The sequence below is a fragment of the Malania oleifera genome, chromosome 5 (genome assembly GCF_029873635.1).
Source record: "Malania oleifera isolate guangnan ecotype guangnan chromosome 5, ASM2987363v1, whole genome shotgun sequence".
NCBI classification, from domain to species: Eukaryota; Viridiplantae; Streptophyta; class Magnoliopsida; order Santalales; family Ximeniaceae; genus Malania; species Malania oleifera.
The window spans coordinates 25,227,084-25,299,172 of NC_080421.1; the positions used below are offsets into that span (position 1 = coordinate 25,227,084).

Below are 72,089 nucleotides of genomic sequence, written 5' to 3' on the forward strand. Positions count from 1 at the left end.
TTAAAGCTCATTTGGCAAAGACAGACTTAGAGACCTTAGTTTAAGTCTTGGAACATGTTTTTTCAAAGTTAAACAAGTTTATATTCCAAGATTAATTAAACAAAAATGAGAGAGATAAACAAATTTTTTAAAAGAAGGAAAAGTCTGATGGACAGACGACTGTCTGTCTATGGACAGATGACTAACAAGTTTAAAGGATTTATTTAAATGGACAGAAGCTGGACAGACGACTGTCAAGTTGTTGATAGACGACTGCTAGTGACCAGTGAGTCATCTGTGTGTGTTCTGTCAGCCGACTGCCACCATTCTGTGTGTTTTAAAAAAAATTGATTTGTTCAGGGATAGATAACTACCACCATGAGGACAGTCGACTGCCACCTCTCTGTTTGTGAATTTTGTAGTTATGGACAGTCGATTGCCAGTGACTACATAGTCGTCTGGCTCGCGATAGATTTCCAAATTTCGAACGAGCATATTTTTAAAATTTAAATTATTTGAAACCTAAATTAATTTACAACTTGGACCCTACTCCAAGTAAACTTGGGGAACAAGCAAGAAGCCTTTCTACGTCTATAAATACCCTCAAGTTCCATTGATTTAAACACCAAGAGAGACTAAGAAATCAATTCAGCACTCTTACTTCTCTCAAGCATTCTGAAATTCTGAAAGTACTCTATTGCTCACATCTTGCTATAAACTTGCACGAAATATACTGAAGTATTGTTGATCTTCTCACCAATCTTGTGCTTCAATTACTACTTCTTTCATCTATTGAAAGAATCATACGGTGATACAACTCTAGAGCTTCAATTTAAATTCCATATTCTAAATTTTATTGAAGTATATTAATGTGCTGTAATTGTTGTACTAATCAGTTCTTTGTAGGAGCAAATTCTTGTACACGAATTTTGGTTGTATTTCTTGTAGATTAACGATTCCAAAGGTTGTTTGGATCGTTGGCTAAGCAATGGGATATTACTTAGAGAGACGGGCTCTAGCCTAAGTAAGGAGTGACCGAACGAGGGTACATCGTTTGGAGAAGGCGGGCTCTAACCTTAACCAAGGAGTGTTGTAAAGGTTTGTTCCACCCGTTAAAGGAACTGGTTTAGTGAATCCTTTGATGGTTTGACAAAGGCGAGGACGTAGGCTGGGTATAAGTTAAACCTCGTAAAAATTCTTATCTCACTCTCTCTTTCCCTTACTCTTTTTATTTCCAATACATATACAATTGCGTGAATGTTTTAAATATCTAAATCATACAAACTACGTAATTTGGAAGTTAAATAAACTTAAGGTTTAATTTTGATTTGGGATTGCGGAAACTGAAAGGGAGTACGTTAGTTGATCAAACCTTTACGGAAACCTCAAAAGGAAGTACGTTGATTGATTAACACCTAACGAAAAATTAACCAAGAGCTTATTCAAATTCTAAGTTGTTTGGGATTGGAGTTATGAATTGCATTAAAGAAACCATTTCATATATACAGGGCTTGCATTAAATTCATATCTACAAGGCTTATATAAATAAACAGCCATATTAAGTTCTTATATTACCAAAGTGCAGTATATCTTGGTTTGGTTGTTTGCTGTTCAAATTGTAGTTGATTGGATTGGATTGGATGGTTGATTACTTGGATGGTTGAATGAGTGTGTTGTTGTGAATTGAATTGAGAAATAAGCTTTCGTTGAAAGTTTGAAGAATCAACGATAAGTTAAGAATTCCTAAAAATATTTAAACGAAAATTTTAAAATCCAATTCACCCCCCCCCCCCCTCTGACTACACCTTGCTTTTCAATTTTTTTTTTTCAGAAAATTAAAAAATTCAAATTTTAATTTTACTACATATTTTTACTTGTGTTGTAATGCCCCGACCTTCCAACTGGGGTTCGAAGGTTACGTGTTTCAATTACCTATTTCTGATACCAAACACCACAATCATGCAGCGGAAATAAGATAAACAACCTCTAATTAAATACCAGAGTCTATATATATATCCCATAAACAACTACCATCATTTGTTTATATTACATACCAGTTTTTTCCAAAACATAAACTATACGTAAGCTATTTTTACACACTCCCCAATATTACCAAAACTCTACCCTACTGGAGCCCTAAGCTCGATCTTCTGATGGACCTAAAAATATGATCATCCACTAGGGTGAGACACATCTCAGTAAGGAAGAACAAATCATAGTAGTGTGTGGCAGAGAGTTTAAATAATGCAGAGCATATATTCATTTGTATTTCACTGTCAACAGTAGTTGAGAAAATGCATCATTAACAACAAAACAAACATCTCATATCATACTCGCATTCATAAATACTTTTAATAATAATAATAATAATAATAATAATACCCGAGAATAGGGAAGATTACCTGTAGAGACCCGGGAAATATAATAATAAAAGAAAATGAGAAAATAGATTTTTGGCAAAGTGGGAAGAAAACCGGAGACGGTTTTGGTTTTCACCACGGGATAGTAAAGGTAAAACAGTAAATTATGGCCAGTTAAAGAGAAAACCGGCGACGATTTTCTGAGAAGCCAGGAAAATTGTTGACAGTTTTTGGTTGTAGAGCTGGGAGTATAAGGGAAGCCTAGAGACATTTGTAAACATAAAAATTAAAATCTCTTTTCTCTCCCTCAAGAAACCCTACAACCCTCCAAGATTCCACCTCCGATTTCTGCTCCGTTAAGCCTCATTTTGACGATCAGCAACCACCAAAAGGTTCATGGGAAGATTCTCTACATCATAGGTGGAGCGGAATTTCGATTTGGAGTTTTGGGGCATTATCCCAAAACTGAGATATGGGTGCTACCTAAGTATTTATGAGTTGGTTTTCTTAATTCTTAATTATGGAATGAATAGACTTAGAAAGGTGAATATAAATATAGTTTTAGAGTTGAACTAAGAAATTGGGAATTTGTGAAATGCAGGGTTTGGTGGGAACATCGTAGACAGGCTAAGGATTTCAGCGGGTATTTTCTCAGGAACCCAGATAGAATAATGAATAATTTATAGTTTAGGAATTGTGAATATGTGTATTTGGGGAAATCGTGAAAACGACAGTTTTTCTTGATATTCAGTTGATTTACAGGAATATATTCATATGTATGTTATTTCAGGGTGTCGAAATTATGAACGCCCCATGTGTGAGATTGTAAAATAATAATTAGTGCTCAGATAGTCAGGCAAGGGGAAAGTATGTTATGCCTGCTTTATTAGAAACTTTACCATGAAAGTATAGTATTTAATCATAAGTATTAGAATATGATTTTTGAACATATCAGAGCTTGAAAATTATACAGTTTTACAGAGTATGATTATAGAGATTTTATTTAGTTGTGTGGCATGAGGAATACTCTGATATTATAGAATATTCATACAGAGTTACAAAATTACGTTTATATAGTTTTTACAGAATTATGAGATACAACTTATACAGTTTTATTTATAGAGCTACAACTATACATAATATTACAGAATTACAGTTTATATGGTTATACAAAATTATGATATACAATATTTTATAGAATCATGTTTATATAGTATGTTACAGAATCATGATTACACGGTGTATTACAAAACTTGATTATATAGTGTCTTTAGAACCATGATTATACAGAATTTTGTAGAATCATGATATACATAACATAGAGCCATGACATACAAAATTACAGGATTACAGAATATACAGATATATAGTTATTACAGCGTCATGGCTATATAGAAAATTATAGAATCATGGTTAATATAGTTGATATAGAATCATGGTTAAACAGATATATGTTATATAGAGATATTATTATATAGTATCAGACCCTGATGGAACAGAACAGTATATAGAACAGTATATAGAGCACGGTACCGTTGCTATAAAGAGTGCACCCATACGTTTTAGATAGAGTATAGTATTGCCGATTGTGCCCACATGTAGAGTTGAGAGCTCCCTGGTGTCCGGACCAGGTGGAGTAGAACTTTCGTGCTATAGGCATCCAGATATGTATACAATTAGGCTCGCACTAGAGGGCCAACCAGTGTTTAGCCCCACCTATGGGTCACACAACCCTGTCATGAGGGGTTAAATCATGACATATAGTCATCTAGGGAAGTTTTCAGAATTATGTATATATATATATATATATAGTACACAGAAAACAGAGATTACCTAGTACAGTTAGAAGTATGTTTGGAATAGATAACTTAGAAATTTTCATATTTTAAATGACATAAGCATGAGTTATTATACAGATGTTTTTATATGATATATTGTTTACAGTCTTAATTAAAGGATATGTTGTAAATAAGCTCATATGCCACACATTGTTAATAAAATATTTCTCCTTACTTAGAGGTGTCTCACCCCAACATTATGAACATTTTAGGTAACCCAGAGAGACGTGCAGGGCCAGTTCAAAGATAGAGGAGGCAACTAAGTCAGCATAGTTTTTGAGGTGAGTCATGGGGTTGATTGTAGAACCCACAACATTTTGGGATTTTGGGGAAATGTTATGTATATGTGTGTGTGTGTGTGTGTGTGTGTGTGTGTGTGTGTGTGTGTGTGTGTATACAGGTGGGTCGAGTGTACTCTAGTATTGTGTTTTTGGAACAGAGTTGGATATGTATGTTTTCTGCTGCATAGGTGTTACATGTTATGCACAGGTTACCATGGTCCTCACTAATGGGTCCGTGATGATATGACCATAGGTACAAGATAATAGAATATATTATATAGTTTTAAAAAAAATAGAATAAAATTTTGGGTCATCACAATTTGGTATCAGAGCCTAGGTTGCTAAGTTTTGTAGACTATAGTGTGCAACAGAAACAATACTAGAGTATAGGAATGAATTAGGGATTTAGTGATCCAATGTTGGGGAATTTAAGATGAGTATTTAGGGTTTTATTCTGTGATCGAGAAGCAGGATTTCTATAGTAGTTTCTATGTTTTTCCTGGGGTGACAATTTCAGGAAAGTCATAGAAACTATTGTTGGGTTATGTTTCTCAATTTCTAGACTGAACCTTAAATTGAGAGTAAGAACGATAGATTAATTGGTGATATGGGATTTCAAGTAGATGAATATATTAGTTATGTTATACAGACAGGGTCTTCAGATTATGTTTATTTTCCTTTTCAGGATGGACCCTGGAGGGAGTAGCGCTCATGCTAGTGGGGATGATAGGGCAGGTCCCTCTGGGGCAGGTGGTGGGGATTCAGACGTAGTCCTACATAGTGTGGTTCAGCAGGTTATAGCTGAGATTGCGCAAAGTTCTAGGGAGTAGGGAAGCCCATCGACAGACCAAGGTTGTACCATTGAGAAGTTTACTAAAATGAATCCTCCGGTGTTCTCAAGAGCAGATCCTACAATGGCCAAAAACTGGATGCAGGAGATTGAGAAATTTCTGATGATACTCTACTGTACAGATGAACAGAGAGTTCTCTATGCTACCTATAAACTGACAGGGGAGGCTGAGAGATGGTGGACGACTACTAGATTATTGGAGGAGCAGAGACAGGTACCAATAAGTGTGACCTGGTGCATATTTAAAGAAATTTTCTTTGATCGTTACTTTCTCGCCATTGTCAAAGAAGCTAAGGTAGCAAAATTTTTTAAATTGACCTAGGGTAATCTCACGGTCCAATAGTACACAGCGAAGTTTGTTGAGCTGTCACGCTTTGCCTCCTACATCGTCCCAGATGAGGTGAAAAAGGTGAGGATATTCGAGCGGGGTTTAAGGCAGGATATTTACAGGCAGGTGGCAGTCTTAAAAGTGCAGGAGTTTTTTGAGTTAGTGGATAGGGCCATAGTAGCGGAAGAGAGTAGCCCGAGGGATGTGGGAACCCCGAATCAAAGAAAGAGGCCTACACCTTCGGGCTTCCAAACAGGGTCCAGTCGAGGCCCTTGGAGAGGAGATAGACATGGCAGAGTTTAGATATAGGAGAGAGGAGGTCATGGGTATCAGGGCAAGCATACATACTTTATTTGCCCTATTTGCGATAGGAGACATACAAGAGCATGCCGATTGGAGAGCAATGTTTGTTACAGTTGTGGTAGACCCGGACACATAGTACGGGAGTGTCATTGGCCAGCGAACAGAGCACTAGCTCCTAGACAGATCCAGAGACATAATTAGGCACCCAAGGGAGGTGGCCAGTAGAGGAATGCAGCCCCGGCGAGGGTTTATGCATTGACGTTGGGAGACACCAAGGGTGCCAAATACGTTATTACAGGTATTCTTACTACTTTACCATATAAAGTTGTTGTGTTATTTGACACAGGTACCACTCATTCTTTCATTTCATCAAGATATGCTAAATTAGCTGGGGTTGAGACACAGTTGTTAGATGTTGAATTGTCAGTAGCCACGCCGATTTGATCAGAAGTGAGGTGTAGGAGAGTACTTAAAAACTTTCCAGTGGGCATTCAGGAAAAAGAGTTACTAGCTGATCTTGTGGTATTAGATCTACAGGGGTTTGACATGATATTGGGTATGGACTGGCTAACAGCTAATTATGTCAGCATTGATTGTCATAAGAAAGAAGTGATTTTTAGACCCTTAGGTGAACAAGAATTTAAATTCGTGGGATCACGTGTGCACGCCCCGCCACGGCTAGTGTTGGCTATACATGTGAGGAAGCTGCTTCAGGGTGGTTGTCAGGGGTATGTAACTTATGTAAAGGAGGCACTAGAGGGAGAATTAAAGCTTGCTGATATTCCGGTAGTCAGAGAATTTCCACATGTATTTTTAGAGGAATTGTTTGGTTTACCACCAAATTGAGATATTGAATTTGTTGTAGATTTACTCCCAAGTATGGCGCTGATATCCAAAGCACCCTACTAAATGGCGCCAGCTGAATTAAAAGAAATGAAAGACTAGTTGCAAGATTTGTTGGACAAGAGGTTTATCAGGCCTAGCGTATCGCTCTGGGGAGCACCAGCACTATTTGTAAAGAAGAAAGACAGGACTATGAGAATGTGCATAGATTATAGAGAAATAAATAAACTGAAAGTCAAGAATAAATATCATTTTCCCATAATTGATGATTTATTTGATCAGCTCTAGGGGACCCAAGTCTATTCTAAGATTGACCTTCTATTAGGATACCACCAGGTAAAAGTTAGAACAGAGGACGTCTTAAAGACAGCTTTCCGAACCAGGTACAGGCACTACGAGTTCTTAGTAATGCCGTTCGAATTAACTAATGCACCGACAGTGTTTATGGATCAAATGAATCGGGTGTTCCATCAGTACCTAGACCAATTTGTTGTGGTATTTATTGATGATATATTGGTCTACTCGAAGAGTTTTGAGGAGCACAAGATTCATCTAAGGCTAGTATTACAGGTATTAAGGGAGAAGAAATTATATGCAAAATTCAAGAAATGTGAATTCTGGCTGAGGCAGGTCACTTTCCTTGGGCATGTGATTTACGGGGATGGTATATCAGTTAACCCGAGTAAGATAGAAGCAGTGGTGAATTGGGTGAGACCGGGGAATGTTCAGGAGGTTAGAAGCTTCGTAAGTTTGGCAGGGTACTACCGGTGTTTTGTGGACAGATTCTCTAGATTATTAGGTCTACTGATACGACTCATGAGGAAGAATGTAAGGTTTGAATGGACAGATGATTATAAGCGGAGCTTCTAGGAGTTAAAGCGGCGATTGATCACGACACCAATGTTATCTATACCATCAGAAGAGGATGAGTTTGTTATATCTAGTGATACGTCCCAGAAGAGACTTGGGTGCGTGTTGATGCAACATGGAAAGGTTATTACCTACGCTTCTCGGTAGCTTAAAGTGTAACGACCCGAATTTTAAATGAAATTTAAATAATAAAAAACAGGAAATTGGGAAAAAGAAACGGAAGGAAGCTGTCAAGCTTCGTCGACGAATACAGGGTTTCATCGATGAAGGCTTTAGAGAATTCGTCGACGAACATAGGGCTTTGTCAACGAGAAAATACCGAGAGGGGTTTTGAGGCTGCCTAAATTTCGTCGACGAATACAGGGCCTCGTCGACGAAATTTGTGAAGGACTCATCGACGAAGAACGAGCTCGTCGACGAAATCCCCTGTTTTATATATATGAAAATCCGAATTTTAAAGCTTCATTAAGAAGCTAACTCACACTCTCTCTCTCTCCCCTTCGGTCCTCTCTCTTTCTTTCGTCGATTTCAGGCCAGATATATGTCGGATCAACAATCCGAAGTCACCACGACGCTCCTAGCGAAGTTCTCTTCAAATCTACTGGAGCGGATCGTGGGAGAAAGTTAGTTGGAAATCTTCTCAGAATTGAGGTAAGACTTTTTAAGTCATATTTGGTCTTGCGCTAGTTATAAGAAATGTTGTGCGCATGAAAATACTAAAGTTTAATAATGGGGGTTTCCAGTTTCAGGGTATTGGTCAGGGAACCCCTCAGGTGTTAAACTTGAATGCTTTTTGGTAAAAACTTTCTACTTAATATGTGGGTTTTTGATAATTGAGGAAAGTATTATATGCTTAGAAATACTGAAGTTTAATTCTGGGATTTTTCATTTTCAGGGTGTTGAGTTAAAAACCCTGCGGGTGCGAGACAGTTTTCTTAGTGGCTGTTCAAGAACCAAGTAAGGGGATAAACTAAGCTAGTTTCTGTTTTTGAGAAAATGTTTATATATATATATATTTATTTATTTATCATTTGATTTATAGAAAATGTATATGTTTATATATATGTTTTATATTTGCAAAATACTGTGAAAATGATCGTATGTTAAATATGTGGAAAATCTGTTGTGTGGCATGAGTATAAAATGTTGTGAAATACTGTTTTCTGGAAATGTGGATGATATCAATTTTATGATGGAAAACTGGTGTACAGGCTGAGATATTTTTGTATATTTATGATTTGCCGACGTCCGGGCCATGTTATGTGGATGAGATTTGCCGGCGTACGGGCCGAACTATGTGATTTGCCAGCGTACGGGCTGTGCTATGTGATTTGCCGGCATACGGGCCGATGATTTTCATGATACACGTATATATGTAAAATGATATGATTGATGTGAAAATGAATGATATGAGATATCTATGTATCACAATTTTAGTATATGTATATGATATCAGAACCTGGTTGGCTTGGTTTAAGCTAGCACTTGCACGGTATCGTTGCTATGTGTCCATGGTCTTCGTGATCATGATATCTGTGTTAACACCGCTATACAGAGTGGTGTGAGATTGGATGGTCGATGTGGTTATATTCAAGAAGTGTGCTGTTATCGCCCCTGGTGTACGGATCAATCTGGGTAGACCCATCGGACCTACAAACTAGACTATTGACTTGGCAGTGGTCAGTCAACCATTGTCAGTTCCCGCCTTCGGTCCACACAACCCAGTCATGTGGGGGTAATACATGACAACAGCCAACTAATCTACCATGGATGTTTTATGTTATTATTATGGTATGAGATGAGATATTATGTGATGAAAATACAGTATGTTCTGCCATGTTTTAACATACTTATGTTTTTCCAGATTTGATAAACAGTATTAAAAATGTTATGAATGTTATATATATAGAACACGGATTACTCATGTTGTCACACACTAGTATTAGTTTATTTCCTTTATTGAGAGGTGTCTCACCCCTAAATCTTATACATTTTTCAGGAACCCCTGATAGGAGAGCGGGAAAAGCCCCGCTGATCTAGATCAATTGTTTGCTCTCTTTGGGAGGGTAAGTTTTTGGTAGGGACAATTAGGTTTTATGGGAATTGTCCCTAGATTTCATTTTTGGGATGTATATACTGTGAGATAGTGATTGTAGTGACTCTGGTATGTGTTATGCACATTACGATGAGATGTATATGATTTTATACTTTCTGCTGCGTAGGCTTCTGCTGTATGTTTTGCTATATCCCTAGTACCCACGGGTTTAGGTGGATGATGACCTGCTGAGCTGGATTGTGGGATATGTAGTATTGATTTTATGATGTTGATAATATTATAAAAAAAAAAATGTGAAAAATGAGCAGGTCGTTACATAAAGAGTATGAAAAGAACTATCTAATACATGATTTAGAGTCAGCTGTAGTGGTGTATGCTCTAAAGATATGGAGGCACTATCTTCATGGGAGAAGATGTGAAATCTTCACTGATCATAAAAGTTTGAAATATTTCTTCACCCAGAAAGAATTGAATATGAGACAGAGAATGTGGCTAGAGCTTATAAAGGATTATGATTGCACTATCAACTACCACCCAGGGAAAGCAAACATGGTGACTGATGCACTGAGCCGGAAAGCAGCAGGAGCAGCGATATCAACATTGGAAATTTAGCATCCTATTCAGATGAATTTGGAGAGGCTAGGTGTGGAGCTGATAGAAGGTGATCACTAAGCATTCATCGCCAACCTGGTGTGTAGTCTACCTTGCAAGAAAGAATTAAAGCTGCCCAGAGAAATGACCCAGAAATGATAGAGTTAATGGATAAAGTGCCAGATGGACAGGGAGAAGAGTTTACTATTTCAGATGATGGAGCCCTGAGGTTCCATACCAAGCTGTGTGTGCCTATAGATGCTGAGATTAGGAGAGCTATCATAGAGGAGGCACTCAAATCCCTATACATAATTCATCCTAGCAGTACTAAAATGTATCAGGATCTCCAGGAATCTTTTTGGTGGAGCGGCATGAAAAGAGAAATAGTGAAATTTATGGGACAGTATTTGACATGCCAGCAGGTAAAGACTGAGCACCAGAGGCCAGCAGGACAGTTACAGCCACTCCACGTCCTTGAGTGAAAATGGGAACATATATCTATGAATTTTGTCACAGGTTTGCCGCCAACGCTGCATGGCCAGAACACTATCTGGGTAATTGTATACTGGCTGATGAAGACTGCCCACTTCCTACCTATTAAAGTCATCTACCCTTTGAACAGACTGACAAATATATATATTCAGGAGATAGTTCGATCTCATGGAGTGCCAGTATCTATAGTTTCAGACCGAGATCCATGTTTCACATCACGGTTTTGGAGGAGCTTACAGAATGCTCTAGGATCTCAGTTATCATTTAGCACGACATTCCATCCTTAGACTAATGGGAAGACAGAGAGGACGATCTGAATACTTGAGGATATGCTACGAGTGTGTGTGCTAGATTTCATGGGTAGTTTGACCCAGTATATGCCGCTGGTTAAGTTCGCGTATAGTAACAGCTATCGGGCCAACATCGACATGACACCTTACGAGGTATTATATGGTAGGAGGTGCTGTTCTCCACTATACTAGGATGAAATGAATGAGAGGAAAGTTTTGGGACTAGAACTAGTTCAATAGGCGTATGACAAAGTCCGACTTATTAAGGATAGAATCAACGCAGCACAAAGTCGGCAGAAAAGCTACATGGATACTCGCCGCCGAAAGCTGGAGTTTAATGTGGGAGATCAGGTATTTTTGAAAGTAGCACCACTGAGAGGAGTTATGAGATTTGGAAAGAAGGGGAAGCTGAGCCCTAGGTTTATTGGCTCATTTGAGATACTTGAGAGAGGGGGTCCAGTCGCTTACAGGCTAGCTTTACGACCAGCACTATCCAGAATACAAGATGTATTTCATGTTTCCATGTTGAGGAAGTACGTCACAAATTCCTCTCACGTGATCAGCTACGAGGAGATAGAGCTTCGGGACACACTAGCATATGAGGAGACGCCAGTACATATCTTAGATAGAAAAGAACAGGAGTTGCATACTAAAAGAATTCCACTAGTAAAGGTCTTGTAGAGGAATCCTACAGTAGAGGAAGCATTGTGGGAGCTTGAGGAAGAAATACGAAAGGAGTACCCACATATGTTCAGCGGGGATCAACATTAGATAGAGATGGGCAGTAATAATTCAGGTAAAGTAGATAGAGTTTGGTTTTATTTTATTTAAAATAGGATGATGTACATATAAGTGGTATTTTAGGTTATAGGATAGGTAGTGTTTTGGGTTTTGGGAGAATTTTCTTTTATGTATATATATATATATATAATATCCTAGAACCGTATATGTAATCACGGTATTCCTCCACCACAAGTGAGGGTAATTAATAAAATAAGTAGTAAATTTTCCTCAGAGGATGGTGAAAAATATAGATATCAAATTTCAAGGATGAAATTTTATAAAGGAGAGGAGAATGTAAAGACTTGGGAAATATAATAATAATAAAAAAAAAAGAGAAAAATAGATTTTTGGCAAAGTGGGGAGAAAATCAGTGACAATTTTCTGAAGGAGTTAGAAAACCGACGACGATTTTGGTTTTCACCGCGGAATGATAAAGGTAAAACGGTAAATTTTGGCCGGTTAAAGAGAAAATCGGCGACGATTTTCTGAGAAGCTAGGAAAACCGTCGACGGTTTTTGATTGCAGAGCTAGGAGTATAAGGGAAGCCAAGAGACATTTGTAAACATAAAAATTAAAATCTATTTTCTCTCCCTCAAGAAACCCTACGACCCTCCAAGCTTCCAACTCCGATTTCGGCTCCATTAAGCCTCATTTCGATTATCAAGAACCATCACAGGGTTTTTGGGAAGATTCTCTACATCATAGGCAGAGCGAAATTTTGATTTGGAGTTTTGGGGCACTATCCCAAAATTGAGGTAAGGGTGTTATCTAAGTATTTATGGGTTAGTTATCTTAAATATGGAATGAATAGACTTAGAAAGGTGAATATAAACATAGTTTTGGAATTAAACTAAGAAATTGGGAATTTGGGAAATGCAGGGTTTGGTGGGAACACCGCAGACAGACTAAGGATTTTAGCGGGTATTTTCTTAGGAACCCAAATTGAATAATGAATAATTTATAATTTAGGAATTGTGAATATGCGTATTTGGGGAAATCGTGAAAACGACAGTTTTTCTTGATATTCAGTTGATTTACAGGAATATATTCATATGTATGTTATTTCAGGGTGTCGAAATTATGAACACCGCATGCGTGAGATTGTAAAATAATAATTAGTGCTTAGATAGTCAGGCAAGGGGAAAGTATGTTATGCCAGCTTTATTAGAAACTTTACCAGGAAAGTATAGTATTTGATCATAAGTATTAGAATATGATTTTTGAACATGTCAGAACTTGAAAATTATATAGTTTTACAAAGTATGATTATAGAGATTTTATTTAGTTGTGTGGCATGAGTAATACTGAGATATTATAGAATATTCATACAGAGTTACAAAATTACGTTTATATAGTTTCTACAGAAATATGTTATACATATTTAAGGAAATATGATTATATAGTTTTTACAGAGTTATGAGGTACAACTTATACATTTTTATTTACGGAGCTACAGCTATGCAGAATATTATAGAATTACAATTTATATGGTTATACAGAATTATGATATGCAGTATTTTATAGAATCATATTTATATAGTATGTTACAGAATCATAATTACACAGTGTATTACAAAACAAGATTATATAGTGTTTTTAGAACCATGATTATACAGAATTATGCAGAACCATGATTATACAAAATTTTGTAGAACCATGATATACAAAACATAGAACCATGACATACAGAATTACAGAATATACAGATATACAGTTATTACAGCGTCATGGCAATACAGAAAATTATAGAATCATGATTAATATAGTTGATATAGAATCATGGTTAAACAAATAGATGTTATATAGAAATATTTTTATATAGTATCAGCCCCTGATGGAATAAAGCAGTATACAAAACAGGATATAAAGCACGGTACTGTTGCTATATAGAGTGCACCCATACGTTTTAGATAGAGTATGGTATTGCTGACTGTGCCCACAGGTAGAGTTGAGAGCTCCCTGGCGTCCGGACCAGGTGGAGCAGACCTTTCGTGCTCTAGACATCCAGATATACATATAGTTAGGCTAACACTGGAGGGCCAACCAGTGTTTAGTCCAGCCTATGGGCCGCACAACCTTGTCATAAGGGGTTAAATCATGACATATAGCCATCTAGGGAAGTTATCAGAATTATGTATATATATAGTACATAGAAAACAGAGATTACCTAGTATAGTTAAAAGTATGTTTGGAATAGATAACTCAAAAATTTTCATATTTTAAATGAGATAAGCATGAGTTATTATACAGATGTTTTTACATGATATATCGTTTACAGTCTTAATTAAAGGATATGTTGTATATAAACTCATATGTCACACACTAGTAATAACATGTTTGTTTCTCCTTACTGAGAGGTGTCTCACCCCAGTATTATGAACATTTCAGGTAATCTAAAGAGGCGTGCAGGGCCGACTCAGAGATAGATGAGGCAGCTGAATCGACATTGTTTTTGGGGTGAGTCATGGACTAGATTATAGAGCCCACAACATTTTGGAATTTTTGGGAAATGTTATGTATATGTGTGTATATATATATACAAGTGGGTCGAGTATACTCTGGTATTGTGTTTTTAGAATAGAGTTGGATATGTATGTTTTCTGCTGCATAGGTGTTACACGTTATGCACAGGTTACCATGACCCTCACTAATGGGTCCGTGATGATATGACTACAAGTACAGGATAATAGAATATATTATATAGTTTCAAAAAAAATAATATAAAATTTTGGGTCGTCACATTATTTGCCTATAAAAGTAGCTTCCTTCTGCTCTAATACTAATATCAGGGCACTCACCTTACTTAGTAAGCCCACGGGCTATGTATATAGGTAAGGTCTCCAAGAATAGGGAAGATTACCCACCTATACAAGTAGCTTCCCTCTGCTCTGGTATCTCGCCTTTCTCAACAAGCTTTTGGTGGAAGGTTCTACCTTGCCATCAATATACATATTACTAATTTAATATACCATTCATCTTATCAGTTCACATTCCACATAAACATTCCACACAGGAGAACCCCATCCACACAACACTCTCATTTATACAAAATACACGGTCCGCAAAGGACTAGTCCACACAAAACTGACATCATCACAGAATCCATGGTCCACACAAGACTAACATCACACAGAAACATGGTCTACACAGGACTGGTCCACACAAGACTAACATCTTCTTAGAAATACATGGTCCACACGAGACTAACATCTTCACAGAATCCATGGTCCACACAGGACTAACGTCACACAGAAACATGGTCTATATAGGATTGGTCCACACAGGACTAACATCACACAGAAACATATTGTGTCTCACACAGGCACCACTAACCACCAGTACCAATCCCCATGACCTATCCATAGTACAATAGAACAACCTCCTCATGCCTGCTAATGCTCTACCCCAATATGTAATGAATACGAACTTCTCAGACCTGCCAACGTATATCGTGATTACATCTTGGCAATATAATGAACTTCTTAGGCCTACCAATGTTATATTATGATAGACATGAATAACCACACAAAATGACCCATATTCACACATCACATTATTTGTCACGCAGCAATCTCAAGCAGCAGTATTCACAAACAATCATTATTTACCAATAACTGTACTCGCATCAGCCAAATAAATTATGAAAGTTGTATTCCCGCCACACAATTTATTTTCCATATATATATATACATTATTTATCAAAAGTCAATATTTCCAAAATGCCCAATTGTTCAAATAAATCATACCTAAATATATATATATTTTGTATACCCAAATTAACCAGTTTAAAATTTAATAAAAACCTAATATAATTAATTCCCCTTACTCGTTTTCTTAAATTTCACCCATGGAAACCCCGAAACGTCGCCTACGGCACTCACCCGAATCCTAATTCAGAAATCCGAGTTTATCAACCCAAACTCCAACAAAATGTTATTTTATCATTCCCTAAGTCCTATATATTCCATATTAAGAATAAAACTTAAAAATACCCTACTTACCTTGATTTTGGGATGGTGCCCCGAAACCTCCAACTGAAAATCTGCACCACATAGGTTGCAGAGAATCTTCCTAGGAACCTTGTGGTGGTTCCTGATCGTTAAAATAAGACTTAACAGAGTGAGAATCAAAGAAAATGGAGAGAGAAACCGTAGGTTTTCGGAGAGGAGAAGAAGAAAATTTGATTCTTTGAAAAAAAAATGCTCGCAGGATATCCTTAATATCCCCTCTGCACAGAAAATCGTCACCGATTTTCTCTTTAACCGGTCCTATTTTACAGTTTATCCAGTTATTGACCCACAGTAATTCCAAACCGTCGCCGGCTTTATTCCTCTCCAAAAAACCGTCGCCAATTTTCTCTTTTCCCGGCCAAAAATCCATTTTTTCCAATTATTTTTATTATTTCATTTTCCCGGGTCTCTATATATGTGATTTCCATTTAACTTTAATTTAAAATATCCTAGTGACTTGTTGAATTTTGTAAAAAAAAATTTAATTATTAGTTTTATTGGTAGGAAAAGAATATTTGGGGTATAATAAAAGATAATAAGTTTGAAAAAAGTACGCCAAAAAAAGACAAATTAAGATGTGTCGTATATCATTAAAGAGTTCTGTTAATTAAAATTTAATGGCTAATCCACAGCGGCCATTATCATTAAATTAAGCAAAATGCATCCTTACAAGAATAAATAAAAACTAGTTAAGTGTCATACATTTAGGGCTTCAAATTAACTAACAAAACTACTAATGACCAGCTTATCGAGTTTCAAATTCGTTGATTATATAAATAAATGATTGCCAAATTCAATTTCAAAACTTGTTTAATAAATGGGTCGAATTTGAACATAAACAAAATTAGCTTGTTCAAATTAGTGAACACCTCGGTTATACATTTGGTTAGGCTCATTTTAATATGCTTGAATTAGTCACATCTATGGGCTTGTTTAGTACGGATAAATTAGGCTTGATAGACTAAATGGACTTAAAAGTAAGAATAATTTGGATGTGAGCTTGTTTAACTCAAACTCTATAGCATACATTTGGTAGGTCCAAGCTTAAGCAAGTGTATTTAAGCTTAGTTTGAGGTAGGTCCAAGCTTGACTTCTATTAAAAATTTAATAAATAAGTTTAAGTATGACAAAGTGCAGCTCAAGTTGGCTCATTTACAACCTCCTTGTATTTAATTGAAAAATGGTCATATGTTACTTAAGCCTCACTGTGATGAGAAATAATAATAATAATAATAATAATAATAATAATAATAATAATAATAATAATAATAATATGCATGTAAGCGTAATAAAATAAAAATAAAAACAAAAAAAATTATAATAAAAATTAATTAATTAATTAATTAATTATTATTAATTAAATAATATAATATAATATAATAATATATTAATAAAATAATATAAAATTTTATATATATATATATATATATATATAAAAGCTCCTAAAGGATCAGGAGCCTTCAGGAAGCTTAAATTCCCCCCTCTTCTGTTCTCACTTCTCTCTCTCTCTCTCTCTCTCTCTCTCTCAATTTCTCTTCCATTTCTCTGCGAAATTGAAGAACATATATCATTCTCGGATCCTAACTCCGCTCTTCAAAGATTTAACCAGAGAAATTTTGTCCTCTGCGCGTTGTAGGCATCACTTGAGGGTTAGGGTAAGTGGGCTAGATTATGTCAGAATTTATTTAATATATGCCTGATTTAAATTGAGTACGAGAATTTAATTATTTCCATGTTTATATTTTATTTTAAAAATATGTCTGTTTTAAATTAATTACGTGAATTTAATTATATTTATATGTTTGATTTAAATCAAGTTTATTAAATTAATTATATTGGTTTTATTCAAATATATACTCGAGTTAAATTAAATTATACGGATTTGATTTATTTAAATACATATCTGAGTTCAATTAAACTGTAAGGATTTGATAATATTTGGGTTTTTAAATAGATTGGGAATTAAATTTAAATATGGGAGTTGATCATACCCTCGTTTTTATTTAAATTTACTGAATATATATTTATGAGAATTTCTCAGGTAATTTATGAAATTATAATTATTATACAAATCGTGCGACATAAGTTTAATTTATTTTATTGCATAATTGAGCAAGTTTGAGATTTTTACGGTATTATATTTATCACGTATTTGTTGTGAATATTACAGGATTATATTTATTACGTGTGTGATTGTGAATAATGATGACATTTGGTTACAAATTATATGTGAAAATGATGAGATCATTATACTGTATAGTTGCATAAATTGCAATATTATGTTTTAAAAACCCTGATGGGCCGAATGTAGTGGATTCTCGGTACCGTAGTTATAGATGAGTTACAGATGAGTATTAGTACAGCCACACTATTATGAAAGTGTTGGCGGTAGATAGTGGATTTGGCCTGAGTAGGGTCACACACCTATTTTTGGATCAGGATGTGAGGCAAATCACACTTGCAAATATAAACCTTTGATTTATTTGGTCGGCCAACCAATGCTAAGTCCAGTTTTCGAACTGCACAACCCGGTCATGGGAGTTAAACATGACATGCATCAACCGAAATGAGTTCTTTTTATACATATTTGGATATTTATGTGATTGTGACCACTTAATGGGCTTAATGTTGTTTTGAAGAAAAGTACATATATTGATATACATGATCCACTGGTTACAATGAAATTTTATTATAGAAAATATGTGGTTCTCTCTTCATAAATGTGGTTTTAACAGTTGGATTATTAAATTAATTATTTTTATACCACATCTCATTTTAGCCACATATGATAATAATCTAATTCTTACTTACTGAGAGGTGTCTCAACCCAATTTTTATCAAACATTTCAGATACCTTGATGTTGTTTATGGTGACTCTTATACTTTGAAGTTTCATAAACAAGGAAAAAGAAGAAGAACATGGAGGGACTGCACAGCAGAGACTCGTCGATGAGGAGACCCTGAGAGGCTTAAAAGTTCAGAGATCCTGAGATACCAAGAGCTGTTTTAAAGGCTCGTTGACGAGTGGTCATAATCGTCGATGAGTGGTCTTCTTGGTCTCATCGACAAACCCTGTTCTCGTCGACGAGCATTTCTAGGCTACGGGTAGATTTTTGAAATTTGAATTTGGACGTTATGGTGGTTAGGTATTTGGAGGGAAACCTCCGAGTAACTTTTATATATTGTATTTCTGAGTGTATTTGTTAAGTAAGATCATTGCAAAACTTGTGTATTGTGCTGTTTCACATTGTAGTGAATATTGAATGTCATTTGCTTTCATTCTTGTGTTATTGGTTGTTATCTTCTCATTCATATTGGTGGAGTGTTGTTGAGACTTGGTTTATTTGTTGCAAGTTTACAACTTCCGCTGTGTTTTTGTCTTATACCCGAATTTTACAACATATTAGTATCAGAGCAATTGTTGTCATAGTATTGGGATCGTCTTGGAACCGGAAATTTTGGTTTATGGTAGAGGAGAGTGAAGGACATTCTTGTGCAACAAGGCATGGCAATGGCTCTACTTGATAATCAATCGGAATGAATAGATGAGGCAACATGGTAGATTTTAAAGCAAAGGTTACGTCTACAATATGCTTGTGTTTGGCCGACGAAGTTCTTTATTGAGTGATAGATGAGGATTCTCCAGCGGCTATTTGACGAAAGTTAGAAAGCCGGCACATGTCTAAATCTCTCAATAACAAACTTTTTCTTAAGCAACATTTATATTGGCTTAAGATGGTTAAAGGATTAAGTCTGGATCAACACATCAATGCAAAAGATTAGAGACAAATATGGGATGAGATTTATTTTTTGAAGTTACCCATAAAAAGTTCAATTTTTTTTTCAAGGATGTGCCAAAACTTTGCCTACTAAAAAAATAAAATATACAATTTCATATTTAATTTCACATTAATAAATTTGGATTGTAAAGCTAAAAACCATATGAGATAATATATACACCCAAAGAAAACATGAGCAAAAAAAAAAAATTATAGAATGGACCTTGGGGATGTTGGATTGTTGGCCTTCATACTTCATTACTGGTGTATAATTTTAGGAACTCATTTTTCCCAGTCCCCAGTCTACTGTTTACCCCCATCTTTTCCCATATATGTTTTGGGAAATTTGTGGTTCACCAAAAATAACCAACTGTGGACAGAGAAGAGGGGAAGGTCGTCGAAGGTACCTGAGTGGCTGAGTCACTGAGTGAAGACTGAAGAGTCGTCGCCACGCCCACGTGAGGGAAGAGCCGGGGAGGGACTCGCGAAACCAGGAGAGGCTGGAGAGCCGAAGAGGGGATTCGCCGTTCGCGAAGTGAGAAGTGGAGAATGGAGAAGGAGATGGTCGGTGGTCCGATGGAGAGCTGCGGTGCAAAGCCACAGAGGAACAGTGAAGTCGAAGACTCGAAGTGTGAACTTCACACAAACGAAACTCTAGCCCTAAGCCCCAAAGCCCTCCACTGAGTCTGAGACCCCTCCGCCCTTGTTCCCCCCAAGCCCAACCCCCATATCCGGATATCGCCTAACCCGTCCCTAAAAAATAACAATTATAACATATCATAATTTATATTTAAAATTTAATTAATTAATAAATCCGTTAATCGATTAACTGAATTATTTTTTGTTATTAACTGAACCGAAATCGATTAAACGAATTTTTTGTAAATCCCAACTGAACCAACCGAAACGAGTTTTTTACCCAAATCGAACCGACCAATTTTGGCCGGTTAAATCAGTTAATTCGGTTTTCCCCGAATTATGCTCACCCCTACCCAAAACCCTAATTTTCCTAAAACCATAAAATACAGTTTAACTGGTTCATATTTTAAAAGTAATTGATGTAAGACAAATCCCCTTACTTAACTTACAAGAAAGTCCACTGGAAACCCCAAACTCCACGCCCTATGGCGTTTGCAGTTCAAAATCTTGAAACCACATTTTTCCCAAATAAATCAACACAAACTCTAGATCAGCAACCATTAATCATTTCCTAGGCCTTCCTATAGTTTACAACAACCCATAAAGCCTTAAAATAACCTACTTACCCTAATTTTGGAGTAACGCTTGAAAAACTCATATCAAATATCTATTTCGCTAGACTTGTAGAGAATTTCCCCTAAACCCTCATAGTAACTTCTGATCGTTGAATCTATCAACGAGCGACGAGAAATCATTGAGAGAGAGTGTGTGGGCACGGGTTAAAGAGAGAGAGAGAAATTATGTTTCTTAATGAAGAAGCAAACAAAATTTCTATTTACAGACCCCTTGACCCGGTCAAATTCGTCGACAAATGGCGCCTTCGTTGACAAACTACTGAAGGCTGTTTGTCAACAAACGAAGGGTTTCGTCGACGAACTCTAAGCCTGATATTTTTTATAGTTCTAGATCTCTTCGTCAACGATACTTTGAAATTCGACGACAAATCACTAAAGGGCCTTCGTCAACGAACACAGGGGAATCGTCGACGAAGCCTGCTGAAATCCCCTTTTTATCTTCCCTTTCCTTCTTTTCTCAATTATTTCTTTATTTTCCGGATTCAAGTCTCTACATTTTCTATGATAATTTTAAATTTCAATTTAATAAATTTAAACAAAATATGATATAAAACTGTGTTAAATTTCATCCCACTTTGAAACTTCTAAAATCTACACTCCAAAACATGTCATTATCATACATTTGAAAAACATGAAATTCCAACAACCCACTTAAAATTATGAAAATTTTAACAAAACTCAATAGACTTCTTCCAATCAATGCAACTTCAATACGAGGCTTTAAGTTTAAATCCTCCCAATCATACTTATGGCAAAAACGTTCACCATGAATTAGCTATTATGAATTCAAAGTTTTAAATTTGAATTTATATAGATTTACACTTTTGGGAACATGAATTTCAATCTTTAAAATTAAATTTGAATAGTTTTAGATAAAATTTAATAAAATTCTACATTAAATTTTGTTCAAATCCACCAAGATCTAAGACATTTTCCAAAAATAGGGTAGGGGAGTTCAATCCAAATTCCACTCAACATCCCAAACACAACATAGATCAGGGCCATAACCAATTAAGGCAAATGATTGAGTGCATATGCTCTTTTTGTGTGTGTGTGTGTGTGTGTGTGTGTGTGTGTGTGTGAGAGAGAGAGAGAGAGAGAGAGAGAGAGAGAGGAAAAGCATGGCCAAAGTCAGTTATCAACGCCAGAGCAAAAGGAATGGAACACAAATCAAAACCCAGCTCTTCCTATTTCTTTATATTTCGTAGATTCTATGTTCTGCAACCTGCAACAGATATCAGCCCTAAACCATGAAGTTCCCAAACAAACAAAAAAATGAAACAAATGTTCACATGATGAAATTGTCATAAAGTACAGTTCCTTTGCTGAGTTAAATCAGCGGGATTCACTGTGTCAATGTTGAATCCTGCATTTCACTATCCATGCAAGTCTTTACATATTTACAAGTACAGACAATATTGGAGGGAAGCAAACGCATCAGTGTTGTTGAACCAAAAAAATGCTAAATCCATTGATCTTGAAGGCCCCTCTATGTATTTCCATCAAACACGGATCAACTGCACATAATAGAATTAACATATTGTTAAAAGGGACAAGCAATTTCTAAAAAATATATATGCTACTCTCATATGGAGCTTAAAATGATGAATTAATGATATAAAGTTGGATACAAATAAAAAAAGTAAAAGGTCTCGCTATCTCGAGGCTATATTGCAATACCCTTGTAAGCTATATGCTGCATCTCCAAAGCAGGGAGAAGGCGAACCAGCAGGGAAGTCTACAATGTTTGATTAATGGCTCCCGAGGTTTATTATCATCCCGAGTGGAAAAGGCCCACCCAGATTTCAGGTTCTTATTATATTTTTTAAATAGAAAACTATAAGATTACCAAAAACAAAGTAAAAAAATTCCTCCTTCAATGAATAAGAGCAAAGGGTGATATGAGAAAGGTATTAAAGAGAAGGGAAGAAAAGAAGAAAGAGTCAGGAACCAAATTATGGCAAATGAATGAACAAGACTCAGAAACCAAGTTATGACAAATGAACTTTCCTAGTCAAATTTCAGTCAAGTGATCATCCACAGCTGAAGCAACAGATTTAAATTTCAAAATATATTAAAAATGAAAATGAGAGCGAGAATTAGGCTCTTTGTCAAACAAAAAGAAAACTAGGTCATACCAAACTGCAACCTCATCAATTAAAGTCATCCATATATCAACACACGTAAAGGAGATATAGATTTTACCATCTTGGGGGTGTTTATTCCTTTCAGCGCCTTCATTGCTGCTTCTGCGAAAGCCTGTGCTGCCTCTGCATCAGCTTCCGCTGCCTCTGCCTCTCTTGCTGCCTCTTCAGCTTCTGCTATGGCAGCTTCTGCCTCAGCGACTGCTCGTGCAGCAGCTGCAGCAGCCTCTTGCGCAGTCATGCTCCTCATCTTGGCTAATTCTAAATCAATCTGAGATTTTGTAGGGATATTGAAATCATCCCTATCAACTTTGGGAGAAACCCTTTGCTTCCCATCCAAGAGTAACATGGATGTATTTCTTCTCCTGTCAGAAAATGCAGGAGCTGGTGCAATCCTGTACTTGCGTTTAACCTGTAAGAAATCAGGACATACAATTATGATCTTCGCCTAGATGCAGCTTTTACCACTCAACAAACTGAAAATTTTCAAAAAACTACATCCATTTTTCCAGGGTATTGGTCAAGGTTCTGATCCTTCTTAGGGGGCATTTCGTTCACGGCATTTTTCAAAATTCCTGAAAATGTGATGCCTAGTGCATCTCATTCCCATGTTTGTTTGAGCATGGGAATTTGAAATGGCGGGCATGTTCTTGGGAATGAAAGGATTCCCATGAAACATGGGCATCCTCTTCCCACCTCCCCCATGGGTAAGTTTTATGGAAATCCCATTCCCATGAGAATCCTACTTTTTAGACCAAACTGCCCTCATTATTTTGGCTTTTAGACAATAATGCCCCTATAATATTATATAATTAACACACTCTAAAATAATAAATTATTAATAAAACAAAAATATTAAATTAGCATAAACATTAATTATTTTTAAATTAGCAAATATAGATAATTTAATTAAAGATATAATTATAAAATTTTAATTAATTTTCCAACTAGAAAATTGAATTTTTAATTAAAAAATATTGCAATGGAAATTAAAAATATTAATTAACATAAATAATAGTAAATTTGTTAATTATAAAATATTAAAAGGTCTATTAAAAGTGTTAATATTTATGTTAATTAACATACATTTGTAATTTATAAAATAAAATATTATTACTGTTTTATAAAAATTTAATACAATAGTTAAGATTTAGAAACTATATCACACTCATTTCTTTTAGTTAATCCATTATTAAGTGTTAAATGTTTTAAATTTATTATTATTGAAAATTTTTGGGTATAGATTTAGTTAAATACGCATTCTTAGTAGGGCTTTATATTGAAAAATATAATTATTCTTCATACATTCATTACATGTCAAGGGTATGATGGTCACCTTAAAATACCTACCAGGATTCCCATGAACCAAACATTGACATGGTAATCTTGTATACATCCTAGGAATCTTACAACCCGAACCAAACAAAAGTATTTCCATGAGATATCCTAGGAATGAGATTCCCATGAATGTCATTTCATGAGAATATTTTTGATGTTGCAAACCAAGTACCCCCCCTTACTGTGTAATTTTCTTCAGGAACTCCATCTCCAGTTCCAAGCCAAATAATTGCACTCCCTTCAATAATGAGTTGAACTGAAAAATGGTATATAATCCCCTAAGATACAAGGAATCATCTTTAGTAGATTCCGGAGTAATAGGAATACCATTTGTATATTTCCCAATCTACTTGGATACTTAGCGTGATCTTTGTGTGTAACCAATACCCTCCTTTTGAGCTACAGGACACGAATGACCAGCTTCATCTGCTTGAGATTGGGAATATATCCTACTTTTTCAATAAAAGTAGGCATTCCTAAATTTTTCCCTCTTGTACTGACGGGTAAATATTGGTGGCATCATCACATAGTTTTAACATATTACCAACAAAGTTGATACACAAACAACAGATGAATTATCAGGTTCTACTACCTATGTGACAATGGCTCAATGCAAGACCACAAATTAGCCAAGCCATGCTGAGCTGAATATTTGATTTCCTATCCTGAAAGGTTCACAACCAAACTGTGTATTCAAGCTAATGCTGATAATTTTCTCCCCCACTTCACTTTAAATCAGCTCAGTACTGTTGGCATTTAAATTGGATCACAAAGAGTGAACTCCAGACAAACTGAAGCCAACAAGATGTCCAGATCAGCGAGGAAAAAGATCACCTCAATCAAACTCTATTCCATTGTAATGAAACTGTGGAGCATGGAAAATAATGCTAATTACAATACAAAAGCAAGCTTGGTTTACACTTTACAGGTAAATCGAAAGAAAATGAAGCATTAAAAAGACAGTTTCTCAAGGGAAATAATTATGTTACAAGCTTTCCTTCAACCACCAAACATATGCAGGTGGGGAAAAGTGTTTTAATCTCTTTTCAGCCAATCAAATGAATGTATAGTTAAGTAATGAGGCAGGAAAACCAAAAGGACCCACTCAGGGTATTTTGAGTCCTAATAGGAAAGAATTGAGAGCAAAGGTAGGATGAACAGGGAAGGAGGGGGGAAAGGTGCAGTAGGAAACTGACAGGAGCTCTCATTTCCACACAAATAACAAACTATGGTTCTCTCCTCTTTGAACACTAATACCAGCCCCTGATATTCAGCCAGTAAGAGTTGAGAATTAGGTCTGTAAATATGGCCAAACCAACACATATTTACAATCACCCAACCCCCCAACCCCCCCCCCCCCCCCAAAAAAAAACCAAAATACAAACACACACACACACAGATGCACATACATATGAAGTTTGTGTAAATGAGGGACTCAACAAGCCAAGCTTCAGCATGGTTACTCAACCAATCATAACAATGTCAATCATATAAAAGGAATCAGGCATGTGAAACTGTCAAGGTACAAACTAATGTGCCATCAGTGCGTATTATTCATCACAGCTACAACAGCAATAAAGCTGAGATCATTAAAGCACCAGGGATCAAATTCAGTTTGATCTGTTGTGTTAGGGAAAAAAATGTTAAATCTCATTAAAGTAGTCTAACTATTAAAGCTTTGTCATGTGGTGGTTGCCATGAATCCTAAATTCCTATGCACGAATCAATATCTCAAGATTCTCCACCATGTTCATCAATTACATATAGCACCATAGAACTACCACCAATGCTCTAAAATGCGAATAATGCACAGGATCTGCATAATAGGTTTCCCTGCATCCCTATTTGGAAATGTAATCAACCACATACCCTTAACCATGTTAGTTAATAATTTTACCAACCAAAAGTTTCCCAGCCAGACTTCACTGATCAGGGTAGACCAACTTATTCAACAAAATATGGCAAAATCACATGCTCCACAGGCTAGAGCTGAGCATTTTTCAACTTCAACCAATTAATCAACCAAATTCCGTTACTTCAGACTGGTAATGTTCGCAATTCGGTTGGTTCAGTACTAACTTCTCACTTTTCAGGTTTCAGTTATCAGAGAACCCAGATTGAATTCAGTTAACCAATTAAACGTGTATATATATATACACACACACACACACACATACACACATAAAAAGTATGTATTTCAAAATAAACAATTAGAAGTTGACTAAGGTGTTGGCAATATATACACTAAGATGTTGGCCATGGCTTTTCCAGTATATTGAAATCTCTTGATCAATGTATGGTTTGCCCACACACACACACACACACACACAAAAGGATAAATGGGGAAGCAATTAGGTTAACTTCCGTTAACTGAATTAACAAACCATAATTTTGATGGTTTTTAATTCGATGTGTTAACTTATTCCATTCAGATAATGGAAATAGTTTAACCAAAATTTTTTCAGTTAATTTCATTCATCTATCAAATCAACCATACTAACCAAATGCTTAGTCCTATCACCCTATGCACAAGCATCCAATAAGCCTCCAGCCTTTTATTCAATAAAATTGCGTACTGAAGAAATAAAAAGCACATCATTTCACATTTCATTAGCATCACTTAAAGCCAAGCACATAGCTGATGAGTAGGCATTTGATCTCATAATGCAATTATGATTACCTTAATCAGTTTCCCACTTGCCGTCAAAAACTTTAATTTCGCCGACAGTAGCCTTTTAAAGTTTGGTGGTGCCCAATATTGTTCCTACAGAACAAAAAAACCCAAAACTCAAAACACTGATTTCAGAATCCAAAAATAAAATTATGTTCAACATCTCATCTACAGGAAGAATAAAGCAGAACAACAGCACAGGCACATGGACTGGCATGAGAACCATGTCCATCATTCTCTGTGTCAAGTTCCATGTCAAGTGCCAAGTTCCATAGATACCACTTGTCAAATGGTATTGTACAGTGTTAAATGACAAGTGTCACTAAGACTGATAAAACAAGTAGAAACAGTATTGATAAGGTGAGGTGAAGGTTCATGTTGCATTTAAGCTTAAAGAGGCAAACATAGTTGATAAGGACAGTGGTGAGACTCCCATTGCAAGAGCCGAATCTCGCTTGAGAAGCTGTACATACCATGTGACCATGGTCTTAAATTTCCACGAAATTGTCGAAATTTTCGTCGAAATTTCTGATTTCCATCACTCTCGAAATCAAAATGGCAGTTGATTTCCATCTTGCAAAATTTCCGTCAAAATCTCAACAAATCATCCGAAATTTATCAAAATCTCAAAATTTTAGCGAAACTTGTCGAAATTATGACTATATGATGAAATTTCGTCAAAATTCAAATGAGAAATTTAGGAGTGACGTGAAATTTCTATCTTAATTTATTTTATCGAAACAAATTATTACAAGTGCTTTTGAAATTATGTGAAAAAATACACTTATAATAACATTTTATTTAACCATTCACGACTAAATTTTCATTATTTGTACAATAAATAATATTTAAATAATTTATGAATTTCATTTGTATTAACTAAATATGTTTAATGTACATTATCTCACAAATATGTTTGATACAAATACTATTTTACAACTTTTCCACCTCATACAAAACATAGATGTATTTAATTTGTAATATATTAGTCCTAAAACTTATATTATTATGTTTGTTAACCATTTCTAAAGTTTCACAAAGAATTCCATGTTTTACTACTAAATTCCATTATTTTTTAAAATCAAAATTGACATCGAAATCAAAATTTCCGTACTCTTGGAGCTTCGAAATTTGAGTCAAAATCAAAATTTAAGACCTTGCATGGGACAATGTATGTCCATGTCATAACACAATTCCAAGCAGCATTTGAAGATTAAACTGCCAAATGGCACTTATTACATGTGCATATCCATGCTTTCCCGAACATACCACATACACGGGGATATCTAGTAAGCATTAGGAACATTGTTTTGTCGATAACAAAAGCATGAAAGAAAATCTCCTTCTAGTTTAATAAATTATTCAAATAATAGTGTATAAAATTGGTGCAATAGCGCCACTGTTTGAAAAAAGTAACCATATTCATTTGCATTGGATAACTAAATAAGAATTCCAACTAAGAGTAGATCATTCCTCTGACTGAAAGTTGATTGTAGCGTAACCATTAGAAGCATAATTAAGAGCTAACCATAAAATATTTATAATGCAGTAAATTTAGAACATAATTTAATAAAAATTTAACAGTTCCACTTAAAAGTTTGCTTTACCCACCACAAATAGGGAATACAGTTCATAGTGGCATCCAAAATAGGATGGCTTTCCCAACCCCTTATGATATTATTACATTCATTTGTATAATAAAAAAATTATATTAATATTAATATCACCATGTATTTGATTTAATATAAATAATAATTATATTATCATATTATAATTGATGATTTAATAAAGAAAATATATAAAAAATCTGTTGTGTCGAGCACCCCACTTGTGCCAAACACCAATACTACAACTATTGCTATTAAATATATAACCATACTAAAGCAATGTAGAAACTAATAATCAAAGACAACAATAAAGAACAACACAAGAATTTACGAGGTTCGGTAAAGAATTATCTGCATCCTCAAGCACAGACACCAATCCACTATTTCCAAAAAAATTACAACTTGGGCAAATTTCAAATAACCAATAGTAATTAGAAATACCTTAGAGTACAAATACTATTTGTAACTCTACAAAATGGGAGGTGTATTTACAAATGGTGAGGGAAACTTCGTACATACCTTCAAACTAAAGGCTTCAAAAAACCTTCCCACTAATGTGGGACTAAAAAACCAACAAATCTCCGCCTTGACAATAAATTCAACAAATTTTTCAGTCACAAACATTCTCTGAAGTTCCACATCATCGGTGCCTTCCAAAAGTATTCAAACTTGTAGAATATTGATCAAGTCCAAACAATATTTGAACTTGGTTGTCGTCACAACCTTGGTCAACATATCTGCAGGATTCTCAGCTATAGCAATATTCTGAAGAAGTATTTTGCCTTCATTAATTATGTCCCACATAAAGTGAAATCGAACGTCGATGTGCTTCGTTTGTGCATTGTAAAATTGGTTCTTTGCCAAATGAATAGCACTCTCGCTATCACAAAACACAGTAATGTACTTCTGAATAACTCCCAAATTTACAAGTAAACCCTCCAAACAAATAGCTTCCTTAATAGCCTCTGAATCTATCATGTACTCCGCTTCTGTTGTAGACAAAGCAATAGTAGGCTGTAAGGTAGACCTCCAACTCACTAAATCATTAACAAATGTAAATAGATATCCAGTAGTTGATCGACGTTTATCTAGATCACCTGCAAAATCAGAATTCACATATCCAACAAGTTGATTAATAGTATTATTTTTCTCAAATACTATATCAACATCAATAGTATTCATAATGTATTGTAAAATCCATTTCATAACTTGCCAATGTCCAATACCCGGATCATGCATATACCTGCTCACCATACTAACAGCTTGTGAAATATCAGCTCTTGTACAAACCATTGCATACATTAGACTACCAACTGTACTTGCATAAGGAACTTGCAACATATACTTATATTCCTAATTTGAATTAGGAGATAAAGATGCACTAAGTTTGAAGTGAGGAGCAAGCGGAGTGCTAACTGCTTTTGACTACTCAGGAATGTCAAAACTTTGTACTACCTTCTTCAAATACAGTTTTTGAGTCAAACTAACTCTCCCTCACTCCGTCTCTGCATATCTCCATGCCAAGTATCTTCTTTGCTTCATCAAGATCTTTCATCTCGAACTCTTGCTTTAACTGACCTTTTAGTTTGTTGTTTTCTTCAGCGTTCCTTGAAACTATCAACATATCATCAACATACAAGAGTAAATATATAATAAATCCATTTTGTAGTCTGCAAAAATAAACATAATGATTATGTTTATTTCTAATGTACTTGTGACCAATCATAAACTGATGAAATCATTTGTACCACTATCTTTGATACTGTTTTAAACTATACAACCATTTTCCCAGTTTGCATACCCAATTTTCTTTTCCAGCAACCTTGAATCCATTTGGTTGAGTCAAATAGATTTCCTATTTCAAACCACCATGTAAACATGCAGTTTTTACATTGAGTTGAATTAGTTCAATATCAAATTGTGCTACTATAGCCAACAAAATTCGAATGGAATAATGTTTAACAACTAGAGAAAATACCTCATTATAATCAATACCTTCCTTTGGTGTGTAGTCCTTAGCTACCAATCTAACTTTGAAGCGAACATTATTTGCATCTGGAAATTCTTCTTTCTTTGCATAAACCCATTTGCAACCAATTGCTTTCTTACCTTTGGGTATCTGGGCTGGCTCCCAAGTCTGATTCTGATAAAGAGACTACATTTCTTCATTAATCTCTCTTTTCATTTTTCTGATTCAGAGTTCCTCACTGCTTCCTTGAAAGTGCAAGGAACATCGTCATCTACAACTGGAAGTGCATAGGCCACCATGTCAACATACTGAACAAGTTTTCAAATTTCTCTTCTTGGCCTCTGAGAAGCAATTGATTCTTGTTGCTGTAGGGATTCTTGGATTGAAATCTCCTCTTCTTGTACACTATTCTCTACTGTAACTGGAGAATTACGTCGTGTAGCCTTATTTCTCACTAGATCTCCCAAAATTGTCTCAACCCCCACCTGTTGTTTGAGTACCACTAGTTTTTTCTTCAACTAGTGACTCCTTACGTATTATTTTCTTTATCATCGTAAGTTCATCAAAAGTCGCATCCTTGCTTAGAATCATTCTTTTCGTCTCTACACACCAAAGACGGTATCCTTTGACTCTTATACTAATCCCCAAGAATATTACTTTCTTGGCTCTTAGATCCAACTTAGATTTCTTAATATAAGCAACAACAACAACTACATGTAAAGAATCATAATCATTAGCAGGTTTTCCAGACCATACCTCATCGGGTGTTTTTCCCCCAATCGCAGATGACGGTAGACTATTGATGAGATGACACGCATATCTAACAGCCTCAGCCCAAAACCTTTTATCAAACCTAGCATTAGACAACATACATCGACCTTTCTCCAGTAAAGTCCAATTCATGCACTCTGCCACCCCATTCTATTGTGGTGTATTTCTAACTATAAAGTGCCGAGCAATACCTTCATCTTGACATACCTTCATAAACGGATCACTCGTGTATCCACCACCATTATCTAATCTAAGTCGTTTGATCTTTTTGCCAATTTGAGTTTCAACCAATTTTTTCCACTTAAGGAAAATATCACACTTCATTTTTATTTTTCATAGCATACACTCAAACTCTCCTGGAAAAATCATCAACAAAAGTGACAAAACAATGCATACCACTCAATGAAGCAGTTTTGGTAGGACCCCATACATCTGTGTGGATGTAGTCTAAAATACCTTCAGTTTTGTGAATTGCAATGCCAAATTTCACTCGTCTATTTTCCCAGAATACAATGTTTACAAAATTCAAGCTTACATACCTTTGCACCCTTCAACAAGCCTCGTTTAACCAATTGTTGCAAAGATTTTTCACCCGTATGTGCCAATCGCATATGCCAAAACTTGGTTATATCTAAACCTGCATCTTTCTCAGAAACAATAGCTACTGTACCAATAACTATACTACCTTAAAAATAATAAAAATTATTTTTCCTAATACCTTTCATCACCAAAAGCGCACCAGATTTAACCTTTAAGGATCTATCTTTCAAAGTAATAGTGAACCCTTTAGATTTTAAGGCACCCAATGAGATTAGATTTTTTTTTAGGCTTGGAACATATCTAACATCAGTCAACATTTTAATAGTTCCATCTTGACATTTCAACTATGTTGAACCTATTCTAGTTGCTTTACAGGTATTATCATTTCCATAAAAACAACTCCACCATCTAATTTTTCAAAATTAGAAAATCATTCCCTATTGAGACACATGTGATACGAACAACTAGAATCCAAAATCCACTCACCACAATAATGTGTCGAAGATGTTCCAATAAGATAAAAATTTGACTCACTTCCATCACGCTTGACTATATAGGCATTAGAAGGCGCTTTGCCCTTATTCTTTTGCTGCAATTTAGGACAATCTTTCTTCCAATGACCTTTCTTATGACAAAAGGCGCATTCATCTTTAGCAGGTCTAAGGTCTCCTTTGAGATTTACTACTCCTTCCACGTTTACAACTCTGAAGATGTCCCCTTATTGTCTATGTTTTTGCTACTATTTCCTTATTGACCCTCTAATCCTTCTTTCTACATTCAGTATTAATCAATGCAGTACAAACAACATCAAAAGTAACTTTATCCTTCCCATACAATAAAGTGGTCGTGAGATGTTCATAATCATCAGAGAGAGAATTCAGTAACAACAAGGCATTATCCTCATCTTTGACCTTTTCATCCAAATTTAACAAATCAGCCAAAATTTTATTGAAAGCATTTGTGTGGTCATTTATAGAAATACCCGACTGATACTGGAAGCGAAACAATTTCTTTTTCAAATAGAGCCGATTTTCCAAACTCTTTGTCATAAATGTATCTTCCAATATCTTTCACAATTTCTTTGTAGATGTCTCCTTCATAACACTATTTTTTTTTTTTTTTTAGTGAGATAGAAACGAATTGTACGACATGCCTGAAGATTGATCTTTTCCCAATCTTTGTTGCCTATGTCCTCTGATTTATCACCAAGAGCAACATCTAATTCCTGCTAGTACAGGATGTCCATCACCTCACATTGCCACATACCAAAATTATTGGTACCATCAAATTTCTCCACCTCAAACAGAGCATTAGCTATCATCCTTGAAGATGACGACGAAGCTGTTGGGGTTAGAGTTCATATGGACAGAATTTCTTCTAATACTACAGGTGTAATTTCTATCATCTTCCAAAACTATATATCTAATACCAAACCAACATAACAGAAGGCCTAGGATAAATAGTACCGCACTTATCCCAACCGTGTCTACTCTATATATCTTATGAAATTCCACTTTGACCAGGCCGACATCCAGACAGTGACTAAGCCGCAATTGTCTTTGAGCACTCGCTTATAAAAGGTCTTTCTAGGCATCAAAAATTAGAATCAAGGATCCTAACAGAGAACCAGCTTCGTATCGGCACTATTAAACCTAACTCTAATACCAATTGTCATGTTGGGCACCCCACTTGTACCAAACACCAATACTACAAATATTCTTATTGAATATATAGCCAAACTAAAACAATACAGAAACTAATAATCAAAGACATCAATAAAGAACACAAGAATTTACAAGGTTCGGTAAAGAATTACCTACATCCTCGGACGCCGACGATCAATCCACTATTTCCAGAAAATTACAACTTGCAAATTTCAAATTACCAATAGTAATTATAAATACCCTAGAGTACAAATACTATCTGTAACGCTACAAAATGGGAGGCGTATTTACAAATGGTGAGGGAAACTCCTTACATACCTTCAAACTAAAGGCTTAAAAAAACCTTCCAACCGATGTAGGACTAAAAAACCAACAAAATCAATAATCATACCACAATAAAACCATTATATTGAGGAAGAGAGATTTAATTGATGTAAGGGGCAGTAGAAGGGGTAGGGGTAGACCTAAAATAACTTGAAATGAGACAGTAAGTAAGAATTTAATAGCCCTAAATTTGTCAAAGGAAATCGTCCATGATCGCATAAATTGGCAAAAAAGGATTCATGTAACCAACCCCACCTAGTGGGACTAAAGGCTTGGTTTGTTGTTGTTGTTGTTGTATTTAACTTATGAATAGTTTTCTAGTATATTTTTTTTATTATAATAAAAAAATATTACTATTATTAAATCTAATAAAATCATTAATATTATTATTATAGTTGTTATTGATGATGATATTTTATATTTACTGATATTACAATATGTATAGTTTTTTTTTTTTTTTTTTATGTAATGTACAGCATACAAATATGCATTATTTTATCTTATATAATTTTATATCGTAGTATATATATATGTACTATATACATGCGCATGGGTATATGTATGGATATATATAGATCTCTTGTGAATATGTATGTATGTAATACATGCATTCATGCTTGTTAGATACATGTTTATGTTACATATAGACTTCTATGCGTATGTGCATGTACCAAGACCAGGCCAATACAGTAATTTTAAAATTTTCTATGATTTCGGTTGGAATCAGAATTCAATTCTAAGCTAAGAAATTGGAATCAAAAGTGGGCTGAAAAATCTAATTCTTATAGGGAATGGGAATCGGAATGGGATTCTTGCAAAACAAACATTAGGAACTAAAATCAATAGTTCCAATTCTGGTTCCTATGACAAAAGAAGAGGAGAAAAGAAAATAATTTCTATCCATTCTATCTATAGGAGAGAGCATGCAGAAAAACCTGGGAAAAGGAAATAAAAATCAACTATCACTTACAAGGTACAATAATAAACCCCACATGAGCACTTCTTAAGATTGAAAGTGTGTTTCAGTTATTCTTGGGTAATTGATCTCCATTTCTCTCCAAATCTCTACAATTAGTGGGAGAAAAAAGGGGGCACTTTTTCTTCATTTTTTCTCTCCATTTCTTTCATTTCTCTCTACTCTGTCAACTAAATGAAAGAAGCAGGCAGAATTTCACATTTCTTTTCTCGTCCTCTCTCCACTTCTCCTAAACCAAAAAGAGGATTAAGATCTGCTCTATAAGAATAGAAACTATATAAGGAATGGGAGAACATAAAAACTAAGAAGGAAATGAAAGAGAGGATACCAATAAAGCTTATTCATGAGTGACCTAACCACAAAAGTGTTATTGTTCATGACACTAACAAGGAGTAAGTCCTTATAAATTCATCCTAGCACATGTAATAACCTAAAGAAACTCAAATTTTACTCCAATTTTTTTCTCATAGAAATTTTATTCCCAAATCATCATAACATATACTTAAATCAAGAAAATAAATAAATAAATAATAATAATAATAATAATAAAACAATGTGACATCTAAAAATAAGAAAACTAAATTACTAAAATTACTTAAACAAAACTTTCTAATTTAAATCAAATCACTAAACAAAGCAATTAGGCCCACTTTGTGAATTCCAACTATACGTCATCCTCTAAATTCCAACAGTATGTTAAGTTCTCAAAAATATTTGTGATTTTAGAGAGTCCAGTTAGCTTGTCAGATCTGATCAAAAGCGCCATGATATGAGGGAGCATCACAATATGATCAAATCACTAAAACTAATCAATTAGGCCCACTTTTTAAATTCTAACCGTATGTCATCCTCTAAATCATGTCAAGTATTCAAAAAATATATATATTGTGATTTTAGAGCATTCAATTAACTTATCACAAATGACCAAAAGAGCCATGATACAGGGGAGCATCACAAATATGATCATTTATAAGAATACTTCAAATTGATTGCTTAAATATTTCTTTTTATGGACAAGATCATCAATTATCATCAGAACTTGAACAAAGGGCAAAACTACCTCAATGTATGTAGCAATAGTGGTTTTATTAGAACCACCAGGCTCCTTCAAGCTGGTTATAGCCTCCACTATAAGATTGTCCAACCTATAACAATGAAAGGAAGCATAACATTATATGTTATTAATCACAAATACATGAAATTAACATTGCTTCTGATACAAGATTGTTCTAGACTACCTACGTAAATTCTTTGTGGAGCAGAACATATTCTCCCTAATCCAAAGATTGGAAGACCAAGAGCGAAATCCTCCAAAAACTATGAGTTAGCAGATTTGACACCATTTGGGCAGCCTACCAACACCTGAAACAAAGTTTTGTAGGAGGAAAGCTTTAACCCTAGATGTAACCTTTACAATCATCCCCTCCAAACACTAGACAACAACCATCCTTCATTGATAATGGGGCTTGATGGTATATGAGGTAGAAAGAAAAAAGTTACACATTTAAACATTCGAACACATAGGATTAGCATGTGTTCTAATCAGAAGATGCCCTCTACACTTCCTACAGCTTCCCTTTTCACAAGCAGAATTCTACCCCAATGTCCCACTCTTCCCTCCTTCTACAAACTGATTACCTGCTAAAGACTACCTACCAAACTAGATATTCATTTTAACATGTATGTGGTTCAGACTACACAACACAAGACAGAGGCTATATAAAGAATCTTAGTGACCCTGTTCAGATACATTAACAAGCTTAAAATCATGAAAAAGCATACACATACACACACATATCTATGCATACATGTGTGCTTACATATATCTTGTTGAACATAAGATGATATGAACTACTAATGAAAAAAACGCACACTTAAGGTGTAGGCTTCATAAATATTATGGGTTAATAAGCAAGTTACGTATTTTGGAGACGAGAAAGATCAAGATTAAATAGATCCAGAAAATGTAACCAGTTTTAGTCACTATGCTTGATGTTACAATGATGCAGGCAGTAGCTTCACATCCAATATCAAGTATATGGATCTCTTTCTCATATTTCTCTATCATTGTATTTTCAATAATCTCCACGTCTCAAATCCAATAAATACAAGTTGTAGTTGTTTGCAAGTTCAATGTCCACGTTGGTTCAATTTCACATTTTGAAGAACTCATCATAGTCTGATCTCCCAAAAAAATTACATAGTTCATGTGAATATCGACAGCACAAGATAGCAGTAGACCAGAACATACTCCTATAAAGGCAATTTTTATTTTAGATCGAAGCAGATTTTCACAACATTAAGCAATGACTACTATGGGACTACGTGCATGATCCACAACTCCTAAACTTCCTATTGATTAGTTTTAAAACAAAATGTGCCTTGCATGGTAATATATCCCAGTACAGTAAACACATTAAGATGGACCAGTTTATGGTGCATGAAATTTCGAAAACCCCTATATAACATACAAAAACCAGTTTGGATTAAAATAAAACCCTTAAACGGATAGATTAGCTAACCCTTCAAGTTTCACTCTATTTTATTTTATCTGAATTCCTCGCCCTCAATGTTTTAAAATGACAATGTATGAAAGCCTCTTAAACACGGGATTAACCAAACCAATACATTTCACCCCATCCGCACAGCTTCAGCAATGTCAAATCACGGTACCTTTGGAAATACACAATGCAATATTTAGTACTAATAGAACAGGGAACAACGGTTCTACATTGCTTTCAGTCTGATTTTTTTAATTCCAAAATGATCCCACCACATTTATTAATTCTGTGCTTAAAAAGTGCTAGCATCTTAGAACCATTAGCTGCTCTAACCCAGGAGCCGTGCCCACAGCTAGGTCAAAATAATTTTAATATTAAAATAATAATGCCTCAACAAAAAAATGTCACAGGTATCAATTCTTTCAAAATGATAAGAATGTCAATTCCCATTAATTAACAGTGCATGATTACACCCCCATGCCAAAGGGGTGGCAGCTATTATTGCATTGGAAGCCACCTACCTCAGTATGTGAACTACAATCATTCCTTGGACCTGCCACCAACCATCAGACATTCATTCAAAGATAATCTAGATGAGTTGCACCATTAACATATCTCTTGAAGAAGGGAGTAAAGTGGCTTTGGACTCAGGATTGTCAAACAGCACTTGATGATTTAAAGCGAGAATAACAGGAATCTGATATTAGTCCTTCCGAATGTAAACAAGTCATTTGAGGTCCAAACAGATACTCAGATTTCACACATTGCGCTAGGAGATTTTCTATTACAAGAGGGTGGACTGGTTGCTTCTGATGTCAAAGAAACTACACAGCCCATGATAAAGAGCTTAGTACTGTCTCAGGGTTTGGTAACACTATCTGGGATCCAGATTTGTGGTGCAAACAGATAATGGAGCTGGCACACACTTCTTATCTCAATTTGGGTAAGCTCAAAACAACCTCGCTGCTAGGAATGATTCCCAGAGTTTTATTTCCATTTTGAATACAAGGCAGGAAGAAGGAATCAAGTGACAGATGCCTTCAGTAGAAAGATCAACTGCTGAATCATTTGTCAACTAGAAAAGTTACTTTGACGACAAAGGACCTTATACAAAAACACCTTGGTACTAACCACCAAATGGAGCATTGATGAAATTGGTCAAACAGTGGAAAACTCAACAGTTCTCAGTGGAAGACTTGTCAATGACAGAAGCGCAGCAGTTGTACGTGCCTAAAGTCGGAACCTATGGAAGATGCTATTTAAGAAATGTCATGAAACTTGTGGGCTGATCATCCAGGATTAGCACGTATGCATTGCCTAATAAAATAAAAGTATTATTGGCCACAAATGGAAGAAGATGTCATGAGAGACTTGTCTGATTTGTCAACAAGACAAAGTCAAGAGGTAGAGGACTCCAGGACTGTTGGAGCCCTTGTTGGTAAGGACAAGGACATGGGAGATCATTTCATTTAATTTCAGTATCTCCCTCCCACGAGTCAAGGAGTATGATGCAACTTTGGTAGTGCTCTATCCATTTTCCAAGGATGGGGCCTTTGTGCCAATTCCATAGGCTTGCTAACATAACTCAACTCTTCAAGAATGTGGTGAACTACTGTAAGTGCTGGAGAGCCTTATTAGTGATTGAGATGGAGAATTTTGGGCTGGATTCTTTCATTTGATGGGATCAAGCCTCAATTTCTTCACAAGCTACCATCCACAAACAAACAACACTTCAATGGGTTGTTGGAAGAGTATCAGCAACAATTTGTGAACACCAAAGAGAAGAATTGTTTTTCCTTTGGATATGGCTCAATTTTGCTTTATCTCTCATAAATCGTCCACAACAAAAGGTGCTTTGAGATCGTAAAAAGTCAACAACCCCAGCTCTACCACACACCTTCAACAATCATATAGTGGACATTGTCCAAAAGGATACCAGTTTACAAAAGAATGGAAGTAGAATGCAAAGTAGCTCAAGCTTACCAGGGAAAAACTGCTAAAGCATGCAAAAAAGAACAGACAAATAGCAACATACACAGCGACTTAAAGTAGGTGACCATGTTCATGTGAAACTGATAATGGAAATGTTCCGCTTCCTTCGCAACAAGCACAGAAGTCTATCATGGAAGTACAAGGGACCTATCCAAGTTGTAGAAAAAGTCAAGAGGGCATCATATCGAGTTGAAACACCAATGTGACAGTCCACCAATTTTTCATGTCAAGCAACTTGAGGCCGTACCATACATACGTAGAAGAATCCAGCTAAGAGGAAGCAAGAAGACAAACCATTTCAAGGAAGCAGACTACATGGTTGTCAAACTCCTGATCCGGATCGTAGGATTGTATGATCCTACAATCCCATTTTAGCAATTCAATCCAGATCATAAGGAGAATCAGGATCAATGAGGATCACAGCAGAATCATACATGGATCGTATGGGATTGTAGGATCGTGGTATCATTGTGGGATCATCTGATTCTACTTTCTCTGCTGAAAATGGATTTCTCAAGCCACGAACTTTATAAATAAGGCCCACTACTAATCCTAAGCTATGTAATCCCAATCAGAATACATTTATTGGCCATTTGGCCCAAAGCGTTCAAAAATTAGGGCAAAAACTAACAAAGACCTGAGATATGTTTTGGAAAAGAACACTGTAGAGATTTCTTCAACACTCAGCAGGGTAGCCTACAGCAGCACCAGTCGCAGTTCTCAGCTCCTTTGGCAGCAGCAGAACAGAAACAGAGCTCCTTCAACAGAGCTTTCTGCCTCTCCTCTTGTAATCTTGTCTCAGAAGCAGCAGGCAGAAGTAGAGCTTGCTTTTTCTTTTCAACAACAGCTTCAGACTTGAGATTTCTACTTGTTTTCGAAATGAAAAAGATGGAACTATAGTTTGAAATTCTGAAACTCTGATTTCTTCTTCTTGAGACTTGAAATCTTCTTCTTCTCTCCTTTTTCTTCTTATAGTCTGCAATTCTGAATGCTAAATCTCTTTTTTTCCATTTTTTATGATTGACTTAAAAACTGAATTTATTAATAGTACAAACTTCAACGTGATATGTTCTCAACCTATTTTATTTATTACCTAAGCTTATAGTCTTAAGCATTGTCATAAAATTCCACATACATTGATTTTTAATTTTTATTTCACTCTGTAAGTAAAATCTTACAATCCTCGATTCAATCCTACAGCCAATCCAGCGGGACCCCCCAACAATCCTACGTAGGATCCCAATCCTGACAACCTTGGACTACAACAAGAGATGTCAAAGAGATCCTTGCAGAATAGAGTTGTCAACATAGCACATCGTCAAGAACAAGAACACCTCGTCAGATGGAAGGGTTAGGGAGAAGAACGAAGACCTTCAGTACTCCACACAGAAGATTCGGGACTTTCTAAATTCTAAGACACCTAGACAGCAACAACATTCCCCTCAGAAGATTGAAGAGCTCTAAAAAAGAAATCGACGAATATGTTGACAAATTGAGCAGAGGAGAGTGTCATGAGGGATGTGAAGGGAAAAATATGGGGAGATAATGACCCTATATGTTATGCTCTAGAGATTTGGCCCCGATATGTATTCTCCAAGATTTTTATTGTAAGCTGGAACTCCTTGAATAAAATAATGTACTACTACCTTGTTTGATGAATGACATAAGTAAACCCTTTCAAACATATGCACTGTGATGCTTAGCTATTTTTTATGTTCATAACTCTTGCCCTTACATGTAATGGTTGCGTATGATATTACCCTCTGGTTATCATGGTGGCTCGGGTGACTTATGTGATGTTCGTGCATGTAGGCTTGAACGTGTAAACATTGGTTGACTAAGTGGGGAAGAGTTATCAACAAATAACGAATGAACCACCCAAGTGGAAGGAAACTTGAGGGTCTGTGGTGCCCACGTGAAGGAAACACTAGCACATACAGAAGGTCCAAGTGCCGATATCCGACACGTTTTGAACACCAACAAGTGCCTAACACGTATCCTACACGTGTTGAAAATTAATTCTGCTATTTTTAATTTTCAAACACAATTGAGACACGGTTGGGCACTTCGCAAACCCAAAAACAAAGGAGTTAAGAGATGCACAGCCTTAACTTTGAGACCTAACCCCTTGCTACCTAGCACCACCGAACCTTTTGAGATTCCATTGCACCAAGTGACGGATCAAGACCTCTAGTTCCACAGCACTAGGTCTCCCTCTTTTTCAATCAATGCATTGGCTCTCTCAAATCTCAATTGATTCTTTTTATTTATTTTAATTCCAAAATACACCTAAGTGTTTCCAGGAGACATCCCAAATTAAATCATAAGGCTTTAATGCTGGAGGTTTCAGGCCCGAACTTGAGTTTGGGATAGGAGATGGGCTACCTCTTGTTGTGTAGGTTATGCCCAATGTGGGTTTCCAATCAACCAAAAAAGGAACTATAACTTGAGTGGGTGCAAATCTAGAAAATATATGCATGGTGGGTGGGAAGGAGTGATGGGAGATTGGCTACCTCTTGTTGTGTAGCTCATGCTCAATGTGAGCTTCCAATCACCAAAAAAGACCCATAACTTGAGTGGATGCAAACATATAGGGGTTTTTGGTCATTTGAATGAGGGCTATAGGGCTATAGCCCAGACTCAAGTGTATGCGGATTAGCCCCTGCCGCCAGACCAATGAAAACAGGAGGACTTGCTGAAACAACAAGGCTTTCTGTCGAAAGCGTGTGGGGAATGGGGATTATTCCTAAAATGGATCACAAGATGGCGTCATTGTCGATCCAACAGCTACAATAGGTCGAGGAGTTTTCAAACTAACAAAGAAGTATGGGAAGATGCGTGAATGATATGTTGAGGGTGAAGTTCAAAGGGCATGGAATGAAGGAGAAGAAGAACCTAGAGAATTTTTCTTCTATGGAGCAACTTTCGGTAGTTCTAAATCTTTACTATTTGAACACATGAAATGAGGTCTTTTTCTTTTCTTCTTTTTTTTTTTTTTTTTTTTCCTTTTTGGTTATGTGTTGCATTTCTTTAAAAAGTAAATCTTTTCAATTTTGTCTTTTTTTTAACCAATGTTTTTAATGCAAATGTAGCTACCAAATGCACAATTAAAGTTTGTAAATGAAATTTATTTGTGAAATGTGCAACTATGCAGGATGGTGGAGATGTTTCATTTTAAATTAAAATTACCTTAACATTTTTTTTTCCATTTAAAAGAAAAGAAAAAGCCATGCCAAAAATATAAATATATATTAATTAATTAATGTATCCCTACCATGTCGCATCCTAATTTTTTCAAAATTGTCATATCGCTGTGTCTTTATAGTGTCATATCAGTGTTCTAGGTTAGTATTTTCTGCTCCTTAACTTTGCATCTCAAGTTCTTCCAAAGGAAGTAATTATTGAGTGCAAAAACCAAACATGCTAACTGCAAATGAATGACACAAATGCCAAACTGACATTCTGTCTCAAATTCAGAACTTATTTCTGTTCTATTTGTGACTAAGAACCGCCTACACCATTTAGGTAATATTTTGTTCTCCTTCTAACAAAGGATCACTACATCATTTACAAGATGAAGTCCAAGCGAAAGTCCAAAGACCTTAAAAGGAACCTTAGCCTTGAATATCAGAACTACTTCAAACCACTTTCATTGCTGCCATCATTACTTCAAACCAAAGAATTCCAACAATTTACACAAAGCAATCAACGAAAATTGAAAATTTAAAGCACTGTTCACAACCTACAAGATTCCATTAAAATTTCAGTCATGCCCCTCATTTTCGAACACCATATTTCTGACTTCATCTTACGACACCTCCAGCACCATTAACAAAAGAAACCCCGAGGGCCCACGGGGAAGGCCTGCCCCTAAAAGCTTACATGATATTTTGCAAACATGTGCAATGTTTTGATCTAAATCACTGGAAAATTGGACTGCCAGTATTCCATCAGGATTTGGGGGATTCTGTTTGTGGATTATTTTGTCAGGACCCAAGAAATTGGGAAAAGTGCATGACTAAGATCAGATACATTGCAACTTTTGCTTAGAATCTTTGGTGAGATAACCAAAATTCTCCCATTTATCTTAAATTAACATTTAAATGATTAGGAAAATTAGCAATTTGCATATTTCTGAGTGTCTTGCTTCCATAGAATTTATTTTGAACAAAAAAAAAAAAAAACTGTCCTTTTTATATTAGTTCTTTTGGTTCATTCATTGCTTGAATCCTTGTTCATGTTATGTAGGACCATGTCAAATCATGTGCATTATGTTCAATAGCCTGATGTGTGTGCAATGTGCATCATAGTAATTTAGGGTTCACATCACTTATAATCAAACTTAGTCATCCTCAGCATCATTGTACCATATTGCATTATCCTATACCCACTAAGGCACCAACAGAACCATTAAACCAGCCCCATCAAACATGCAGCAATATACCCAATCTTTGTTTGTTCAATTAGACACTCCCCAAGACTTTGTAGCCAGAAATTTGAGCATGAAGAATTTGCACAAATCTTAAAGTTATTGGGTAAGTGATATGTAGTAGAAGGATTAGATCAACAAGTGAAGCAAACTAATGAGTTCCGATATTCAATAGGGTCAGCCCAAGGCATTCTTCCCACTCCAAGAGTTCGTATAGCACCTAACAAGATGAGTCAAGCCCCTAAAGCACCTAGCACATTAGTTCACCCTCTCCAATCTCAAGTTAACCCGAAGTCTAGGTTTGAGGAGGGTAGTTTTGATGAGATTGACAATGTGCAATACCAAACTAACCCCAGCCATACTCCACATTCACTAAGGAATATGACTGAGAGGACTTTGGAGATATCAATAAGAGGGTCAAGGTAAACATGCATACCTAGTATGGGAAACTAGATCCAAATTCCTTCTTAGATTGGTATTTACTTTGTGTGGTACTACACAAAGTTGAGTTGAGGACAAAGTTTTGTTTGCCAAGATGAAACTTGTAAGACCAGCCAAGAAGTATTGGAAACTTATTAAACAAACCCTCAACCTCCCATTACCCAATTGGAAGTGATGAGACAGCGGTTGAAAGAGAAGTACCTCCTTCCTATAAGAACCAATTGTTTGATGAGCTTTTGAACTGTCAACAAACCACCACTGTAACCGGTTCTATTGATCAATTTGACGAGATTTTGCTTAGGAGTCGTATTGTTGAGGTCATTCATCGCACAATCACCCAATTTGTTAATGGTCTGAAGAAGAATATTAGGAAAAAGGTTGATTTTTATTAACCAATCTCTAGAGGCAGCTTATTCAAAAGCCATTAAAGTACCCCAAGATTCCTTGTAGGAAATCATCTGGTGAGTCTCATCAATCCAAATCCTTTCCTCAATCGGTCTATCATTCCCCAACCTACCTTTAGTGGGAGTGCTGTGAAGAAGGTAGAATCCCATCATGTCATTCGTTCTAGTGGGTCTAGTATTCCTCAAACTAGTAGCTAAGCTATGCAGTGTCATCACCACTACACTAAAGGTCACATAGCTGCTTATTGTCCCTAAAACAACGAGCCTCAGCTTTGGAGCTTAAGGTTGTGAATGTCCAATTATAAAAATAAATGCTCCTGCATACTTGGAAGATGAGGGTGAACTAATAGATGATTTTGAGGTCTATGATAACCGCTTTAGTGCAGTGAGGTGAGTCTTGTCCACTACTGTGGATAGCAAGAAGTGGTGACAAACCACAACTTTCCACACTTTCATTAGATATGGGGATAGGACATGCAAGTTGGTTATTGATGGTGGTAGTAGCATGAATGTAATCTCCAAAGCTGCTCTAGGTAGACTGAACCTTGAGGAAAAGCCACACCAATTTCCTTTTAGAATGAATTGGATAAACACAACAAATCTACTAGTCATTGAGAGGTTTCCTGTACTCATCCAAATGGGAAACCACAAAGATAGGGTTTATTGTGACGTACTCTTGATGGATGTGACCCATGTCCTATAAGGGTGCCCATGGTCATATAATATTGATGTGAACAAGAAGGAAAGCACTTTCGTGTTTAGATACCACTCTCGGTAGACTGAACCTTAAGGAAGAGTTACGTCCCTTCCTTTTAGAATGAATTGAATAAATAGGACAAATCTACTAGTCACTGAGAGGTTTACTGTATTGTATTCATCCAAATGGGAAACCACAAAGATAGTTTATTATGACGTAATCCTGATGGATGTGACCTATGTCCTATAAGGCATCCATGGTTTAGAAACAATGACAGAAGATCATTTTGACCCCTACTAAACCCAAACCCAGGGATCCTAAGTTTATGAACAACCTAGCCATCCTATTAAGAGAAGTACCAATTGCTAGATCATACGACTTTTAAGTAAGAAAGCTTAGAAAACAAAAGTATCTTAGCATAGCTCAAGAAGTTCCTTCTAAGGTCAATAAGTTACCATATGAGTTTCCACAAGCGATAAGGGAGCTATTAGTTAAGTTATCTACTGGAGTTCCCTATAAGCTTCCTAGTGAGCTACCACCAACACAAGACATTTGGCATGCCATAAATTTGGTCTTAGGTTCACAATTGCCTAACTTGCCACACAATAAGGTGAGCCTAAATAAGCGTAGAAGAACTCTTTCAGAAGGGCTTTGTGAGACACAGTCTTAGTCCTCGTGCAATGCCAGCCCTTCTTACTTCGAAAAAGGATGGGCCTTGGAAGATGTGAGTAAATAGTAATTAGAGACAAAAATAATAAGATCAACATCAAGCACATGATAAGCCTTGAGGGTTTGTAGACTCTATCATCTACAAAGGTTACATGTTTGTGGGTATTGGGTTATGCATTCCCCGCACTCCCTTTTCAAGATTTCTGAGCTTGGAAATCGCATGTAGATGGGTTAGCTTAACTGGTCACTTGGGAAGGATAAAACCATTGCCTTAGTTGATAACATGATTTATTGGCCTTCTATAATGAGGGATGTTGCTGGAATAGTGTCTTCATATTGCACCTATCAGCTAGCTAAATCTAAGAGATTTATATTAAAAAAAAAATGCCCATCTTCCATTACAACACATACCATGGACAAATAAGGATGGATTTTGTTATTGGACTACCTAAAATAGTCAAGAGACATGATTCCATATTTGTAGTAGTTAATAGGTTTTCCAAGATGGCAAATTTCTTCCCATGTAATTCTATTGTCTCTCATGTGACTAAATTTTTCTTCGAGTAGGTAATCAGATTGCATGATTTGAGAACTTCCATGGTGTGTGATAAGGATATCAAGTTTTCCAGTTACTTTTGGAAGACACTTTCAAACGTGTGGGCATCACTTATTATTTTCTTATGCATGCCACCCCTAAACTAATGGTTAGACTAAGGTTATGAAACGTAGTATAGATGATCTCTAAGGTGTTTAATGGGAGAAATAGAGGACAATTGGGACTTAGTGCTACTCACTGCTGAGTTTGCTTATAATAAGTTTATATAAGTCCACCAGTAAGAGTCCTTTTAAGTGTGTATAACTATATATGGTTACAAACCCAATGCACCCACTCCAATACTTCTCAGCCTACTGAGTCCTTTGTTCGTCACATCCATGAGTAGCATGCTGAGGTCAGCTGGAAATTTCCTGTGAGTAATATGAATTACAAACTTACTACATATATGCACCATAGTGTCATGATTTGCATTAAACCTAAATGCTACCCTGGAAATTCCTTTAAATAGATCCATGAATGCGCCATTGCGACTGTCTCCATCTTTAAGAAACTTGGGCCTGAAGCATATTCACTTGATTGCCTAACAACTAGTCTGGTTTTTAATGTGGAGGATTTGACACCTTACCAAGGCACTTCGAGCCTCATGCTTTGTCACCTAGCACTCATGCACGGTCAGCCGCCCCTCATGCTCCTCAGCCACAGGAAAAAACATAGCCTGTTCTAGATGACAAGTTTGTAAGTATTTGATTCAGTGGAAAGGTTGCCCCACTTTGGCTGCTACATGGCCTACTGAGGATGCTGTTTGTCAGAGTGCTCCAACGCACTTAAGACTTTCTGGAGCCAAGTTACTTTTAATCCAGGAGTATAACAGAGGACAGCCAACATCATTTAGGCCGTCTATTCAGCAAACCTATTTAGGGTGCTAGATTTAGGAAACTATCCATGTAGTAGATTTTTGTTTGTGTATCATTTTTTGTTTTGTTAGGGTTGATATGTAATTATATGTTTAGTTGCATATATGGTATAAATACTCTGGTTGTTGTAGTGTATGCTCGTTTGGACAGTTATCATCTTTCAAATTCAGATTTCAGAACTGTCTTCCCTCTCTCTCATGCAGCCTTTACCTCTTCTCTTCTTCTTCTTCTTCTTCTCCTTCTGTTCCTCTCTGTTTTCTATTTCTAACTTCCTGTTCTTCCCTGCGACAGTTTCTCTCTTTTCTTCCTCCTCACTTCTTCTTCTCTTCTTCTATCAGTTTCTCTCCCTCAATTCTCTCCCTTTGTTTATGTTATCTACTGTCCTACATGGCTGCATCACCTTCACTCCATTATGGACACCTTCTCAGTCTAAGCAGCAATTTTAAAATTACATTACAAAAGATAATCTGATCCAAAACTATAAGTTGTCATAATCATACTCCCCATAAAAGTTACCACAACCTAAAGCTAAATCATGGGGGAAAAAATAGTGGCAGCCAATGTTACAAAGCAAATTTACAAAAATTACATATGATAATTAGAATGCCTAACCTTACAATAGATCTTTTTGAACCATCAATCTGCACTGCACCACTAGAAATTGCAAGGGGCTTGGCATCAACTATTTCTTCATCGCTTTGAGCAACTGCACTGACAGCCATGGTGTTCTCCTCCAGTTTAGGGGCCTGTTGCAACCTTTTGATTGCCAATCTGGCCTTTTCTCGGGAACCCCATCCATTTGCCATTACACTCATATTTCTCCATTTGTCCTACAAGAAAAAAGATAAATTACTGCATCATATACAGTAATGCAGCAATGGAACTTCTGTTTCAACATTTTATCAAAAAATTATCAACCCATAAACTCAGCACGTGTCTCAAGGAAATTATCGGAATTTATGAAATAAAATAAATGAATAAAAGAAATACCTTAAGATCCACATTTGAACGCTGATGCAAGACGCCATTAAACTCTGGGTCTTTAAGGATTGTGCGCCATTTGCCTGCCCCATGCTTAACAACTCCAGCCTTAAGAGCTGCCTCTTCTCCTTGTGTCCATCTCTGCTTTGGAGCACCCATCAAGAGTGACAGAAAGATAATTCTTCAAACGAATCTGATCTGCTAAACCTAATTGAATTTGGACATGCAATCAAGAAATCTCAAACAACAGAAAATGATATATTCCAAGACTGCAAAGAAGAGACAAATCAACAAAAGTTTAATATAGCCTGGAAATAGGACGCTGATGGTAATTTAGCTTGTTCTCTTTTCTGCTTAGGAAGCAATTTACGATGTAAACCATCCATTATCCAAAAAAATAAAAGCATAAACTATGACGCAGATGATAATCTATAAACTCGGACATGGAAACAGAAGAACCATTAAGTTTACCGTTTTCGCATACTTTTTTTACAAAAAAAATCACATCTTAAAAATGAATTAAACATAATCAGAAAAAAACAGAACAGGCAAATGGAGAAGAAATCTAATGTCAACAAAAAAGTGAAGAATCAAAGGCAACCTATAATTCCGGTAACCAGGAAAACAAACCCTAAAAACCTAACATTGATCGCAGTTCTGACGTCCAAAAAATCCAACAAAATTCAATAAAATTCAAATACAAACATACATTTGTATAATCTAAAATTTGAAATTCATGACTTAATTCATGAAAATTATAAGTATATCAATATGAATAAAAGAGAACAATCGTGTAGAAACAATAGAATTACCAAATTAAAGGCCAATAAAAAACAAAACTCTCCTTCCTTCTTCCGTCTCTCTGACTCACAATATCTCCTCAGGCTCTCTCTCTCTCTCTCTCTCTCTCTCTCTTCCCCCCAAGTTTAATTTTGCAGGAGGTTTGGCAGGGAACTTCGAAAGAGAAGGGGCGACGATGGGAAGATAAGTGGCGGCGAGCTGTATGGGATTTACGTGAAATCGGGATAAAGCGATGCCACGTGCGATGTCCCATGGGAAAAAAAAAGAAATCAAGAAGTTGCAATTTACAACCACCAAAACTAAGCCTTAGTCCTAATAAGTGAGCTCAGTTATATAAATCTTTTTTTGTCAATTTATGCAATTGTGAACTATTTTTTTTTATAAATTTAAAAATATTAAATTCTTACTCACTATCTCGTTTTAAGTTATTTTAAGTTTACCTTTACCTTTTCTAGTGCCCCCCATAGTAACTAAGTCACTTTTTCTCACAAGTGCACTATAAGGCCTACATTACAAGTTGTCCCTCCTTAATCTTATCTTCTATAAAAGTTACACCTAACTTACTACGAATATGTTTATTTCTTAATTTATCTTTCAATGTTATACCACTTATCCATTTAAGCATTCTCATCTCGACAACTTTTACTTTTTGGATATTATGTTTCTTCGTCGCCCAACATTCCGATCCATATAGTATAGCTGGTCTTATAACTATCCTATAAAACTTCCTCTTTAATTTTAAGGGTATTCTAAGATCACATAGCACACTTGAAGTACTTCTCCATTTTACCCAACTTACTTTAATTATATGCATTACATCATCTTCAATTTCTTCTTCAACTTGCATAATAGATCCAAGATATCAAAATCTACAAGTGTTATTTATTTGTTCATCATCAAGTTTAACTTTGTCTCCAATATTCCTCTTATCATTACTAAAATTACATTTCATATATTTTGTTTTATTTATGTTTATCTTAAAGCCTCTAGATTCCAAAGCTTCTCTCCATAATTTTAACTCAGCCTCTACTTCGTCCCTAGTTTCGTCAATTAATATAATATCATCTGCAAACAACATATACCATGGAACCTCCTTTTGAATACTCTTAATCAATTGGTCCATCACTAAAGCAAAAAGATAAGGATTCAAAGCAGATTCTTGATGTACACCTATGGTAATTGGAAATTCTCTAATTTCTCCATCTATAGTCCTTACACTAGTCATTACTCCATCATACATATCCTTAATGACATCGGTATACCTACAACATACACCCTTTTTTTCTAAAACCCACCATAAAACTTCCCTAGTATCCTATCATATGCTTTCTCAAGGTCAATAAATATCATAAGCAAGTCCCTCTTCTTTTCCTTAAACTTTTCCATTAATTTTCTTTAAAAATAAAGAGCTTATGTGGTAGATTTCCCAAGCATAAAACCAAATTGATTTTCTAAAATCTTCGTTTCTAACCTCAATCTTTGTTCAACTACACTTTTTCATAGTTTCATCGTATGACTCATAAGTTTAATTCCACGATAATTAATACAATTTTGAATATCTCCTTTATTTTTGTATATAGGTATTAAAGTGTTTTTCCTCCATTCATTTGACATTTTCTTAATTTTTACAATTGTATTAAATAAATTAGTTAACCATATAATTCCGTTATCACTCAAACATTTTTAAACTTCAATTGGGATGTTATCTTGTCTCATAACTTTCCCATTTTTCAACTCTTTTAGTGCAAACTTAACTTCGTTAACTCTAATTTTGCGAATAAATCTTATATTTTTAGTATTTTCCTTATTTGACAATTCTAAGTTTAAGCCTTTTATTTGGTTTTCATTAAACAACTCACTAAAGTAACTTCGCCATCTTTTTTTAATATCTTCGTCCTTAACCAAGACAATATCATCCTCACTTTTTATACATTTTACATTCCCTAAGTCTTTACTCTTCCTTTCTTTAGATTTAGTAAGTTTAAATATATCTCTTTCCCCTTCTTTTGTACCTAATCTATTATACAAACTATTAAATGATCTATATTTAATTTCACTAACGGCCCTTTTTGCATTTTTTCTTGCCTCCTTATATTTTTCAAAGTTATCTCTGTTTCTATATTTTTGTCACGTTTTATACCAAATTCTTTTTGTCTTTATGATTTTTTGTACAACTTTATCCCATCGCCAAATCTTCCCCTTGATTCACCTAAAATCTCTTTTGCTATCTTTTTAATAGAGCTAGCTAATCTATTCCAAAGAGTATTTGTATCTATCTCATCCTCTAAGGTCCAATCCCCATCTTTGATCATTTTATTTTTAAATTTTATTATATTTTCTCTTTTTAGGTTCCACCATCTAGTTCTCCTACACTGGTTTATTTTATCATTTTTCTTCCATTTTTTAATGCATATATCTAACACTAAGACTCTATGTTGTGTGGTTAGACTTTCACTTGGAATAATTTTACAATCCTTACATGATAAATGATCTACCCTCCTAGTTAAAAAAAAATTATTTGACTTCTATTTTGTTCACTTTTAAAGGTTATCAAGTGTTCTTCTCTCTTCTTAAAGCAAGTATTCAGTATACTAAAATTATATGACATAGCAAAGTCTAAGATCATCTCCCCAGACTCATTTTTGTCTCTATATCCATATCCTCTATATATCCTCTCATAATTTTTATTAACTCTTCCAACGTGTCCATTCAAATCTCCTCATATAAATATTTTCTCAACCCCTTGTATGCCTTGTATAATACTATCCATATCTTCCCAAAATTGTCTCTTAAGATTTTCTACTAATCCAACTTGAGCAGCATAAGCACTAATAATATTTATGATCTCTTATCCTAATACCATCTTGATTTTTATAATTTTATCATTTACTCTAGTTACATCTACAACGCTATCTTTTAAGTTTTTGTCTATAATAATGCCTATTTCATTCTTATTTTTTTCTTTTCCAGTGTACTTGTAGTAATCCTAAAAAAAAAATTAAAATTAATTAATTAATTAAAAAATAAAAATATTATTATTAAAAAATGTTTAAATTAAATTAAAATTAAATTTTTTTAAAAAAATTAATTAATTAATTAAATATTGTTATTATTAATAATTAAATAATATAATATAATATAATATTATTATAATATTATAATAAAATATATATATTATATATATATAATCTTCAGGCTTCAGGAGGGAAGTAACCTCCTAAAAGAAGAGGTAGCGCAGGACGCCCCCTCGTCTCCTCGTCCTCTCTCTCCCACTCTCCTCCATCTCGTCTCCAATATTCGGCCGATAAAAAATCTGGAAATACTGTTAGGCTCTACTCGTCGCCACCGACACTTCTACTAGAGCGGATCTGTCGTGGGAGTAGCATAGGCATATTTTCTGGGGTAAGGCTGAATCTCAAACTTACCTCAATTTCTCTTAAACTATAAGCCCCATTAACGAACGAAAATTGCCAAAAGACTCATGGGGAGATTCTCTACAATCTAACTGGAGTGGGTTTTCAAATTGGAGTTCTGAGGTACCAATCCTAAATTAAGGGTAAGTTTGATAATTTAGACTTTTATTAGGCTATTTAGGGTATTTAGAACCTAAGAAAATTTTAAGGAAAGTTACTATAGGGATTGTGACGAATAATATGGTGAAATTTGAATTTCAGGGCTCAGGGGTTTCGAATGTCGTGGGGCGTATGATGGGGTTTTGTTGGGTTTTTCAAGAATCAGGTAAGGGGATTAAGTTAAGTTAGTAATTTTATGAAATTTAAATCAATTAAATTGTTATGTTTATATAAATTTATTTATTTATTTATTTATTTATTCATTTGGGAATTTAAAGGCTATTTTGGAAACCAATCATTTCAAATGGATTTTACAAACTTAGGATATATGGTATGATATTTTTGAATAAAATGAACGGTGGAAAGCTTGTTTGTTTATATGGATTTGTTAAAATGTGAAAAATCGTGTGGTAGATGATTTAATTTATATGGATTATTGTATATCTGGATTTAAGATTTTGAATTATTGAATTTTCTTTGAAATACTGAATTGTTTAAGAAATACTGGAAATGCTTGTGAAAATACTGGAACTGTTTATGAATTGCAGGAGTTTGAACTAACGGCCAATGGCCGGGTGTTATTTGATTGGCCAAGGGTTAGGATTATTATTTGACGACCGAGGGCCAAGTTTAATTGATGGCTATATGTCGGATTGTATTTTGTGGTCAGGGGCCAGATTTTTAGAATAACAAGAAATATATGTGAATTGATATTTTAAATGGTGATTTCTATTATCTAAATTGCATGATATGCTTTAAAAACCCTTGGGACCTGTGTATTGTGAGCACGGTACCATTGCTAGTTAAACCATGTGCACCCACACTATTTGGATAGAAGTGTAGGGGGTCTAGCCGACTGCCTGCGTGAGGTTGAAGTAAGGACGTCAGACCTGCAGCTTTGTTATGGATGCCTGCAGATGTGTTTGCAGAGGATGTTATTTTTTACTTTGTTTGGACTGATCACCCAAGCTTAGTCCAGCCTTCGGGCCGCACAACCCTTGCCATGGGGAAAGTAAATGGTGTGTTTGTCACAAGGATTGTCTTATATGCATATCTGTTAATTTATGTGAATACAATTAATTAATAAGATAACTTCAAGGGCTTACTGAGAAAGGTGAGTGCCCTGGTAGCAGTAATGGTACTAGTGCAAAGCAAAGCTACTTGTATGGGCGGGTAATCTTTCCTATCCTTAGCTAATTATGTGTGTGAGTGTAAAATAAGAATGTTTTCATAAATGTGATTATCTGCTTAATGATCTGGTTATTTTTTGTACACTAAATGTATACTGGCTACACACTGACATTAACTTAGTTTTTCCCTAATTGAGTTGTGCCTCACCCCTACTTTACAAACTGTATTTTCAAGGAATCCTAAAGATCAGGTCTAACAGGCTAGAGGAGTCGGGCTAGTGGTGTAAATTTCATGTAGGTAGTGTGTAGATAGAGATTTTGTTTTTGTTTAGTTTTATGGGATGTAATTATGTGGAAATAGATATATTTGTGTATAAAGATAGTTAGAACACTAGTAATGTAATTTGAGAATTTTATATTTTATTTCCGCTGCATATATGTGTTTTTTATTTGATGAATAAGATATCAGGTACACTAACGTCACTAAAGTAGCACTCCGGGCCCACGTGGCGGGTCGGGGTCGTTACAGGTGGTATCAGAGCCTAGGTTTGTAAGATTCTGCAGACTTTGAGGATTGATAATTACCAGAGTATAGGTTGAGATACGATAAGGATAGGAGTGGGTAGGTTAAGATAGGTTTTGGTCTAGAAGCTTGGAGGCAGAAATCTATTGACGGACTTCTGTGATTTTCTGAATCAGTCGCGAGTTTCAGAAAACCATGGTAAATCCATCGATGGTTTCGTTTCTAGGTTGAGGGACTTAAACTTAGAAAATTTAGGTTGGAATGTTAGGATGAGTGGGTATGTGTGTGAAGTTAATGTTGGGATGGAGGTTTTACCTTAATGGTTTAGTGATAGAATTGGAATATGAATTATTAAATTAGAACCCGTATATTATATAAATTCCATTATTCCATATTTGCATTAATTATGTTAAATGTGAAATTACTAAATTAGGTTATATCCTATTTATAGGATGGATTCTAGGGGAAACGATGTTGTGATTGGAGGAGATACCTCTAGCGAGGATGACGCTAATGCTTCAGCAGTACTGCCAAATATAACGAGGCAGGCTAGAAAGGAAAACAGGAGAGACTCTAGAGAGCAGGTTCAGCCAGTAGTTGATAGGAGTTGCACATTTCAGCAGTTCACTCAGGCGAACCCACCGGCATTTGCAGGTGGGCCGAACCTGATCGCAGCCGAAGATTGGATTTAGGAAATAGAGGAGTTGCTGGGGGTGTTGGAGTGTACTGAGGAGCAAAAGGTGAAGTATGCCACTTACAAACTAGTGGGGGAAGCAAAGAGATGGTGGCGATTGGCAAAAATGGTGGAGCAGCGCCTAGGGCCGGCAGCTATCACTTGGAGCCGGTTCAGGGAGGTTTTCTTTGACAGGTATTTCCCTGCTGTCACCCGCGCAGCTAAGGCAGAGGAATTCCTCCAACTGACTCAAGGGCCCATGACTATGCAGCAGTATGCGGCCAAGTTTATGGATTTATCTCGTTTCACTCCACACATGGTCCTAAACGAGTCATTGAAGGCCCGAATGTTTAAGAGGGGACTGAGACAGAGCATACACACGCAGGTGGTGGCGCTGTTGACTCAGAGTTTTTCTGAGTTAGTGGATTGGGCCATGGTAGTTGAGGCCAGCATTTAGGAGGGGGAGAGGGTGGTGAACCAGAAGAAGAGGCTTTTGCCTCAAGGGTTTCAGACCAGCACTAGCCAAGGCTCTTGCAAGCAGCCTGGTAATTTCTCAGGCCAGCGATAGGAGATGGGGTACCAAGGCCATCAAGGGGGTTCCCAGCACCCTATATGTTATAGATGCCATTAGAGGCATTGGGATGAGTGCAGGGAAGGACCAATTGTCTGCTACCGATGTGGAGAGGCAGGACATTGGATGCGAGATTGTCGTGCGCTGTTGAACTATGCACCGCCATAGCCGCAATATCAAGGACGTCCACAGGCACCTCGAGGTGGTCATCAGCAGGGTGTGGCTCAGACACGAGTATACTCACTTAAGTCGGGTGATGCGGAGAACGCCGACGATGTGGTGACAGGTACTATTTCCATATTGTCAGATTGTGTCATTGTATTATTTGATTCAGGTGCAACCCACTCGTTTGTGTCTCGGGGATTTGTTAAACTATGTGGGTTAGAGGCTCAATTGTTAGAAATTGAGTTAGGAGTGGGCACACCAACAGAGTCAGTGTTAATATGTAGCAGGGTGATCAGGGATTATCCAGTAGAGATTTAGGGGAGAGTGCTGCCTGCTAGTTTGATAGTCCTTGATATGTATGGTTTTGACATTATTCTAGGCATGGACTGGCTAGCATCTAGCTATGCGAGCTTTGACTATCGCAGGAAAGAGGTGGTATTCAGACCTCCTGGGGAGCAAGAGTTTGTATTTGTTGGGTCGTGTATGCGTTCGGCACCACGGATTCTTTCGGCTATCCAGGAAAAGAGGTTACTTTTGAGGGGATGCTAGGGTTACCTTGCAATGGTGATGGAAGCGCCGAAGGAGGAACTCAAGTTGGAAGATATCCCAGTGATAAGGGAGTTCTCTGATGTTTTTCCAGAAGATTTATCGGGGTTGCCTCCTGATCTGGAGGTGGAATTTGCAATTGATTTGATCCCAGGGACAGCATCAATCTCCAAAGCCCTATACAGAATGGCTCCAGCTGAATTAAAGGAGTTAAAAGAGCAACTACAAGAGCTTCTAGAGAAGGGGTTTATCAAACCGAGTGTATCGCCCTAGGGTGCACTGGTGTTGTTTGTGAAGAAGAAGGATGGGTCGATGAGGATGTACATCGACTACTGAGAAATTAATAAGGTAACGGTGAAGAACAAGTATCCATTACCCCGAATTGACGACCTGTTTGATCAGCTTCAGGGTACGCATATTTTCTCTAAAATCAATTTGTGATGGATATCATCAGGTGAAGGATAGATCAGATGATATATCAAAGACTGCTTTTCGGACTCGGTACGGCCATTACAAGTTTCTGGTTATATCGTTTGGGTTAATGAATGGTCCAATGGTATTTATGGATCTAATGAACATGGTATTCCACGAGTACTTAGACTAGTTTGTTATTGTGTTCATAGATGATATTTTGGTCTATTCGAGGAGCCTTGAGGAGCATGAAGCTCATTTAAGACTGGTACTTCAGGTGCTCAAGGAAAAGAAGTTATTTGCTAAACTTAAGAAATGTGAATTCTGGCTGGAGCAGGTTGCATTTATGGGTCATGTGGTATCCAAGGAAGGGATTTTAGTGGACCCGAGCAAAGTAGAGGTTGTAGTTGATTGGGCAAGGTCAAAGAACGTGCAGAAAATCAGAAGTTTTCTAAGTCTTGCCGGATACTACCGCCAATTTTTTGAGGGGTTCTCCAGATTATCAGGGTCTTTGACACGACTCACGAGGAAGAATGTGAAGTTTGACTGCACTGACGAATGTGAGCAGGGCTTTTAGGAGTTGAAGCAACATCTAGTCACCGCCCCAGTGTTGACCCTTCCATCAGGTGAGGGTGGATTTGTAATTTACAATGACGCATCGCAGAAGGGACTTGGTTGTGTTCTAATGCGGCAGGGGAAAGTCATTGCGTATGCGTCTCGCTAGTTGAAAGAGTACGAAAAGAACTATCCTACGTACGACTTGGAGCTGGAAGCAGTTGTGTTTGCATTGAAGATCTGGCGACATTACTTTTATAGTATAAGGTGCAAGATCTTTACTGACCGCAAGAGTCTCAAGTACTTCTTCACCTAGAAGGATTTGAATATGAGGCAGCGCGGATGGCTCGAGTTGATAAAGGATTATGACTGCACCATTAACTATCACCCAATAAAAGCGAACGTGGTAGCTGATGCATTGGGCCGAAAATCTGGGGGTACGTCAGCCTCAGCAGTTATGGCTTCGCACCATATCGTGATGGACTTGGAGAGGTTGGGTGTAGAATTGGTAGAAGGGAATCATCAGGCGTTCATTTCTAGTCTGGTGGTTCAACCAACTTTACGGGAGAGAATCAGAACAGTTTAGTTGAAAGATGTAGAGTTGATGGAGATAGTAGAGAAGATACATGATGAGCAGCACATAGACTTTAATGTTGCTGAAGATGGAGTTCTCAGATTTCACACTCAATTGTGTGTGCTAGATGACGTAGAGATAAAGAGGGTGATTCTAGGGGAAGCTCACCGTTCTCTCTATACTATTCACCCAGGTAGCACGAAGATGTATAAAGACTTTCGAGAATCATTCTGGTAGAGTAACAAGAAGAGGGAAATTGCTAAATTTGTGGGTCAATGCTTGACATGTCAGCAGGTGGAAGCAGAACACCAGAGGCCAGCGGGACCACTTCAACCACTGGACATCCCTACGTGGAAGTGAGAGCATATCTCGATGGACTTTGTATCGGGATTGCCTTCAGCGTTGCATGGGTAGAATGCCATATGGGTAGTGGTTGGAGGATTGATGAAGACTACCCATTTCATTCTAGTTAGAACTAGTTACTCTATGGATAAGCTAGTAGAACTCTTTGTTAAGGAGATAATCTGAATACATGGCGTGCCCGTGTCCATCATTTCAGATCGGGATCCGCGGTTCACTTCCCGTTTCTGGAAGAGTTTGCAGGGAGCGTTGGGTTCTCAACTCACTTTTAGTACTACATTTCACCCTCATACGGATGGACAGTCCGAACGAACCATTCAAATTCTTGAGGATATGCTACGGGCATGTGTGTTAGATTTTTGGGGTAATTGGATCCAATATCTGCCGTTGGTTGAGTTTGTATACAATAACAGTCACCAGGCCAGCATTGGAATGACACCATATGAGGCCTTGTATGGTCGTCGGTGCCGATCTTCGTTGTACTAGGATGAAGTAGGTGAGCAGAAAATTTTGGGACCAGAACTTGTTCAGCAGGCCTCTACAAAGGTCGAACTTATCTGGGAAAGGATTAAGGTAGCCCAGAGCCGGCAGAAGAGTTATGCAAATACTCGTCGACGGGAGCTAAAATTCAAAGTAGGTGATATGATATTCTTGAGGATTGCTCCGATGAAGGGGGTGATGAGGTATGGAAAGAAGGGCAAACTGAGCCCCAGATACATTAGGCCTTTCGAGATCCTGGAGAGGATTGGTTCGGTGGCGTACAGGATAGCACTACCCCTAGTGTTGTCCAGGATACAAAGCGTGTTCCACGTGTCCATGTTGAGGAGGTATGTTCCAGACCCCTCACATGTGATTAGTTATAAGTCGTTGGAGATCGGGGATACTCTAGCATACGAGGAGGTACCAGTTCAGATTCTAGATCAAAAAATACAGGAACTGCGTACCAAAGATATACCGCTAGTAAAGGTTTTATGGCAAAATCATGCAGTTGAGGAGGCTTCTTGGGAGTTAGAAACAAAAATACGCCAGAAGTACCCGCAACTGTTCAGCGAGGGCTAGTGCCAGATGGGTAAGGGTATGGTTGTATATAGGGGGATTAGAGTAGGTTTTGTGGTTAATTGTGTATAGTTTTAATTATGGATAGTCTTTGGAAAAATTTGTTATGATTATTGTAATTTCCCAAAGGCAGTATTGTAACCATGGTATTCCTCCGCCATAAGTGACGGTAGTTAATAAACGTGGGATGAGGCCGCTATGTGGATGGCTACCGACTCTTCTGTAGACAGAGATAGTGAGTTAAGAATGTGATTGGTAATAGTTAATAAATTTCGAGGATGAAATTTTTGTAAGGAGGAGATAATATAGTAATCCTAAATTTTTTTTTTAAAATAATTAATTAATTAATTTAAATTTTTTTAAAAAATATTATTAAAAAATTTAAATTAAATTAAAATTAAAATTTTTTAAAAATTAATTTATTAATTATTATTAATTAAATAATATAATATTATAATATTATAATAAAATATATATATTATATATATATAATCTTCAATGGAAGTAACCTCTTGAAATAAGAGGCAGCGCAGGACGCCCCCTCATCTCCTCATCCTTTCTCTCCCACTCTCCTCCATCTTGTCTCTCATATTCAGCCGATCAAAAATTCGAAAATACCGTTGGACTCTGCTCGTCGTCATCGACACTTCTACTAGAGCGAATTTTTCGTGAGCACAACATAGACATATCTCTTGGGGTAAGACCAAATCTTAAACTTACCTCAATTTCTCTTAAACTATAAACCCCATTAACGAAGGGAAATTGTCAGGAGACTCGTGGGGAGATTCTCTACAATCTAGCTAGAACGGGTTTTCGAATTGGAGCTCCGGAGTACCAATCCTAAATCGGGGGTAAGTTTGATAATTTAGGCTTTTATTAGGCTATTTAGTATATTCAAAACCTAGGAGAATTTTAGGAAAAGTTACTCTAGGGATTGTGACGAATAATATGGTGAAATTTGAATTTCAGGGCTCAGGGGTTTTGAACGCCGTGGGGCGTAGGCCGGGATCTTGTTGGGCTTTTTAGGAATCAAGTAAGGGGATTAAGTTAAGTCATTAATTTTATGAAATTTGAATTAATTATATTGTTATGTTTATAAAAATACATTTATTTATTTATTTATTTACTCATTTGGGAATTTAAAGGCTATTTTGGAAACCAACCGTTCAAAATGGATTTTACAAACCTAAGATATATACAACAACAACAACAACAAAACCAAGCCTTAGTCCCACTAAGTGGGGTCGGCTATATGAATCATTTTCCTTCAATTTATGCGATCATGGACCATTTCTTTTGATAGATTCAAAACCAAGCCTTAGTCCCACTAAGTGGGGTCGGCTATATGAATCCTTTTCCTCCAATTTATGCGATCATGGACCATTTCTTTTGATAGATTCAAAGATATTAAATCCTTACTTATTATCTCCTCCCAAGTTATTTTAGGTCTACCCCTACCTCTTCTACTGCCCCCCACAGTAACTAAGTCACTCTTCCTCACAGGTGCACTATAAGGCCTACATTGCAAGTGTCCATACCATCTGAGTCGTCCTTCCCTTTTCTTATCTTCTATAGGAGCTACACCTAACTTACCACGAATATGTTCATACCTTAATTTATCTTTCAATGTTATACCACTCATCCATCTAAGCATCCTCATCTCGGCAACTTTTACCTTTTGGATATTATGTTTTTTCGTCGCCCAACATTCTAATCCATATAGCATAGCTGGTCTTATAGCTGTCCTATAAAACTTCCCTTTCAATTTTAAGGGTATTCTTCGATCACATAGAATACTTGAAGAACTTCTCCATTTTACCCAACCTGCTTTAACTCTATGCATTACATCATCTTCAATTTCTCCTTCAGCTTGCATAATAGATCCAAGGTATCGAAATCTACAAGTGCTATTTATTTCTTCATCATCAAGTTTAACTTTGTCTCCAATATTCCTCCTATCATTACTAAAATTACATTTCATATATTCAGTTTTATTTCTACTTATCTTAAAGCCTCTAGATTCCAAAGCTTCTCTCCATAATTCTAACTCAGCCTCTACTCCATCCCTAGTTTCGTCAATTAATACAATATCATCTGCAAACAACATACACCATGGAACCTCCTTTTGAATACTCTTAGTCAATTGGTCCATCACTAAAGCAAAAAGATAAGGACTCAAAGCAGATCCTTGATGTACACCTATGGTAATTGGAAATTCTCTAGTTTCTCCATCTATAGTCTTTACACTAGTCATTACTCCATCGTACATATCCTTAATGACATCGATATACCTACAACATACACCCTTTTTTTCTAAAACCCACCATAGAACTTCCCTAGGTATCTTATCGTATGCTTTCTCAAGGTCAATAAATATCATATGCAAGTCCCTCTTCTTTTCCCTAAACTTTTCCATTAATCTTCTTAAAAGATAAATAGCTTCTATGGTAGATCTCCCAGGCATAAAACCAAATTGATTTTCTGAGATCTTCGTTTCCAACCTTAATCTTTGTTCAACTATTCTTTCCCATAGTTTCATCGTATGACTCATAAGTTTAATTCCACGATAGTTATTACAATTTTGAATATCTCCTTTATTTTTGTATATAGGTATTAAAGTGCTTTTCCTCCATTCATCTGGCATTTTCTTAGTTTTTACAATTGTATTAAATAAATTAGTTAACCATATAATTCCGTTATCACCCAAGCATTTCCAAACTTCAATTGGGATGTTATCTGGTCCCATAGCTTTCCCATTTTTCATCTTTTTTAGTGCAAACTTAACTTCGTTAACTCTAATTTTTCGAATAAATCTTATATTTTTAGTCTTTTCCTCATTTGACAATTCTAAATTTAAGCCTTCTATTTGGTTTTCGTTAAACAACTTACTAAAGTAACTTCGCCATCTTTCTTTAATATCTTCGTCCTTAACCAAGACAATATCATCCTCACTTTTTATACATTTTACATTTCCTAAGTCCTTATTCTTCCTTTCTCTAGCTTTAGCAAGTTTAAATATATCTCTTTCCCCTTCTTTTGTACCTAATCTATCATACAAACTATTAAATGATCTATATTTAGCTTCACTAACGGCCCTTTTTGCATTTTTCTTGCCTCCTTATATTTTTCAAAGTTATCGCTGTTTCTACATATTTGCCACGTTTTATACCAAATTCTTTTTGTCTTTATGATTTTTTGTACATCTTTATTCCACCACCAACTTTCTTTGCTATTTGAGAATCCTCCCCTTGATTCGCCTAAAATCTCTTTTGCTATCTTTTTAATAGAGCTAGCTAATCTATTCCAAAGAGTATTTGAATCTATCCCATCCTCTAAGGTCCAATCCCCATCTTTGATCATTTTATCTTTAAATTTTGTTATATTTTCTCCTTTTAGGTTCCACCATCTAGTTCTCCTACCAAGGTTTATTTTATCCTTTTTCTTCCATTTTTTAATGCATATATCTAATACTAAGACTCTATGTTGTGTGGTTAGACTTTCACCTGGAATAACTTTACAATCCTTGCATGATACACGATCTACCCTCCTAGTTAAAAAAAAATCTATTTGACTTCTATTTTGTCCACTTTTAAAGGTTATTAAGTGTTCTTCTCTCTTCTTAAAGCAAGTATTCATTATACTAAAATCATATGACATAGCAAAGTCTAAGATCATCTCCCCAGACTCATTTTTGTCTCCATATCCATATCCTCTATGTATCCTTTCATAATTTTTATTATCTCTTCCAACGTGTCCATTCACATCTCCTCCTATAAATATTTTCTCAGTTCTTGATATGCCTTGTATAATACTATCCATATTTTCCCAAAATTGTCTCTTAAGATTTTCTGCTAAGCCAACTTGAGGAGCATAAGCACTAATGATATTTATTATCTCTTGTCCTAATACCATTTTGATTTTTATAATTCTATCCCTTACTCTAGTTACATCCACAACGCTATCTTTTAAGTTTTTGTCTATAATAATGCCTACTCCATTCTTATATTTTTCGTTTCCAGTGTACCAAAGTTTAAAACCTGATTTATCGATTTCTCTAGCTTTCTCCCCCACCCACTTAGTTTCTTGAAGGCAAATTATATTAATTCTTCTTCTAATCATTGTATCCACAATTTCCATGCTTTTACCCGTAAGTGTCCCTATATTCCAAGTTGCTAATCTAATCCTAGTTTCCTGAACTAACATCTTTACCTGCCCACGTCCAGAATGATGCAGGAACCCTCGCATATTTGACACCGTACCCGGGCGCCGACACGGCGCGTCGCTTCGGAGCGACGACCTAGCCCACCCTCGCCCACTTTTCGCTACACCCGGGTGGTTCAAGTGCAACGCATCGCTCGTAGGGGACGCCCCAGCAAATATTCGGTAAGGATTCATATCATAGTGATCTGACAAATTTTACGCTGGCTGTCAGCTACCTAACGCAACCCTCCTCCTTAACCCGGGCTTGGGACTGGCTGTGTGTGAAAAAATTAGGACATTTAAGTGCATCACAGGCGGAGTTAAAATGTGAAAAATCATGTGGCAGATGATTTAATTTGTATGGATTATTGTATATTTGGATTTGAGATTTTGAAATATTGAATTGTCTGTGAAAATTGTTTAATAAATACTGGAAATGCTTGTGAAAATACTGGAACTGTTTATGAATTGCAATAGTTTAAACTAATGGCCAATGGCCAGGTGTTATTCGTTTGGTCAAGGGCCAGAATTATTATTTGACGGCTGAGGGCCGAGTTTTGATTGATGGCTATATGTCAGATTGTATTTTTTGGCCGGGGGCTTGATTTATGAAATAACAAGAAATATATGTTAATTGATACTATAAATGGTGATTTCTATTATCTAAATTGCATGATATGCTTTAGCAACCCTGGGGACCAGTGTATTGTGAGTACAGTACCGTTGCTAGTTAGACCATGTGCACCTACACTATCTAGATAGAAGTGTAGGGGGTCCAACCGACTGTCTGCGTGAGGTTGAAGTAAGGGCGTCGGACCTGTAACTTTGCTGTGGATGCCTGCAGATGTGTTTGCAGAGGATGTTGTTTTTTACTTTGTTTGGGCTAATCACCCAGGCTTAGTCTAGCCTTCGGGCCGCACAACCCGTGCCATGGGGAAAGTAAATGACGTGTTTGTCACAAGGAGTGTCTTATATGCATAACTGTTAATTTATGTGAATTTAATTAATTAATAAGATAACTTCGAGGGCTTACTGAAAAAGGTGAGTGCCCTGGTAGCAGTAATGGTACTAGAGTAGAGTGAAACTACTTGTATGGGCGGGTAATCTTCCCTATCCTCGACTAATTGTGTGTGTGAATGTAAAATAAGAATGTTTTCATAAATGTGATTATCTGATTAGTGATCTGGTTATTTTCTGTACACTAAATGCATGTTGGCCACACTCAAACATTAACTTAGTCTTTCCCTTACTGAGTTGTGCCTCATCCCTACTTTACAAACTGTCTTTTTAGGGGATCCTAAAGATCTGGTCTAGCAAGCTAGAGGAGCCGGGCTAGTGGTGTAAATTTTATGTTGGTAGTGTGTAGATAGAGATTTTATTTTTATTTAGTTTTATGGGATGTAATTATGTGGAAATGGGTATATTTGTGTATAAAGATAGTTATAATTCTAGTAATGTAATTTGAGGATTTTATATTTTATTTCCGCTGTGTATATGTGTTTTATATTTGATGAATAAGGTATCAGATACACTGAGGTCACCAAAGTAGCACTCTCGGCCCACATGGTGGGTCGGCGTCGTTATAGTGCCAAAGTTTAAATCCTAATTTATCGATTTCTTTAACTTTCTCCCCCACCCACTTAGTTTCTTATAGGCAAATTATATTAATTCTTTTTCTAATCATTGTATCCACAATTCTCATGCTTTTACCTATAAGTGTCTCTATATTCCAAGTTGCTAATCTAATTCTAGTTTCCTGAACTAACGTCTTTACCTGCCCACATCTAAAATGATGCAGGACCCCTCGTATATTTGACACCATACTCGGGCGCCGACACGGCGCGTCGCTTCAGAGCGACGACCTAACCCACCCTCCCCCACTTTTTGCTACACCCGAGTGGTTCAAGTGCAATGCGTCGCTCGTAGGGGACGCCTCAGAGATGTTGCAATTTAGATTTGGAAAATTGAAACCCTAACTCGTACCCCCATTTTGAAATTCCATTCCACTATGTTTAGAGTAAATTTCAAACCTTTAATCTAATTTACAAAAATTTTAATGTAATTTTTATATTATATTTTATCTAAATTTAATATTATTTATACTTTTATTTTTTAAAAGATTGTGTCGAAGACATTTTAAACATTTGACTAATCCATCAAAATAATGGCTTCACCTCTTGAGTCTTCTCTATTTAAAATTTTAAGATATTATCTCAAATCGAAAGTCGTAATCCCAACTACTCAAACTTGATTATTTGACAGTAAAGCCTTAAGGTTGCCGCTTGAGAACAATCTGAATTATGCTATTATTAAGAAAACAATTTTTTGAGGGAAAAAAAGGATAAAAATAAAAAGAAAATAAATCTATTATATGAAGAATTTTTTTTTTATAATTTTATAGACAAAATCAAATAATTTAAGATTAAGGAAATAAGATATTGTTAAAATAAAACATTTGAAAATGAGATACTAGTGATATTTAAAGCAAAAACTAATCATGGGCCTGCAAAATCAAAATAATTTAAGAATAAGAAAATAAGATATTGTTAAAATAAAATATTTAAAAATTAGATATTAGTAATATTTAAAATGATAACTAGTCATGGGCACGCATTAATTGTGTGCTCACTGCTCTATATTTTTTTTTAAATGTTAAGAAAACATAAAGAAAAAGCTAAAAATTAAAAAGTATAAGGGAGCGTTTGTTTGATTTGAATTACCTCTAGTAAGAAGTTACGTCTGAGTTAGTTCACCAAATAAATGAACTAGATGGACATTAAGACGTGCAGTTATAAATTTTTTAAAAAGTTTTTTGATAGAATCAGAGCATAGAGACATAAATTTGTATATCTCATGAAAAATGAAAATGAAAAAAAAAAATAAATATCCAAGTGACTAAAGTTAAAATAATAACTTTTATTTTTATACAATAATATATTATGATATTTTTATTTATAGCTATTAATTAAATATGTGACAAAAAAATATTAGTTATGTTAAATTAAAGACTTTCACTTATATAATTGCTCATTAATTTATCAAATATTTATACTCTTAAGCATTGAGAAAGTTAAAATTAAAAAACAACACACATTCAAATATTAGATGCCAAACAATTAAAATAATTCATATGTTACATTCAGTGACCTATTCAAGTTCAATTCAAAACTAGTTCACAAAATCATATTTGAATTCATTGTTCAACACTAAACACTTAATTTTACCAAACACCCCCTAAGGGTGTTTGGAATAGTTATAAACAATCATTAGGATACTTTGAGATAATTATGAATAGTTATAGTATAAATTTGATATAATTATAAATTTATAAGGGTATTTTGTGATAATAATAGACAGTTAAAGGGGTATTTGTTGACTTTGGTGTATTCCCAAGGGGGGGGGGATGAATTGGAATTTTAAAACTTTCCTGGGTTTAATTCGAGTCCACAAGCAGTGTATTGCAATCTAGGGTCTTTCTAAATAAATTCCAATACCCACAATATTCAAAGCATGTATGAAGAACGATCAAAACAATAAATAATTAAACATACACGTACATATATCAAAGTGTGGAAATATAAAGAGTATAAGGGAAAAAGAGAATGACACATAGTATGATATCGGGGTTCGGCCAACACTGCCTATGTCCCCGCCTCAAGCTCACAAGTAGGAAGATTCACTACCTTTACTCACTTACGGGTGGAGCGACACCGTTTACAACACCCTCTCCTTACTGGGTAAGGGAAACTTCAGCTCAAATTCACAGGGTTGACCCCAACCTTTACAACCTGATCCTTACGAGTTAGATCAACACCCCCTCAGGCTTCGCCTGGAATATAATTAGATGACATAAAATTTGTGCACAATCGAGATGCTTCTTACACTAAGTAGATATGTACCACAATAAGCACAATACAACCAATGTACTCAAATATGATAAGAGTTAATGCTCAAGTGAGTATATCAAATATATCTCTCAATCAAATAAATTATATGATAATGTGAGAGTGAGACATTTGATTCAATATAGTATATTCAATAAATGAATAATCAAAGGTGCTTTATAAACCCTAAGCAAATATCTCAAAATATTTTATCAAATATCAAGCACAATAGATATTAGGGTTTAAGCTTGCAAAAATATTTTTATCAAGAACAGAAAGCAAGCTTTTGAATCTTGCAATAAGGATGTAAGTTCTCAAGCTATGAATAGTTTTTCCTAAGATATATTTATGAATGAAAATACAATGGGAGAAACTTTAGCTAACTCTCAAAAAGCAATATCACCTAATACAAGTATGAGAGAGTTTAAGCTTCAAAGAAATGTATACATACCCATAAGATATGAGTGTTCACTCAATCCTCAAGTTGCAATAACTTTACAAATGAAAATAAAGAACACAATGCACTCTTTCTAAAATATGTAATCAATAGAGTATGAGAAAAAGTTTTTAACAATGAGCTTATGAAAATGTGGGAGTATGAAAGATTTTAGCATAATAAAATTTTTAGAGAATTTTTGGCTAATCACTTTACTAATCTGAGCTAATTTGGACAAATGAGGGAGTATATATAGGATTTCCACAAAATATGACCATTGGGAACTCATTTGGCATTTTTGAAAATGTTTAATTATGTTTAATGAAATTTAACCATGTTTAACCGCGATAAAAATTACGTCAAGCCGAGAGGTTCGGTCGACCATATTTAAGGTTTGGTCGACCATATTGCTAAGTTCAGTCGACCGTGACAATTTTGATCTACGGAAATGGTCGACTGTCTCAAGGAGATTTTGAACCCTTTGTAGGTTCGATCGACCATGGCTAAGGTTCGGTTGATCGTTCATATGGTTCGGTTAACCATGGCCAATTTGAATTACACAAACGGTTGGTCGAATAGTTGGGGGGTCAGACACTTTCATATTCCCACATTTTTCTCATCAATTTAGAACAGTCGATCGTGAAAAGTCAACTTGTTGACTTCTGACCAGTTCGGTCGACTAAGGCTTTTACACTGCCTGGAGTTCGGTCGACCGAAGCATGGTCAACACTTTGACTTTTCTGCCAATAGACTATTCGGTCGACCAAGCTAGTTATTACTAGTTTGGTTCGGTCGACCAAGGCTATTTAAAAATGTAATTTTGACCCTAAGTTTTATCCTTATTTGTATAAATATGACATTTTAGTTAAGGGACTTTTCATTATGTGCATGGGGTCCTAAGGTGAGTCTATGGCCTAAGCTTTTTAATTATGCCCAAAAATCCAACATCGTCTGTGTAAGCCTTGTTTTTATCCTTGAACTTATTCAATCATGTATGAATAAGTTATAGCATTTAGGTCCTAATGGTCAGCCTATGGTCTTGAGCATTAAATACTTATCATGCATGAGATGCAGTTATTACAGACCTAAAATATAAAATCCAAATGCATTTACAATTAAAATTGAATGTCTTCAATTTTCTTACTCGTGTGTCTTTATGGAATGCGCCAAAATACATATGATAATGGATTTTCTTCTGACTTTCAAGTTCCTTGATCTTATGTGTGCTGAAATTAAAGCATGTTCACATACTTAAACACACATAAGATATTGGTGATTTATCAGCATCAAAATAGAGATCGGACTCAAAAAGTCAATAGTATTTTTGGAATAGTATTTGATAGTTATAGGGATAAATTTGACATTTTTGAAAAAAGATACCAAAAGGAAAATCCTTTTTATAATATTAGTTTATTATTTTTTCACTTCTTTCTCATTTCCTTAATAGATAAATATAAATAAATGATTTTTTTTTTGTCACTTTTACTTTTCTTTACTTTTGCAAACCTGTTATTTTCATAAGAGAAAGTAGAGAGAATATGAAAAAATGTATATATAAATTTGGCTAGCATAGCTTTAAGAGCATGGTTTTAAAACGTGTGCCAATTGATGAAGCTACTAGGACGGTTTAATTAGTAGGACCGATAGATCGAACTTGTGGTCGAACCGGTAATATTATATATATATATATATATATATATATATATATAATTTGTGTATCACAAAGAGACTTTAATGATGATGTTAATATTAATAAATTATTTTCATTTTGTTTGGATCTAGAAATTTATTTTGAAGAATGAAAATAAAAGAAAATTAAGTAGAAAATTTATGCCTATTATTATTTTTTGTATTAGATACTATTAAAAATAAATATTTATTTAAAATTAAGAAAAAATAAATGTTAATAATGCGTAAAATAAAAATTTTGTTTAATTGATTTATAACATATTTTGTTTTCTTTTTTACTTTTCATGACCAAATATGAAACTTTTAAATTCTTTTATATTTGGCATTCTTAATATTTTTAAGCTTTAAACAATGAGGTAAAAGATTTAAATTTTTGCAAACTCTATATTTTTTTAACATATAATTTTCTTTTATATGAACATGTATATGTACTTATATTAATACATGCATGTACTCTCAATGCAAAATGAATGTGGTTCTCATGGCAAGACCCTTGCAGCATATGCTCTGATTCGACCAAGTTGATATTGGTCCCCTTTATCCGGACCGATGAGTTGGCTAGTTTTGGTCTAACCCGGTCGAATCGGCTAATCCAGTCCGATTTTTAAAACAATATTCAAGAGAAAAGACAATGAAAAACTTCATGCTCAACTTCTTAGGCTCGCGGGCTGACTCGTTTATCAACTCGTTTACTAGTTTGTTAGTAACTTGTGAATTGACGTAATATTAGGCTCATGAACTAGCTTGATATTAGGCTTGTGAACAAAACTCGATATTAACCTCATTAAATATTTAATTTTAAACTTTTTACTTCAAAATATATTTTTCTCAAATTACATTTATTAATTATCAATTAATTTAACTAACTTAGTGACTTAGTTCATTTATTCGTTCAAAATGAGCTTCAATCGAGTCAAGTGTTGGCCTTATAAGGCTTAACATCTTATTTGATGCTAACAAATAAGTAAAACTTAACATGTTTTGTTTAAGTGATATATTTTTAGGACTCAAGGATAGAGCGTTAAAAAATTGATGAAAGCTTGTACTTCAAAGAACGAATTCAATATGAAACTTAAAGCATGGATTCAAAAATGGATTTAAAGTTTAAAGCCTGAAGATCATGAGAGCATTGATATTAAAGAAACAGCTTCAAAGAATGAAAGCCCAAGTGATCAACATGAAAAGCTCAAAGAAAGATGAAACAAGTATAAAGGCCTCAAGGAATTCAAGAATTGAAAAAGTCTAGGAAATTTCATGTAAGTATTTCAAAGAATTTCAATATGGATACATGAAGTTCTTAGGTAAATTTATTGGACCTAAATACCTTTGAATATACTTGGAAAATATTTTTATAAGGTCAAAGATTGTTTAAAAAAAGGTTAGAATCAGCTTTGGAATGAAAAACACCAAAAAGAGGATTTCTCAAATGCTGTTAATTTTCATACATATGCATTAAGGAATATTTTTATATATCAAAAACCCTTTATTTTAAAAAGTGTTCAGCATGAAAGTTATAGGATTTTCTCTTTGCTTTCATTTGACACTAAGATCATAAAATTGGGAGTTATATAGAAAAAGTTATTACCGAAAAACAGAATGGTGCTCAAAGCTGACAGTAGCATGTGTGCAACCAATAGACTTCCTAAACAAGGATAGGCGCCTGGGTGGTCGTGGCAGGTGACTGGCTTAGTTCTAGCAGGCGACTGCCCCTATTGTTTCTTTAAAAATAACATGGCAGGTGACTAGAGGATTGGGCAGGCGATTGCCACGCGGCTGTTTTGATTTTTCTCATAACGGTCAAATTTTTAAATGGGGTTTTTTGTGGCTCGAAATTTATGGAAACTTGGGGGATATTTCAAAACACTTGGGGAACAAGTTACTTACCTTTTAAAGTCTATAAATAAGCCTCAAAGATTATTGAATCACACACCAAGAATTCAAATTCAGCATCTCTCTCAAATTGCTCTCAAACTCTCAAGTCTCTCTCTTGCTCTCAACTTGCACGAAGCTTACTGAGTTCTTGTTGATTTTACTCACCAAGTTTGTGCTACAATTCTGAAATCTTTCATCCATTGAAAGAATTATTTTAGTGATACACTTCCTTGAGCTTCAAGTTAATTTCCATATTGTTCTTTACTTTGAAGTATATTAGTTGTACTGTAATTGTTGTTCTAATCAGCTCTTTGAGGAGCAAAATTTTTGTACACATATTGTGGTTGCATTTCTTGTAGATTGACGATTCCAAGGGTTGTTTGGATCGTTGGCTAAGCAAGGGGATATTGTTTAGAGAGGCGGGCTCCAGCCTAGTTAAGGAGTGACCGAATGAGGGGATATTGTTTGGAGAAGGCGGGCTCTAGCCTTAACCAAGGAGTGTTGTAATCGGTATTGTTCCACCCGTCAATGGAACTGAACTAGTGAATCCTTTGGT

The 72,089-nt window shown here is 35.7% G+C and overlaps 2 protein-coding genes across 2 annotated transcripts; both read right to left on the reverse strand.

Annotated features, from left to right (window-relative positions):
* Nucleotides 1-14,887: 14,887 nt before the first annotated feature.
* On the reverse strand, nt 14,888-22,365 carry LOC131155894 (uncharacterized). The gene is made up of 3 exons (XM_058109343.1): nt 22,342-22,365; nt 20,061-20,395; nt 14,888-15,300 (listed from the first exon to the last, which is right to left on the reverse strand). Exons 1-3 carry the CDS (start codon nt 22,363-22,365, stop codon nt 15,126-15,128), a joined length of 534 nt encoding a protein of 177 aa, XP_057965326.1. The 3' UTR covers nt 14,888-15,125.
* On the reverse strand, nt 22,204-49,557 carry LOC131154984 (telomere repeat-binding factor 1). The gene is made up of 7 exons (XM_058107855.1): nt 49,328-49,557; nt 48,525-48,722; nt 48,147-48,364; nt 35,992-36,076; nt 27,090-27,173; nt 23,133-23,483; nt 22,204-22,444 (listed from the first exon to the last, which is right to left on the reverse strand). The coding sequence occupies exons 2-7, from the start codon at nt 48,672-48,674 to the stop codon at nt 22,430-22,432; spliced, it is 903 nt and encodes a 300-aa protein (XP_057963838.1). The 5' UTR covers nt 48,675-48,722; nt 49,328-49,557; the 3' UTR covers nt 22,204-22,429.
* Nucleotides 49,558-72,089: the final 22,532 nt, after the last annotated feature.

Bases quoted from the DNA above. Each gene is read 5' to 3' on its own strand.
- LOC131155894 (XM_058109343.1), bottom strand. From the start codon at position 22,365: ATGCGTTTGCTTCCCTCCAATATT. The intron at 20,396-22,341 runs GTCTGTACTTGT...GGGACGGGTTAG, and splicing joins GTTTGCTTCCCTCCAATATT to GCGATATCCGGATATGGGGG. The intron at 15,301-20,060 runs GTACCTTCGACG...ATACGTTGGCAG, and splicing joins TCAGTGACTCAGCCACTCAG to GTCTGAGAAGTTCGTATTCA.
- LOC131154984 (XM_058107855.1), bottom strand. From the start codon at position 48,674: ATGGGTGCTCCAAAGCAGAGATGGACACAAGGAGAAGAGGCAGCTCTT. The intron at 36,077-48,146 runs GTTAGGCATTCT...TCATTGTTATAG, and splicing joins TCAAAAAGATCTATTGTAAG to GTTGGACAATCTTATAGTGG. The intron at 23,484-27,089 runs GTAATCATAATT...GATTTCTTACAG, and splicing joins CAAGTGGGAAACTGATTAAG to GTTAAACGCAAGTACAGGAT.